Source organism: Ylistrum balloti, unplaced genomic scaffold, assembly GCF_031769215.1.
Source record: "Ylistrum balloti isolate Yb309-2 unplaced genomic scaffold, AGI_CSIRO_Ybal_v1 Utg370158, whole genome shotgun sequence".
Taxonomy (NCBI): Eukaryota; Metazoa; Mollusca; class Bivalvia; order Pectinida; family Pectinidae; genus Ylistrum; species Ylistrum balloti.
Genome location: NW_026782155.1, coordinates 644,680 through 716,768, shown reverse-complemented (window position 1 = coordinate 716,768; position 72,089 = coordinate 644,680). Strand labels below are relative to the sequence as shown.

The 72,089-nt window shown below is 35.0% G+C and overlaps 5 protein-coding genes across 5 annotated transcripts in view; all 5 read right to left on the bottom strand.

The window, feature by feature from the left end:
• The window catches only part of LOC132550952 (hydroxyproline dehydrogenase-like), a 6,602-nt gene extending 4,204 nt beyond the window's left edge, over window positions 1-2,398 (bottom strand). Inside the window, exons 1-2 of the mRNA XM_060215053.1 lie at window positions 2,111-2,398; window positions 116-306 (exon numbers count right to left, since the gene is read on the bottom strand). Of these exons, the coding sequence (XP_060071036.1) occupies window positions 116-306; window positions 2,111-2,398 (479 nt within the window). The remainder of the gene's footprint in view (window positions 1-115; window positions 307-2,110) is intronic.
• A 4,377-nt stretch (window positions 2,399-6,775) lies between these two features.
• Window positions 6,776-13,430, bottom strand: LOC132550940 (cytochrome P450 4A2-like). The gene is made up of 7 exons (XM_060215042.1): window positions 13,251-13,430; window positions 11,693-11,825; window positions 10,461-10,584; window positions 9,681-9,876; window positions 8,914-8,990; window positions 7,026-7,091; window positions 6,776-6,875 (listed from the first exon to the last, which is right to left on the bottom strand). The coding sequence occupies exons 1-7, from the start codon at window positions 13,428-13,430 to the stop codon at window positions 6,776-6,778; spliced, it is 876 nt and encodes a 291-aa protein (XP_060071025.1).
• A 5,546-nt stretch (window positions 13,431-18,976) lies between these two features.
• LOC132550925 (cytochrome P450 4F4-like) lies at window positions 18,977-30,267 on the bottom strand. The gene is made up of 12 exons (XM_060215026.1): window positions 30,106-30,267; window positions 29,556-29,757; window positions 27,355-27,482; window positions 26,472-26,596; window positions 26,077-26,139; window positions 25,293-25,416; window positions 24,586-24,718; window positions 23,429-23,552; window positions 22,007-22,202; window positions 21,180-21,256; window positions 19,307-19,372; window positions 18,977-19,158 (listed from the first exon to the last, which is right to left on the bottom strand). The coding sequence occupies exons 1-12, from the start codon at window positions 30,265-30,267 to the stop codon at window positions 19,059-19,061; spliced, it is 1,500 nt and encodes a 499-aa protein (XP_060071009.1). The 3' UTR covers window positions 18,977-19,058.
• Window positions 30,268-34,613: 4,346 nt separating this feature from the next.
• LOC132550913 (cytochrome P450 4F4-like) lies at window positions 34,614-60,904 on the bottom strand. Its single transcript, XM_060215014.1, has 12 exons — window positions 60,743-60,904; window positions 60,023-60,224; window positions 59,173-59,300; window positions 41,546-41,670; window positions 41,119-41,181; window positions 38,831-38,954; window positions 38,127-38,259; window positions 37,687-37,810; window positions 37,022-37,217; window positions 36,150-36,226; window positions 35,410-35,475; window positions 34,614-35,259 (listed from the first exon to the last, which is right to left on the bottom strand). The coding sequence occupies exons 1-12, from the start codon at window positions 60,902-60,904 to the stop codon at window positions 35,160-35,162; spliced, it is 1,500 nt and encodes a 499-aa protein (XP_060070997.1). The 3' UTR covers window positions 34,614-35,159.
• Window positions 60,905-67,759: 6,855 nt separating this feature from the next.
• LOC132550919 (cytochrome P450 4F6-like) overlaps window positions 67,760-72,089 on the bottom strand; it is an 8,287-nt gene continuing 3,957 nt past the window's right edge. The window contains exons 7-12 of the mRNA XM_060215021.1: window positions 71,838-71,970; window positions 70,553-70,676; window positions 69,792-69,987; window positions 69,406-69,482; window positions 68,293-68,358; window positions 67,760-67,971 (exon numbers count right to left, since the gene is read on the bottom strand). Of these exons, the coding sequence (XP_060071004.1) occupies window positions 67,863-67,971; window positions 68,293-68,358; window positions 69,406-69,482; window positions 69,792-69,987; window positions 70,553-70,676; window positions 71,838-71,970 (705 nt within the window). The 3' untranslated portion in view covers window positions 67,760-67,862. The remainder of the gene's footprint in view (window positions 67,972-68,292; window positions 68,359-69,405; window positions 69,483-69,791; window positions 69,988-70,552; window positions 70,677-71,837; window positions 71,971-72,089) is intronic.

Below are 72,089 nucleotides of genomic sequence, written 5' to 3'. Positions count from 1 at the left end.
CAATGGCTTTGTTTTATTGGAAAACTGCCAAAAAATAGCTTGTCTGAAACAGGAATGAATCATCAATATTCAGCCTCACTCATCCTCTCTACGACTGAAGTCACTAAATCCTAACCTATTGTCGTCTGTTGTATCTTCCTCCATTGCGACGGCTACCAAGGGTCCAACTCCCATCTTTCTCATCTTGACCACGGTCTGAAGCAGAGATTCTGGAGTATCTCCTCCCACAAACTGCCCATATACTGTCGGTTTAGCCAAGCTATCAAACAACCTGTTACCAAGTACCTTCCGGCCAGTGTTCATCAACTGTAATACAGATACATAAATATAGAATTTTAATTGATTTTCATTTCATATAAGATTTTATGGCATACGAGTCATCGTCCATACGAGCCTTGTCGAGCAAAAATGAAAAACTTTCAGGCGAGTTTTATAAAATCTCATATAAAATAAAAACAAATTTAATATTCTCTTTATCACCTGGTGAAGACAATTTACATTTTACTGGTTTTAATGTCATTGTTATGAGGACAAAATCAAACTGAGACAATTGCCATATTTTGACATCAGAATCGATTTTCGAATGGCGCTTGTAGATATATCACATAAGAGACATAAATGCAGCAATATTACATGGGTGAGTTCACTGGATAACAATCGTATCATTTGATAAATTTCTCTTGATAGTATCAGACGTTATAGCTCATTGAGAAAATGTCGTTATCTTAATTAATATGTTCGAAATTGTCCTTTCTGTAACCCTCGGATTTTCAGGCTCTCTCTTTAGTTGATCTTTATGACAATTTGAAATGATTTCCAATTGAAATGGAGCAACTTCGCCCCAAAAAATGTCATTATCCTACATAAATTATAGTACTCTTTACCTTATCTTAAGGGAAATGCGAGGTACAAATTAGTAAAGCACCTTACGATCCCTCCATTATGAATTAATTGATTCTACCATATCTGTTATGAGAAGATTTTAGGCATCACTCCTCACTCCCCTGGGAATCAGTCAGGGTCCATATATGCATAACGTCAAGATACTATAACATGTTTCTCAAGTTTGTAAAAGTTTATTATTATTTCAAATGTAAATTAAATAATTGATTCACAAATGGATCATTTTCTATATAAACTAATGAGCTATGATAAGCTTACCTTCATCCACCCTAGAGCAGGGTTCGAAGAGATTTTTGAAAACTGAAAAAGACGCTGTGTCTAATTTCAAGGTCAATGTTAATTCGAATAGTAGAAGAAAAAAGAGATAAATTCGTAGGTTGTGAGTTTTCTGACTCTACATGAAGAAATAAAGAGGATAGATAAGTAGGTGTGAGTTTAATTACTCATTTTGAAGAACAAATGTAGTTTTCTTCTAAAGCGTCACTTTGTTAGCGGTTCGAAACCACTTTCGAAATAAAGTGATTCTCGACCGGATCCTCTCTGAGGTTTTCCAGTTTGTGTATCGCTGCGAGAGAATCCATACTAAACTTCACAACATTATTCTATTAATTGACGTATGTATGCTTAATAAATTTTGACTAATATTTCTCTATTTAAAAACAACAACATATGTTTATGTGTTGATGGGGGACACTTACCTGTTTCAATGCATTATCACATATACAATGTATTTTCTATATGTCTACTCCACTTACAATTTTCGTCTAAAGCTACTCTTGAATGCCTATGGTGACATATAAAATCAATATTAATATGATTTAATTTGATATCTATAACATGACTATTTTCAGTCTTTGAAATAAGATAAGCTTCAAGGGTTTAGTTTTAATAAAAAAAAATAAGTCCATTCAATTCCTGAAGAGTATTTGTTTCTACCATATCTGGATTTTGGTAAAAGAATTTTGAAATTCGAGCCAATCTGATCTCTTTTGATCCTATCTCTCAGAGTCTTTGGAGCCAATATCCAAATAATTGACCAGTTTGGCCCAAAACAAGTTCCCTGCCAAAAAAACCGCAGTGTCTGAGATCACGTCGAAAATATAAACTGTTGACACGAAGCACGACAGCGGACGAAAGGCGATAAAAATAGGTCACTAGAGACCTTCATCTCCGATTATCTATGTTACAATATCTACTGATGCCTTACCATTAGGCTGTTGTCCACTAGTCTGTTATTTGTACACATCTTAATGATGGCGATGGACCGGGCAAGTTCCCAACGTGACTTTGATCGGAAAGCTGCCTGATAATCATCAAATCCAAGGTCTTCAGGCAAACCGTTTATATATCCTGTCCGGGGTTTTTTATCTTCTCTGGAAAAATCAACTTGGTGTTGAGCAGTCGTGTGGAATGCATAAGTCAGTCTTACATATCCCGAGTAATTAGAAAAGATCGCTAAAACTTTTGATGAACGGCTATGGACGGCAAGCGCCATACTGTACCATACAGTGGCGAAGAAGCTGTGGTCTAAATTTCAGTTTTGTTATTCAAATGTATATAATTGAGGTCGCGTGTCGGCCTTGGTCTCCGTTTACAAGATATACGCTCCCGGTAAATATCACTTATGTCTGTATCTAGGATGGCAATTTTTTTCTTTAAATGATCCATCGTTAAAGCTGATGCGAACAAACCACTGTTATGAGGATTACGTTGAAAAACTAATCATATGTTGTCTGGTATTTCATGGCAATGAAAATGTTAAAACAGTGTTATGTGAGAAATGACACAAACTTTTAGTAATTTATTTATTTATTTTTTGTTTTGTTATTATTATCATTATTATCGATTGCCGGTTGTTGAGAAACTTGATCTTTGTTTTTCCTCGAGACTGCTCATGTTTATAGTTGCTTAAAATTCATTTATATATAAACAGTTTCTCCTTCATCTACGCTTCGTGGTTTTAAAACGATATTAGCATTTATAACAATATAACAAGGATAAATACAGGCTGTTACATTGGTTTTCATTAATAACAGATGGCATTGGAAAAATTTTACTAAATTTAAATTTGAAAGTATTTGAAAGGAAATTATTATATTCAATCGACGAAAAAAAAAATTCCAATATTGTTATTTAAACATTTAATGATAAATAGTGCATTTATTTTCAATATAAATGCAATCTGGTAGAATGGCGTTCGTTTTAGGAGGGCGGCATTTTAGCATTTGAATAATTTAGTTGGTATTCATTGCGTTATGAATGCCAACTAATACAGATTATTTGTACGTTCTGTATTGGTTACTCATATGTAATGTGTACATCGAACACGTTATGCATACCCCCAAAATTGAGAAAGTAGATAGTAGATCAATGAAGTTCGAGGTTCTGAGAAATTTCACTTAGGTCGACAGAATTTGTAAACGTCGTTGATTCAATGAATTCAGTTGGTTGAATGTGCATTTATTTAGTTGGCATCCATAACGCTTAAGAATACCAACTTATTGAAGTTTAATTCATTTGAATTTTTTTATAATGCTTTTCAATCTGACCTTTTTTCTAAAAAAAATTCTTTTATTATTCCTACAGCGTTAGCACTTAACACAACTGATTTTGATAAAGTTACACTATAGCAATGTAATACGATAGCGAATATGACAATTTAGCAGTGATCTCAGTTTAATTCGAATAGTCCATTTATAGAAAATACGTGTTCAGTGTCTGAAGATGTAAAATCGCCTATTTCAATAAAAAAGGAAGTCATGCATTATTAATGTAAAGCTACCAAAAAAAAAATGGAGCAAAAACAAAGATGTAATATTAGGTTACAGGTTTTCATGTGTCAAAGTCATCATTATCCAAAATTGCATAAACAATAAGTTTATAAAAATAGAACCAATGAATATCTGGAATAAATTACTACTACTACTACTACTATCACTACTACTACTACTACTACTACTACTACTACTACTACTACTACTACTACTATCACTACTACCACTACTACTTCTCCTACTTCTGCTACTACTACTACTACTACTACTACTACTACTACTATACTACTACTTACACTACTACTACTACTACTACTACTACTACTACTACTACTACTACTACTACTACTATCACTACTACCACTACTACTTCTCCTACTTCTGCTACTACTACTACTACTACTACTACTACTACTACTACTACTACTACTACTACTACTGCTACTACTACTACTACTACTACTACTACTACTAGTACTAGTACTAGTACTACTATTACTACTACTTCTACTACTAACTACTACTACACCACTAATACTACTACTATTACTACTACTACACTACTACTACTACTACTACTACTACTACTACTACACTACTATTATAACTACTATAACTGTTTTGTGTCTTATTTCGGAATAATCAATTGATCACGATATATTATTCAACCTTAAAATTATCGTAAAAATAAAGCACCCGGATAAAAGAAAACTTAGCAGAAACTGTTTCTATATAAATTAATGTTAAGCAACTATAAACATGAGTAGTCTTGAGGAAAAACAAAGATCAAGTTTCTTGATAACCGCCACTGACACTTATCTGTCGCTCATATAGGTGTATATATATATTTATATCTACAACATCAACAGATGTGGTAACCGAATATCGGGGAGACGAAACTGACAGAAAGAAGCATCTTAAATATCTGCTGGCTGACAGCTGACCTGAGAAACAGAGATAGAATACTTCATATTCATCACATAACTAAATGTATTTACGTACCGACAATGTTTGTAATAATCGGTGTATGAAAAAAAACGTTCCTCTCCTCGTTCGTCACGTTAACCTAGGGTGGGCAACCCAATGCCTTTACTCAGGGATTACCTTACGACGAGGCCTTATTATTTGTGAAAATGCATACAAAATACACAATGACTTAAAGCCGGTGTTTTGGTAACGAAAGATGAATATGGCGAGGCATTTCTTGCTGTTCTATCCAGACCAAATATATGGCTTATATATTTCAGTAAACAATCCTATAAGGATTTCAATTTATTTCCTGTACCTGCATAGTATTTTATTTTATTCTATCTATATCTTGGTAAATATATAAAGTAAGATATGTAGTTACCATAATGCAAATATATTTCGACGTAGATAGAGAACATAAATAATTGCACTGTGATAAACTAATATTTACATGAATAAAGGGGTGATGCACACCGTTAGAACATATGTGAGGTGAATTGAACAGCTATATTGTACCAAAAGCAGTGGGTGGCGAAACTACGATGTCATTGACAACGCGGACGACAACAAAATAGTACAAGATGAGCAAATAATATGATTTATGTTTTTATTTACCTTTTGGGAAAAAAACATACATCATGTTACATGTATAGTATAAAAAAGATATCATACTTGTCTCTTCATTCTTTTCATTGACACTACATTTTAATAGAAATGTGGGGTCGGAATCTTCCGCTTAAGACTATGAAACGCATAAGTAACTGTTTAATGTTTTCTTCAAAATTTCTGATTTGTTTTTAGTTTGTTTATTTTTGCTTGTTTTCTCTCATCAGTGTCATATTACATGGAATATTTCGTCTGTATTATCCAAATGTTCGAATACCGACATCATTATTCACAGGTTCTAAACGAAGAAAAGAAAACAGATGTGCACAAAACGAATGTGTAAGCCATAGCCAAGCGATTTGTATTAGCTGCTGGAGATATGAATACGACACGAAACCAGTTGCGTTCTTCCAACCAATTGCAGTCGCTCTACTTCACACTTCACAAAAAAGGAAACAATTTCAATGTATGATAGGCTTATTTTAGACTCTCCTAACATTTTAGACCCTTAGACTCGCTGACTACATTACATCTGCAGAATAATACAACAGCTGTATGATTCAGTGTAATTCATTAAACGAGTTGTCATGGTGTATGATTGGAGGTATTATTAAACGATGTTATTCGCTTGTGTGTCTTTAATGTAATTATTTAATTCATGAACATGAATATTCATGAACTTATTACAGCTGATATACATATGTATATATTCTTGTGAAACAACCTACTCATTGTACAACGACAAAATTAACGTTGCTGTTCAAATAGTCTAACTTATCGTTGAAATGATGAAACTGATGACAGGTATCAAACAAGCAATCAATATCCCCACATCTATCCAATCTTTTATCCGATATATCTATTCAGTCAATCAAAGAAAATTATTATAGCTATTTAAATCAGACTTTGAAATCTGATTAATTTTACCCAACAATGGGTCTCCATGTATGAAATTACATGCCACGAATATTTGGAAATGTACCGGGAAAAATTCAATCGTTAATCGAAATAGACCGACCGTGTTGAAATTTCTTTGTCAGATGTGTATACTGTAAATAAAATCCATAGGTATATTTATATATATATATATATATATATTCGTTTGTTTCTGTATATACCTGATTATTTATAGATGACCGCATTGAAGCATTGTCTATGAATTATTAAGAATTCTATATCGTCATTGTTAACGTAGGTATTGAATTTACGGACACCATATTTGTGACTTTTAATAGAAACATGAACATTTATTGCCGGACTTTCGAATCTTCACACATCACTTGTCACCAAGCAAAACGACATGACGATCACCCACATCACTTGTCACCAAGCAATACGACATGACGATCACCCACATCACTTGTCACCAAGCAATACGACATGACGATCACCCACATCACTTGTCACCAAGCAATACGACATGACGATCACTCACATCACTTGTCACAAAGCAATACGACATGACGATCACCCACATCACTTGTCACAAAACAATACACATGACGATCACCCGGAAGTACACTTTATCGTCTCTGTAACTTTATTCGTATTCCGTTTGTAGACCGCAGAACGAGATCAAGATCTATTTCCGGTTGGTGGTCGGGGTCTGGCAATACTTTAAATCTGAAACAAAACCACATTCAATGTAAAACACAGGAAAGTTTATACAATACAGTTTGGTATGTTGATAAGATATGAAGTTACTATACGGATTAGATTTGCTGAGATAATGAAATACCGGGGATAATTTGAATTATACTCATTAATATTTACCTTTGAAGTAATTTTGCAAGGGCAACCTTTTGTTCATCAAGTGCGAAATGTTGACCAACACAGTTTCTGTAAATAAACATCAAAGAAATACACACCATTTTAAACATAAATTTCATATTCAATTAACGCCTTTATGAATTTTACTTATTCTCCTGACAACCGACAGTGTACTTATTCCTCTGACGCCCGTGGTTCGACTGATTTCTCAAATGGAAATCGGAATTAACATTCATGGGCATCAGTATATAGCTTGGTACGCTGGTAGCATCCAAAATTATCAGCTTCATTTTCATGTTGATGTGAATGATTGTTCAACAGAAATTGATATGGTATCAGCTGTGTTGAAGAGATTGTAATTTCAGAACAGTTCTATTCCTTTAGGCGGGTGTTATTGAACTTCCAAGACACCAGGTTTCCTATTGGCTGGCACGTTGAACTTTGACTGGAACTGCGCTTCATTCACTCACGGAAATTAAGACACACATTTCAAGCTCACAATCATTTTGTGGTAAGAATATTTTAACACGGGTTTATCAATTTATTGCCTGGATGATTACAAATCCCCAAATTACTTACATATTTCTGAAATTACTACGTTGTCATTTTGATTTCAAGGATTTCAATACCAGTCATATCATTTTAACATTATGCCCTAACTTATGTACAACAACAACTTTTTTGTATGTTTACTAACTTCTTTTTCTTCCACGTCAGGCGAGAAATCGAACTCCCGAGCCGTCAATCAATTGTTAAAATTATTGCAAAAACAAACTATTGACAACAAGTGGAAAAAACTGCTAACATGATCTGATTGGAAAACAGGTGGTACAGGACAGGTTCAGGTACAGGTGGTATATAACAGGTACATGTGGTACAGAACAGGTACAGGTGGTACAGGACAGGTTCAGGTACAGGTGGTACATGACAGGTTCAGGTACAGGTGGTACAGAACAGGTACAGGTGGTACAGGACAGGTTCAGGTACAGGTGGTACAGAACTGGCACAGGTGGTACAGAACAGGTTTAGGTACAGGTGGTACAGAACTGGCACAGGTGGTACAGAACAGGTTTAGGTACAGGTGGTACAGAACAGGTACAGGTGGTATAAAACAGGTATAGGTGGTACAGAACAGGTACAGTTGGTACAGAAAAGGTACAGGTGATACAGATCAGGTACAGAATAGGTACAGGTGCAGGTGGTACAGAAGAGGTACAGGTGGTACAGGACAGGTTCAGGTACAGGTTTTACAGATCAGGTACAGGTACAGGTGGTACAGGACAGGTTCAGGTAGCACAAAACAGGTACAGAACAGGTACAGTTGGTACAGAACAGGTATAGTTGGTACAGAACAGGTACAGATGGTACAGAACATGTACATGTACAGGTGGTAAAGAACATGTACAGGTGATACAGAACAGGTACAGGTGGTACAGAACAGGTACATGTACAGGTGGTACAGAACAGGTACAGGTGGTACAGAACAGGTACAGGTACAAGTGGTACAAAACAGTTACAGAACAGGTACAGATGGTACAGAACAGGTACAACGAAGGAATACATGTAGTTTCATTATTACGATAGAAACACGTCACACACTTTGTGGTTGTTGTATATGGTATTTGTTCTATCCAGTAATTTTTCAAAGGTTAAAAAAATAATTGCTAAAGTTTGTGTTTTCGGTGACTTAAAAAACAAATAAATGCCATATGTATCAATCACCTGTTGTATAACATTCAACAGAAAATTTTCCGTGATATATTTTATTTATAAACAGAAGTTAGGCGTTATTCCAGTATTAACATCAAATTAACATATTAAAGTTCCTTTTGAATACCGCAAATTTAAATTATCCAGTCAAAGATAGTAAATTACCAAAACACAATCATACCTTGGGCCAGCAGAGAAAGGCACGTAACTGTATGGATCTTTTTCAGCATCGTTTGAAAATCGATCAGGTCTGAACCTCTGAAAGATTGTACAAAAGACACACAAGTGAATAACATCTTTTGATACAACTTTAAAATTGGACTCGGTAGAGTCTAACAATAACGTAAACAGCATCATACAGCTGATTCGTCCTTAAAAGACTCGTCAGTAATGCTAAGAGCCTAAAATTTGAAGATTATGAGGCGACTCAGGTAACACATCCTCAAGTCAATGAAATGCCATGAACAAGAAAACTTATAATACATATTACAACAGAGATTCCTTGTTTTTTGTTGTGTATACGAATAAATCAGATATTTGAAGTCACTTGCTGCAGACATGGCATTGGTTTCTTAAAGACATTTTTCAGTAAGTTGTGGCTCTTATTATTCATAACTGACCAACAAACACCATACCCTTGTAATACAAAATAAATGATGTAAAAACATACTTTCCAATCATTAAAGACCACGGAGCAAGAATTTCCTTGAAGTGGAAATTGCAAGCACTTACGTTCATATTCAGAGAAACTACATGAATGTCAAATATTCCAAATTACAGAACATAGGGAGAAACATCTAATCTGATAAAGTTTAATTCCTGATCAATATGAATTTGCAATCTGACTTAAATCTTTCCGAGAAAAAATGCATTTCACCTAAGTAAGCTTCATTTAGTTTGAAGGCCAACACCGGCTAAAACGTTCTGTTTTTGGAAAACATCACATACCTCGGGATCTCCCCATATATCCTGACGATGGTTGAGTGCATATATCAACACATATATCTCCATATTGGCGGGAACTTTGAGACCGTCAAGGTCTATTTCTTTAGTTGTGATTCTACCAACTGATGGTACTGGGGAAAACATGCGCATGGACTCCTTCAGAAATAAGGTCAGTTGAGAAAACTCTTTGATATCAGACCTATCAAACGGAAAGAACGTTTTCATATTATGATATCATCGTTTTGTTTCTTTTTTCTACTTTTTTTTTTAATTTTCCTAACAAATCTAAGGAAAAGTGTTTTGAAATTTGATTCTATATATTTTTCAGCGGTGACTGTATATATGCGCTCTTACGGCGTAGGTATTGCGCTAAAATTTGATTTCGCTAAATTAAGCAAGTTTACAATATCCTTTTTTGCTCTGTTTTTGTGTGTGTTCTAATTCGTCTTTAAACCACTGATCTTCAGGCGTTTTTTTTTAATTAAAATTAATTAGAGTATTTGTTGCTTCAAAACATCTAGAGCGAAAATCAAATCTGTGACATTGTACCTGCATACACCTACATCACAAATTAATAACAAAACACTTACATATGACAAGAATGGTATAACTGTGGTGTTTTAATAACCAGTCTATCTGATTTTACGGCGGGATGATCTACAAAGTATAACTGATTTACATGAACTGTGTACATACGTCATTGGCTTCAATACCACCATAACATCTTCAACATTTTGGGTTGCGCATAGTCAGTTATGGTAATAGTGGGTACGGTACACTTACCAGTCAACATCTGTCCTGTCACCGAGAACTCGTTTTACTTCCTCGTAGACTTTCTCTTGCTCTTCTGGGTTCTTTGACAACGAGTAAATGGCCCAACTTAGAGACGAAGCTGTTGTATCATGTCCTAGATATGATATCAGAAAAAATACAAATATTTTTACCTCTTCTGTCTAGACTATGTAGATGTATAATATCTTTCTTGACACATTTTTTTCTTAATATGGATCTCATTTGATCACTTTTGTTGCATATGTGGAATGTATGTATGTACGTATTAAGTACATACAAAGTACATTTAACAAGCATAAGTTTATGTTAATCGGTCTTGTTATTTTTCCTAATGTTTGACTAGCTGTGGAGGAAAATAAGCTCTCAGATTAAGTGTTCTGTGACGTGTATATCAAATCTTGTGAGCGTCATTAACATAATTGTCCGGAATGGAAAAAATAACTAGAAATCAATGAGTAGTTGCAGACCCCTATATTTATTTAAATGAAATTATCCTCCTAGTTACGACAAAGATTATGGAAAAGACACAAGCGAATATCATCTTTTAACAGAATTAAGACCTAGATACAGTAGAGACAAGTCATTAATTAAACTACATCATATAGCTATTTCATCCTTCTAGGACTCGTCAGTGATGTTATGTGCTCAATGTTTGAAAATTAGAAAGCGACTGACGAAAATTTGAAATAAGAAAATGTTATTCAAACAGAGAGGTGCACGAGCACCACAATTCGATAAATTAATTTCAGTAATTTTCGTTTGTCTGATAATTTCAAAAGAACGTCGTATGTATATTCTGGGACGTGTCACGATTTGAATAACAAACAAACTAGGCGTGATGGTTACAACACATCCCGAGACTAAAAGTCCAGTAGCAATATCTATCACCTGCTATCCCAAAGATTACTCAAAAGTTTCTTACAATTCAGAATTAGAATGTCATGTACATGTGTATATTCTGAACTTGGTTCTATTTTCAATTTTAGAATATAACATTGCAAGTGTATCACCAACAAAAGAACAGATTTGACAACATCAGACAACAATGAAATATTCTGAAATGTAGAATAAAGAAAACTTACAAATAGCTATATGTTTCAAGCGCAGTCTATCCGTATTTCAATCTACACAATGTTTGTGATCTTCTTTTCATTAAATTTACTATAAATGCACGAGCGTATTGTCAGCAAATAATCAATATATTACAGTACACTTGTACTTACCTTCAAAGAGGAAGGTATCGACCTCGTCCCTGACCTCACGATCGGTCAGTCCAATGCCGTGCTCATCTCGAGCGGTCAACAGAATGTCTAGAAAGTCCCGTCGTCGCTTCGTCAACACTGACATGTCGGCCTCCTACCCACAGCAAAAATAGATAAAATGAATGAAATAAATACCAATTTAACTATTTTAGCAAGCTGTTCTAATGACGAGGTTAAAGCATCATGGCGAGGACATTTTTTACAAACTGAATCACACGTGATACTTTATTTATCTCCAATAATACGATAATATTGTATTGCTTACTTTTCAGTCAGATTGATGTCTAGTTTGACCTTCCAGTTTGCAGTATATCTGGGAAATCTCTCCATACATAGCAACAACAACGGCACATAAATACGGTCTTTTTCGACATGATGCTTTATCATAAAATCACATTATAAAGACGTAACGAAAAATGATTAATCGAACCCATCTATTTAATCATTACGTTGAGATAAATCGAGGATATATGTATTGAACGATAACTCGTGGTAGAGGGGAAATCTGAGCTTTCGTAGTTCTGTTTGACTTATCCCTGTCACTCAAATCAAAAGAAACTATACATAAAACCACATAAAAAGTAGATAAATAATCAATATTCAATCAATCGATGCATGTGTGTACTGTAAATATCAATAACAGAGATACAGTGTACCCACAGAGGAAAACACTGATAACTTTTGTACGGATTATTCTGAAAAGACACCTAATTTTAAAAAAAAACTCTAAATTGATACTTTGTCATTTCTGCAAGACAAACAGTGCGTCCAATGTAACGGATCGATTTAATATTTTATGGCATTTTGTATTTCAGTAAATAGAAGTCGTACGTCGTACGTCGAAGTCGTGTACATACTTCACACTTTTATGATACTTCTTTCCATGTGATGACATATTGAATACTATGTCGGGGTGTAACCAAGGTTCCCTGAGTAAGAAAAATGTGTGTACTGTAAATATCAATAACAGAGATACAGTGTACCCACAGAGGAAAGCACTGATAACTTTTGTACGGATTATTCTATTTTATATCAGTTGTGAATTTACTAAAGTAAATGTGATAGCTATTTGAGAGAAAATTCTACCATTATTATCAAAACATATAAAGTACTGTATAACGTTTTGTTATTTTTACTAATACCATCCCTGAAGTTTCACCTCCCTCCCCTAGACGTTAGCAATTCAGCTATATGGTAATTTTAGACACCATTGTCTTTACAGTGGCCCTGACTGGTATAATGTCTTAATTTCGTATCTCCTCCGTAAAATCCTTTATGCGCTAACTCTAATCCTTTATCACTTGAAAATTTGCAGTGAAGTATTGGGACAAAAATTTAGCGCCCGTCACCGTTCTTTATATTACCACACCAAGGAGCTGGGTTCATTTTTCAGCATGAAAATGAAACATCTCACACCATTCACGTGACTAGGATGTTCTTACAGCAGAAAAAGCTCCAAGTATTGGATTGGCATGCTAAATTCCCTGATCTGATCTGAGCACATTTTGACTACTCTTACAAGACGAGTACGGCGTCGGCCAACTTCGCCCTCAAACTTACAGGAACTGGCTATATGGCGTAAGCCTTGTATGAGAAGTAGAACGCCATCCCGGCTCACATCATTCGACGATGTACAAGCTCTTTGTACTGGTGTTGTATCGCTGTGGTCACACAAGTTACTAACACCATTCTTAGACATAACAACCTTATGTTTAGAATATCACAGGTCCACGGTTCATGAGCAGACATCCTACTGAGTCATTTGACCCCTCATTTACCAAATGTCACAAAAACCTGACATTCAATGTAGCTACCGCATTTTTTTTTATTTGTTAAGTACATTTATGAGACTAGTTCGAAAGACATTGTATTATCACTATATAGTTGACAAAACAATTCTCCAAGGCTTAAGCAAATTATCTCAGTTTTTAGGAAAGTAATTAGTGATAGGTCAACCATAAATGCCGATACATGTGTCAAAATGAAAAAATCCCGATTTTATTATGGGCGCTTATATTGATATGGGAAGTATCACCACAGGTCCAGAGTCAAGAGACCAGTTTGAGCCGTACTCTGAGCAACAGCCATTTTTATTACATTTTTTAGTAAAAACGTCAGTCGTTCCCATGCATTCGAAAACAATTTACACGGAGTCAACCAATCATAAGACAGATAGATTATATTACACGTTTGCGATAAGGAAATTAATGCAATGACTTTATCAAAGCGCAAAACACTGAATTAACGTGACCAGGACTGACATGTATACGTACCTAACCACGAAAGTAGAGTAAAGTAGCCACCCCCTGCCTGTTTATTCTTTGGTTCGCTTGACTTTAAAAGTATCTTGACTGTATCCGGATGACACACGCCCAGTACCGGACGAAGGAAAGACAACCAAAAGCAGGTTATTTTTCTCCCCGTTTCCCGCATCCCTTTCACAGTCAACTCTTTGTAATTAGTAAGAGGGATTAACTAATAAATAAACAAATAAATAAATAAATAAATAAATAAACTGTAATATCTGACTTCGTTGTGCTTCAAACAAATGTTTAGATCGGATCATTATTCATGTCTTTTTCTCAAATAAAATGATGACGCTGTTTGTTGCATTAATTTTCATTGACTTACAGAATTGCTTGTAGGTACGGATTTGATAAACTGAATGGTTTCCTAAATTAAACAAAAACTTGCTTCATATTTTACGTTACTGCTGTTGATTCGTGTATCAGAAAAAAGTAAAATAGCAATGACATCGGCGAAAAACGCCAGTGAAGCTGTAAATTTTCTGTATATGTTTGAAAGATTTATGAAATTTTAGATACTTACCAGATGAAGATGTCCCCACAAAGGATGGAACTTTCCAAACCTGATCACTTTGTCAGAGGTATACAGAGCAATATAGGTTTTATATTTATATATCAAACCATTCATCTTCCACAGACACAAACCCAACAGCAGGGTACATAGTGCCAGCACTGATAAATCCATCTTTATTTATCTGTAAATTATATAAAAATCTATAATTAGCCAAGGTATTGTATTAAAAGGCGCTCACACAGTTTTGTTTTGATTTAAAAAGTTTACAATATGAAATTCAAGAACAAATAATATTTTAACCAAAAAAGGAGAAATGATTTTTGAAACGTCAAAATATAAGAATATGAAGATGCATTTAAGATTGATAAAACGAATGAGGCGCACGCGTAGGCATACATGTTTATATTTTTCATCTTGCCATCACATAGGACAGTTAGGGGGGGGGGTAAAGAAAAAAGAAAGATTATCAAAGGGTTATTCTTATATCTTGTGTAATACTGTAATAAAAAGAGACAGATGTTTTTTTCAAATCTATCAAGAAATAAGAGCAGTTCTTCCTAATTGATATATTCTGAAAAAGTTTGGTTCAAACATCAAACTCTCTCCGCCCTTGCAATATTGACTGTATTTTACATTTAATTAATTTCCCTGTAGTGTTGTCATCTCTCAGATTCCGGCTTTCTCGACAATAAACACATTTTGATGTGAAATTGAGTATTATACAGGAAAGATTTATGATATGTGCTGTACAAATATACAGACTTTAGAAAGGGAGTAGGGGAATGGTTGGGTTGGGGATGCGGGGGTGAGCATTTCGATAATGAGTAAGGGGGGATGAGGTGGGAGTTTGGGGTGGGGGATGGGGTTACCACAAATGCAGAATCGACTCTTTTTGTTAAATGTGAGTAAATTTTTGACTAGAGCAACTTTTCGAACCAATGGTATAGATCATGAAACACTAAATCCTTCTCTTTCCTTTGCCACATGACAATAATCACAGACAGGGATCGTTTCTTGAGTAAATGTCGTATTCAGTAGCGTTTATTAATATTAGTACACAAATTGAGTACTAGTGGGGAGGGGGGGGGGTGGGGAGCCCATTCATATTTTTGTGCAAACTGTAGTTTATAAATTGATTTAAAAAATCCTTTTAGTTTTTCCCCTTTCACTTTGAATTTTTTAATTCACCGGAACACACTGATATAGATGTACAGAAAGACTTTAATATACGACACACAATTACACTTGGGCAAAGGGTGACTGTGGTACACATACGATTCACACACACATGTATTTACTCTGGCGGAAATGTACATATCACGAGTGAACATACAGTGACACTGAAGGAGAATTACGAACTTAATTCACTGTCAACACCAAACGTCCTAACCGTGTATGGTTAACACAATATTAGAAATAGTACAAAGGAAAGATATTCCGGTTAACACATACAAACATTTTAAACACATGCAAACGTTGTATTTAACGAGTTATCTGTGTTGTCTGCAGTCTTTAGTAGGCTTGATGTAGATATGAGCAGTGTTAAATCTACAGATCCAATCAGAACGAGGTCAAACTAAAGCTGTAGCGTTTCGCCGGGAACGGTGAACTTAGTGGACTTTGAATCGTTAGACGTACAGAGTTTATCAGTTTGTTTACAGGTTAAAAGTTATATTATTAGAATCTTTTGACAATTTTCAAAAACATATTTCATATTGTTGAGAAAATAGACGTGTCGACGTGAATGACCCCCAGACGGAAACGCCGACAGGAACTAAATCAAATTTACATCAAAATCACGCGAGTTTCAGATTTTTCAGGACAAAGTTAGAAACCACTTGTTCCATTAAGTAAATGACTGAAAACTCTTCATTTAAATGAAAAAAAAAAAAAAAAACCTAAATGAGCGTTACGTTATGATTACCGAAATAGATTTAGTGTAAAACAAGGCCTAGATATGTCTTCATGTATCAAGACATAATACAGCATAGTGTATCTATGACAATTGTGATTAAAGCAAATTAAATAATTAGAGTCATTCCACGATAATGGAAATATGAATGTTAATTTTAGTGTTGATATTTTAATCTTTGTGGCGTATTTTCGTCTGTGTTACTGTGTGGTATTGTTCGTGTAGTTTTGTTAAAAAATATTATCATTATAGTATAAAAATCTCAAATGGTCATATTGTCAGAAAAGATCAAAATGATAAGTCATATTCTATAATATACACCAACATCTTTCAGATGATCTAAACTTTTTAATGAATAATACATATATTCTTGTAATAATGAATATAGTCGTTCCTTGTGATTAAATAAATCAATGCGGGATACACCACACCAAGGTTTATGGTACGTTTAAATAAGGGAGATAACTGTAACCAAATAGAAACCATTAAATTGGTGTTTTATTTATTTATTTGCAAATACATATATGAGGTTACTTAAAATATATATATCGTACCTGTATATTTACATTTAAACCATTGCTATATAAAATAAATGATGCAAGCAAACATCACGTATTTACAACCTCTATAATTGCTTCTGCACAATCCTACATGTAATCGCCAAGCATAATACCAGTACATACAAGCAAAGGGATCTGTAAGCTTTAGCTAAAGACCCTGCCACTCAAGTGTAAAAAGTTCATTTTTTCTGCAATATTTTATTGAAACTTCAATTTTTCATCAGTGTTATTATGTAACATGTGAATTTTCGTAGGGTTGTGGCAGATGTAAATACCGAACCAGTATTCAAACATAGAATCAAAACAGAGAACGGAAAACAGAGCGGATCATGAACAAATTTGCAAACGTGTAAAATATAGCAAAATGCACGATAAACAATATTTCAGACACATTTCGTCTGTACCGTTTTGGCAATGCTAATCTGATTTTAGATATAAGTATTCGGAGATGCTTTTCATTTTGGTGTCTGAAGTTCAATAATTAAATCCAGTTAACTAGAGTGCTGAAATAAGCATGAAGTTATCATAGAAGATAAATGTGTTGTGTAATAGTCAAGTATAGCCAAGTCATTGTGTAACGACCAAATTTACATTGTTGCTCAAATAGCCGAAAGCCCCGTTGAAATGATGATACTTATGACCGGTAACAAGCACACGGCGAATCAATAACTCCGCATCTATCCAATCTTATATCAAATATATCTGATAAACCAATTAAAGAAAAAAATACATTTCAGTCTAGCAAATCTCGACCTGAAAAGAATATTTTTAAAGACAATCATTTAGACCCATTTTTGTCCTATAAATATATAGGTGTGCTGACATTCATTTGCATATTTCCAAAATGTTTGCCATGAATATCTGAAAACGCATTTGAAAATGTAATCAAGTGTAAACAAAAGCTTTACCATGCCTACAAAGGCAGTGTTTGTGAGATTTCCATTCAGGGATAATTGTCAGAAAGACTGTATTTTATTCATTTAACGATTTATTGATTTATTCAATGTTTTTATATATTTACATATCTATTTTTTTGTACGTGGTGACATTATACGTGGTGTTGTTGATATTCATTATCGTAAGATAATGAGAGTGTCTGCATATTGCTAACATTGAAACGTTTACAGTCACTTTGTTCATGTCTTCCAAGGCAGATATGAGGGTTTGATGTCAGACTTTAGATCCTTAACACACACACTTGTCACCAAGCAATACGACATGACGATCACCCACATCACTTGTAACCAAGTAATACGGCATGACGATCACCAACGTCACCAAGCAATATGACATGACGATCACCCACATCACTTGTCACCAAGCAATACGACATGACGATCACTCACATCACTTGTCACCAAGCAATATGACATGACGATCACCCACATCACTTGTCACCAAGCAATACGACATGACGATCACTCACATCACTTGTCACCAAACAATACGACATGACGATAACTCACATCACTTGTCACCAAGCTATACGACATGACGATCACCCACATCACTTGTCACCAAGCAATACGACATGACCATCACCCACATCACTTGTCATCAAGCAATACGACATGACGATCACCCACATAATTTATCACCAAGCAATACGACATGACGATCACCCACATCACTTGTCACCAAGCAATACGACATGACGATCACCCACATCACTTGTCACCAAGCAATACGACATGACAATCACCCACATCACTTGTCATCAAGCAATAAGACATGACGATCACCCATATAATTTATCACCAAGCAATACGACATGACGATCATCCACATCACTTGTCACCAAGCAATACGACATGACGATCACCCACATCACTTGTCACCAAGCAATACGACATGATGATCATCCACATCACTTGTCACCAAGCAATACGACATGACGATCACCCACATCACTTGTCACCAAGCAATACGACATGACGATCACCCACATCACTTATCACCAAGCAATACGACATGACGATCACCCACATCACTTATCACCAAGGAATACGACATGACGATCACCCGGAAGTACACTTTATCTTCTCTGTAACTTTATACGTATTCCGTTTGTAGACCGCAGAACAAGATCAAGATCTATTTCCGGTTGGTGGTCGGGGTCTGGCAATACTTTAAATCTGAAACAAAACCAATGTAACATATAACACAGGTAATTATCTGATGTAATTCTATATTTTTTCTATGGTGAGGTTACAAAACATTTAAATTTTGCCGAGATGTCGAAATTTTGGAGACTAAATGTGCACTATACTTAATGATATTTACCTTTGAAGTAATTTTGCAAGGGCAACCTTTTGTTCATTAAGTGCGAAATGTTGACCAATACAGTTTCTGTAAATAGACATCAAAGAAATACACACCATTTTAAACATGAATTTCATATTCAATTAACGCCTTTATGAATTTTACTTATTCTCCTGACAAACGACAGTGTACTTATTTCTTTGACGCCCGTGGTTCGACTGATTTCTGAAATGGAAATCGGAATTAACATTCATGGGCATCAGTATATAGCTTGGTACGCTGGTAGCATCCAAAATTATCAGCTTCATTTTCATGTTGATGTGAATGATTGTTCAACAGAAATTGATATGGCATCAGCTGTGTTGAAGAGATTGTAATTTCAGAACAGTTCTATTCCTTTAGGCGAGTGTTATTGAACTTCCAAGACACCAGGTTTCCTTTTGGCTGGCACGTTGAACTTTGAATGGAACTGCGCTTCATTCACTCACGGAAACTAAGACACACATTTCAAGCTCACAATCCTTTTGTGGTAAGAATATTTTAACACGGGTTTATCAATTTATTGCCTGGATGATTAGAAATCCCCAAATTACTTACATATTTCTGAAATTGCTACGTTGTCATTTTGATTTCAAGGATTTCAATACCAGTCATATCATTTTAACATTATGTCCTAACTTATGTACAACAACTTTTTCTGTATGTTTACTAACTTCTTTTTCTTCCACAACAGGCGAGAAATCGAACTCCCGAGCCGTCAATCAATTGTTAAAATTATTGCAAAAACAAACTATTGACCACAAGTGGAAAAAACTGCTAACGTGATCTGATTGGTTAACAGGTGGTACAGGACAGGTTCAGGTACAGGTGGTATAAAACAGGTACATGTGGTACAGAACAGGTACAGGTGGTACAGGACAGGTTCAGGTACAGGTGGTACAGGACAGGTTCAGGTACAGATGGTACATGACAGGTTCAGGTACAGGTGGTACAGAACAGGTACAGGTGGTACAGGACAGGTTCAGGTACAGGTGGTACAGAACTGGTACAGGTGGTACAGAACAGGTTCAGGTACAGGTGGTACAGAACAGGTACAGGTGGTATAAAACAGGTATAGGTGGTACAGAACAGGTACAGTTGGTACAGAAAAGGTACAGGTGGTACAGAACAGGTACAGGTGATACAGATCAGGTACAGAATAGGTACAGGTGCAGGTGGTACAGAAGAGGTACAGGTGGTACAGAACAGGTTCAGGTATAGGTGGTACAGGACAGGTTCAGGTAGCACAAAACAGGTACAGAACAGGTACAGTTGGTACAGAACAGGTAAAGTTGGTACAGAACAGGTACAGGTGGTACAGAACATGTACATGTACAGGTGGTAGAGAACATGTACAGGTGATACAGAACAGGTACAGGTGGTACAGAACAGGTACATGTACAGGTGGTACAGAACAGGTACAGGTGGTACAGAACAGGTACAGGTACAAGTGGTACAAAACAGTTACAGAACAGGTACAGATGGTACAGAACAGGTACAACGAAGGAATACATGTAGTTTCATTATTACGATAGAAACACGTCACACACTTTTTGGTTGGTGTATATGGTATTTGTTCTATCCAGTAATTTTCAAAGGTTACAAAAACAATTGCTAAAGTTTGTGTTTTCGGTGACTTCAAAAAAATCTCATCAATTTGGGTAAAAGAAATGCCATTTATATCAATCACCTGTTGTATAACATTCAACAGAAAATTTTCCGTGATCTATTTTATTTATAAACAGAAGTTAGGCGTTATTCCAGTATTAACATCAAATTAACATATTAAACTTTTGAATACCGCAAATTTAAATTATCCAGTCAAAGATAGTAAATTACCAAAACACAATCATACCTTGGGCCAGCAGAGAAAGGCACGTAACTGTATGGATCTTTTTCAGCATCGTTTGAAAATCGATCAGGTCTGAACCTCTGGAAGATTGTACAAAAGACACACAAGTGAATAGCGCCTTTTGATACAACTTTAAAATTGGACTGGGTAGAGTCCAACTATAACGTGAACAGTATTATACAGCTGATTCGTCCTTATAAGACTCGTCAGTAATGCTAAGAGCCTAAAATTTGAAGATTATGAGGTGACTGAGGTAACACCTATTTTTCTTTATTTAGAAGGCAGAGTTAAAAAGCTTCATCTATGAAGATGAACATTCCTCAAGTCAATGAAATGCCATGAACAAGAAAACTTATAATACATATTACAATAGAGATTCCTTGTTTTTTGTTGTGTATACGAATAAATCAAATATTTGAAGTCACTTGCTGCAGACATGGCATTGGTTTCTTAAAGGCATTTTTCAGTAAGTTATGGCTCTTATTATTCATAACTGACCAACAAACACCATACCCTTGTAATACAAAATAAATGATGTAAAAACATACTTTCCAATCATTAAAGACCACGGAGCAAGAATTTCCTTGAAGTGGAAATTGCAAGCACTTACGTTCATATTCAGAGAAACTACATGAATGTCAAATATTCCAAATTACAGAACATAGGGAGAAACATCTAATCTGATAAAGTTTAATTCCTGATCAATATGAATTTGCAATCTGACTTAAATCTTTCCGAGAAAAAATGCATTTCACCTAAGTAAGCTTCATTTAGTTTGAAGGCCAACACCGGCTAAAACGTTCTGCAAAACTATGGAAAACATCACATACCTCGGGATCTCCCCATATATCCTGTCGATGGTTGAGTGCATATATCAACACATATATCTCCATATTGGCGGGAACTTTGAGACCGTCAAGGTCTATTTCTTTAGTTGTGATTCTACCAACTGATGGTACTGGGGAAAACATGCGCATGGACTCCTTCAGGAATAAGGTCAGTTGAGAAAACTCTTTGATATCAGACCTATCAAACGGAAAGACCGTTTTCATATTATTTTTGTTTCTTTTTTCTACTTTTTTTAAAATTTTCCTGACAAATCTAAGGGAAAGTGTTTTGAAATTTGATTCCATATATTTTTCAGCGGTGACTGTATATATGTGCTCTTACGGCGTAGGCATTGCGCTAAAATTTGATTTCGCTATATTCAGCAAGTTTACAATATCCTTTTTTGCTCTGTTTTTGTGTGTGTTCTAGTTCGTCAGAATTATCATCAGTCAATGAAAGTGAAAAATGTTGTGTATGAAAAAGTTAACGTTTTACAAATCAAATCTAATTAATAATGTTTTGCTTATAATATGCCTATAATATATGAGATCGCCGTTTAAGTGCATAACGAATACATTTTCCGTGGTTATTTAACTCCTTCACAATGTTTATACACAGAAGCTGAATTAATTCGAACACACTAGATCTGCGAAAAAAAATGATTTCAAATATTCAGATCGGAGATCAACATAAAAGGGACATTTTAAAATAAAATGAAATTCGTCTTCAATATCTCTATTATTACATAATGTGCAGCCACTATTTTCTCTTGATACATTCCTATATCTACCACTTTCAATATTGAGCTTGTGTGATGACAATCTTATTTTTGATATACATTTCTTGAATCGATAGTCAATAGGTTTCCTAAGAATAATACTGCAGCCAAAAATTGTCTATCAAATGTTGATATAAATAACATTTTGGAGAATTTCAAATGTTGCACAACACTTCTTGAATATGAATTTCTTGAAACTTACTCTCAATTAACTTGTATACTAGTTTTCTGTCAAGACTGCTGTTCCATAAGTACCCTAATCCTAATTTATCTAGTTCTAACTTAATATTTACAGACCACTCATCGTTATCTAATAGTCTTCGTTCATAGCATGCTTTCAACACACAATTATCTGTATATTTGATTTTAGTCCAGTATTTCATTATTTTCAATTTTCTGACAATATACATTGGTAATCTACCTAATTCAAAATAAACTAAATCATATGTGCCTTTCGCAACACCTAAAATCCTTTTACAAAAATGTGAATGTACTTATTCAACATCGATGGCTTTATGGAATCCACAAACTTCACTTGCACATGTTAATACACTACTAACATAGTATCAAAAACTTATCTTCAACACTCGGTACACTTTGGGTTGCGCATAGTCAGTTATGGTAATAGTGGGTACGGTACACTTACCAGTCAACATCTGTCCTGTCACCGAGAACTCGTTTTACTTCCTCGTAGACTTTCTCTTGATCCTCTGGGTTCTTTGACAACGAGTAAATGGCCCAACTTAGAGACGAAGCTGTTGTATCATGTCCTAGATATGATATCAGAAAAAATACAAATATTTTTACCTCTTCTGTCTAGACTATGTAGATGTATAATATCTTTCTTGGCACATTTTTTTCTTAAAATGGATCTTAGCTGAATGTTTGACAAGCTTTGGGAAGAAATTACGCTCTCAGATTTAGTGTTCTACAGCATGTATATCAAATCTTGTGGAGCGTCATTAACCTAACTGTGCGAAATGGAAAACAATCTAGAAATCATTTAGTGGTTTCAGACCCCTATATTTATTTAAATGAAATTATCCTCCTAGTAATGAGAAAAAATTTTAAAAAGACACAAGCAAATAGCATATTTTGACAGAATTAAGACCTACATACAGTAGCGACAAGCCATTAATTAAACTGCATCATATAGCTGTTTCATCCTTCTAGGACTCGTCATTGATTTTATTTGCTTAATGTTTGAAAATTAGAAAGCGACTGACGAAAATTAGAAATAAGAAAATGTCATTCAGACAAAGAGGTGCACGAGCACCACAATTCAATAAATTCATTTCAGTAATTTTCGTTTGTCTGATAATTTCAAAAGAACGTCGTATGTGTATTCTGGACCGTGTCACGATTTGAATAACAAACAAACTAGACGTGATGGTTACAACACACCCCGAGACTAAAAGTCCAGTAGCAATGTCTACCACCTACTATCCCAAAGATTACTTAAAAAGACACGAGTTTCTTATGATTCAGAATTAGAACGTCATGTACATGTCTATATTCTGAACTGGGTTCTATTTTCACCAATTTCAATTTTAGAATATAACATCACAAGCTTATCTCCAACAAAAAAAAAAAAAAAAAAAAAGATTTGACAACTTCAAATAACAATGAAATATTCTGAAATGTAGAATAAAGAAAATTTTAAAATAGCGATATGTTTCATGCACAATCTATCCGTATTTCAATTTTCACAAGGTTTGTGACCATATCTTCATTCAATTTACTAAAAATGCACGAGCGTATTGTCAGCAAATAATCAATATGTTACACTACACCTGTACTTACCTTCAAAGAGGAAGGTATCGACCTCGTCCCTGACCTCACGATCGGTCAGTCCAACGCCGTGCTCATCTCGAGCGGTCAACAGAATGTCTAGAAAGTCCCGTCGTCGCTTCGTCAACACTGACATGTCGGCCTCCTACCCACAGCAAAAATAGATAAAATAAATGAAATAAATACCAATTTAACTATTTTAGCAAGCTGGACTAATGACGAGGTTAAAGGGGCATCATGGCGAGGACATGTTTTATCATAAAATCACAATATAAAGATGTCACGACAAACGATCAATCGAACCCATCAATCTAATTATTCAATTGTGATAAATCGACGATATATGTACTGAACAATAACTGGTGGTAGAGGGGAAATCTAAGCTTTCGTAGTTCTGTTTGACTTATCCCTGTCACTCAAATCAAAAGAAACGATACATAAAACCACATAAAAAGTAGATAATTAAATCAATATTCAATCAATCGATACATGTATGTATTGTAAATATCAATAACAAAGATACAGTGTACCCACAGAGGAAAGTACTGATAACTTTTGTACGGATTATTCTAAAAAGACACCTAATTTCAAAAAAGCTTATTCTACTTTGATATTTTGTCATTTCTGCACGACAAACAATGCGTCCTATGTAACGGATCGAGTTAATATTTTATGGCATTTTTTATTTCAGTAAATAGATAAATAAATACATAGCCTACCAATGCCTGTTTTCTTTCTCGAATGACTCTTTCGTCGAAGTCGTGTACATACTTCGCACTTTTATGATACTTCTTTCCATGTGATGACATATTGAATACTATGTCTGGGTGTAACCAAGGTTCCCTGAGTAAGAAAAAAACCAATATATTTTATGTGCACAAAATAAAATTATTCTTCAAACGAACCCGGTAGTTATTCGCCAGGAATTGCCGTGACTACATAATATCTTACTAAATAATTTTGCTTTCTGAAGCACATTTTATATCAATTGTGAATTTACTAAAGGAAACGTAATAGCTATTTGAGAGAAAATTCTACCATTATTATCAGAAATCTAATGTACAGTATAACGTTTTGTTATATTTACTAATACCATCCCTCAAGTTTCACCTCCCTCCCCTAGACGTTAGCAATTCAGCTATGTTGTAACTTTTAGACACTAATGTCTTTTCAATAGCCCTGACTGGATTAATGTCTTAATTTCTTATTACTCCTAAAACAAACTTGACTTCTATATCTCTATTTCTCGAATTTGAAAAGAAGCGAATTTCAGCAAAACATGTTTTAATTCAGCCACATGATCAATATCACATAATTTCTTGGTGCATTCTTCAAGTATCCAGTGGCAAACAAAAATTAATCTACTAGAAATAAATATTTTTTTTTATTAGACACTAGATACAAAATTCACGTAAATGCACTCTGAGCGTGAACGATACACTTATACCGCCAGTAGTCTCCCTTTGGCCACAATAAGTCCTTGTCGAACAGTATGTATCTTACATTATTCTCTTGAGTGAAATGTTGGTAAGTATCCGCACAGCATTTACATAAGGGTGATTTGATCTGTGGAGGAAAATGTAAATAAATAAAATTCTATGTCGATTTTATCTTAATTTCCTTTCAAGAAGAAATGTTGTAGAACTTTTAAAATAAAATCTTTGAAAACAGACATTTGAAGAAACTAAGAAACTTATTTATCTACGCTTGGTATACATCCTTGTTATACATTTATACACGATTGAATCTAGTTGCAAAAATTCTATGATCATTGTTCGAAAATGTATTGCTCCATGGTTTGTAGTATTAAGCGAAACAATATATTAACTGAATCGTTATATAGATTGAAACGTGATATAAAGCGGAAACAGACTTAACTTCATACAAACTCTACTCACCCCTGTTCCTGTACATTGTCCTCGTACGACACGGCACATCGAAGTAGAGTATCCAAGGTAGCCAACCCAACCCTGTGATAAATCTCTGTACTCTGTCCTCCACTGGTCGCCTTTTCAATCTTGTCCTTAGTAAAATGATCGATACAGTTAAGCAGAAATCTAGTATACTTTGTGTATAGTAATGTTTTTTCAATGGAAGTCATATTTCTTTGAATATGTTTCATAAGTCATGCACAAACATTGGTGGGCAAAAATTATGTGGATATTACTCAATAGCGTGAAAAAATAATTAAGATTAATCCTTAAATAAAATAATTAGATAAAAATCATAGAAGCGACATGCTATTTAAAACAAGAGGCCGATGGGCCTTAACGGTCATCTGACATATAATACAAGATTTCAAATTTTGAACTTATTTCACCTGGATTTAAGAATCAAGGGCACTAAGTCACTATCTTGAAAGTGGGTTAAGGTTATTCATTTCAACAAACTTCGTAAACCTTCATCCCAGCATGCTACAGGCCAAATATCATTACCCTGGGTGTTCTGTGTATTCAGACATGTAGAACTTGAGAAGAAGTTGAAAATGTTTACGACGGACGACGTACGATGGACGACGCCTAACAAAAGGCGATCGTAAAACAAGAGGCCCATCTCAAATATAAGATGTTGAAGAGTGCAATGTTGTGTCATTTACATCGACCATATTGTGATACATTACGAGATTACAATACGTTAATCAGTATGTCTATCAAACCTCACATGCAGATGTTTATCTTCTCAATTAAAGAGAAAATGTATAAATCATAACACTAAAATAATAAATAAATAAATAAATAAATAAGTAAAATCAATAGAAGTGACATGTAATGTTAGACTCACCAGAAAGATGTCGAACACTTGGTTATAAATAGGTACATAAGGTTTGAGAACGTCGAAATGAAATGCTGGTGTCAACAACCGTCTGTTCCTCTCCCACTTCTTACCATCACTGATTAGTAACCCGTCTCCTGTTATAAAAACATAGATCTGAGTATAAATTTGTCACCGACACTTTTTACTTCAGTAATTTATGACACTGATGTTAATTTGTATCGGTGTCCGTTATTTGATGGTCTTTTAAAGCAAAAAAGCGAATTATATAGACTGATATTGATATACGATTTAAAACAATAGATGAAATCAAAACAAGAAATTCTTGCGAATGTATAACCATGAGAAAAACACAAAACGAAGCCTTTTTTCTGGAGAAGCCGAAGAAGGCAGAAAGGTCTTACAGAAAGTATTTCGTCAATACTTATCTAATAAAAACAAAATAGCTTGTCGATATTAGTTCAGTTGCTAATGTGTCTTGAAGGAATCTTCTTATTTATCGTTTTTGTATTAATCTTATAGAACAAAACAAAGTCCTTGGCTTGACCCGAAATTTGTTCTGTTGAACTCCGTAAAATTCATTAGGCACAATCTCTAATCCTTTATCACTTGAAAATCATCATTTGGTTTTAAATTGCGTAGATTAACATAATACCGCGTCTGTCGAAAGAAGAAAAAGGAAAGGGCTACTGACATGGTTCGGGTGGGCACATTTCAACACGAGGTTGTAAAACCGTAAGGGTGTAGCCAAGGGACAGTATATAATTTATGGCAAAGTTTTAGTTCAACATACATCGTCCAAGATCGGCCGACCACAAGTAACCAATCTACGTGAAGACTGTCTATTTCTGCCGCAGCATATCCGGGGTCGTTTCTTCCTCTTACCGTAACAGCAAGGAGTTGCTTGGTCGATTTTTTAAAAGACAGACTGTCTCTTTAACAGGCTGAAGCGTCGCCGAATTTGTGCGAGGGGTCTTACATAGGCCCAGTCTAAAATTGACATTATCGCACCAATCGCCTTGATTGGGCTGGACGACATCGAAGGTGGCTCTTACAGCGGAGGAACAGCATTGTGTACACCGATGAATCGAGACTATGTTTGATGTACAATGATGGGAGGCAGTGAGTATGGCGAAGTGATTTGGTAGGAGAAGTGTGATGCTCTAGGGAGGTATATCCGTTGAAAATCGGATATATTTGCAATGAAATATTGGGACGAAATTTCAGTACCAGTCACCGTTCCTTTTATTACAACACCAGGTTCATTTTGCAGCATGAAAATGAAACATCTCACACCAGTCATGTAACCAGGATGTTCTTACAGCAGAACATGGTTTTGATTGGCATGCGAAATTCCCTTAACTGAGCCGAATGCAGCACATTTTGACTACTCTTACAATACGAGTACGGCGTCGGCCAACTTCGCCCCCAAACTTACAGGAACTGGCTATATGGCGTAAGCCTTGTATGAGAAGTAGAACGCCATCTCGGCTCACATCATCGATGTACAAGCTCTTTGTACCGGTGTCGTATTGCCGTGGTCACACAAAATACTAACACTATTCTTAGACATAACAACCTGATGTTTAGAACATCACAAAACATCAATAACCATAACAGATTTGTTTCGGCATTTAAAGGTCCAAGGTTCATAGGCAGACATCCTACTGAATTATTTGACCCCTCATTTACCAAATGTCACAAAAACCTGGCATACAATGTAGCTACCGATTTTTGATCACCATTTTTTTTTTTATTTGTTAAGTATTTTTATGAAATTAGTGTGAACAACATTGTTCACTAAGCAAGGTATAGTCATTATATAGTAGATAAAACTATTTTTCAAGGCTTAGGAAAATTATCTCAGTTTCAGTAATCAGTGATAGGTCAGCCATAAATGCCAATACATGTGTTAAAACGAAAAAAAAAACCGATTTTAGTATGGGCGTTGATATTGATATGTGAGCTATCACCACAGATCCAGAGTCGAGAGGCCAATTTGAGTCGTACTCTGAGCAACAGCCATTTTGACTACATTTTTAGTAAAAACATATGTCGTTTCCATGCATTCGAAAACAATTTACACGGAATCAACCAATCATAAGGTAGAAAGATTATATTACACGTGTGTAATAAAGAGATTAATGCAATGACTTTATCAAAGCGCAAAACACTGTAATAACGTGACCAGGACTGACACGTATACGTACCTAACCACGGAAGTAGAGTAAAGTAGCCACCCCCTGCCTGTTTATTCTTTGGTTCGCTTGACTTTAAAAGTATCTTGACTGTATCCGGATGACACACGCCCAGTATCGGATAAAGGAAAGACAACCAATAGCAGGTTATTTTTCTCCCCGTTTCCCGCATCCCTTTCACAGTCAACTCATGGAATTTAGTAAGAGGGATTAACTAATAAATAAATAGATACAATAAATAAATAAATGGTAATATCTGACTTCGTTGTGCTTCAAACAAATGTTTGGATCGATAATCATTATTCATGTCATTTTCTCATATCAAATTATAACGGTGGTTGTTGCATAAATTTTCATTGACTTACAGAATTGCTTGTAGGTACAGATTTGATAAACTGTATGGTTCCTAAATTAAACAAAAACTTGCTTCACATTTAACGTTACTGCTGTTGATTCGTGTATCAGAAAAAAAGTAAAATAGCAATGACATTGGCGAAAAACGCCAGTGAAGCTGTAAATATTCAGTATATTTTGAAAGATTTATACAATTTTAGATACTTACCAGATGAAGATGTCCCCACAAAGGATGGAACTTTCCAAACCTGATCACTTTGTCAGAGGTATACAGAGCAATGTAGGTTTTATATCTATATATCAAATCATTCATCTTCCACAGACACAAACCCAACAATAGGGTACATAGTGCCAGCACTGATAAATCCATCTTTATGTATCTGTAAATAATATCAAAATCTATAATTAGCCAAGGTATTGTATTAAAAGGCGCTCACACAGTTTTGTTTTGATTTAAAACGTTTACAATATGAAATTCAAGAACAAGTAATATTTTAACCAAAAAAGGAAATATGATTTTTGAAACGTAAATATAAGAACATGACGATAACTGTAAGATTGATAAAACGAATGAGGCGCACGCGTAGGCATATATGTTTATATTTAACAGCAATTTTAAAGTTTTAAATAATGTTAAAAGGAGGGGGTTTACCAAAATAGAGAGATTGTCAAAGGGTTATTCTTATATCTTATATTATACCGTTATAAAAAAGACAGATGTTTTTTTTCAAATCTAAAAAGAAATAAAGTTCTTCCTAATTGAAATACCCTGAAAAGTTTGGTTCAAACATCAACCCCCCTTGCAATATTGACTGTATTTTTACATTTAATTAATTTCCCTGTTGTTTTGTCATCTCACAGTTTCCGGCTTTCCCTACAATAAACACATTTTGATGTGAAATTGAGTATTTTACAGGAAAGATCTATAATATGAGCTGTACACATATACAGACATTAGGGAGAAAGGGAGTAGGGGGATATTTGGGTTGGGGGTATAGGGATGAGCATTTCGATAACGTATTGCGAGTAAGGGGTGTGTGTAAGGTGGGAGTTGGGGTTACTACAGATGCAGAATCGACTCTTTTTATTAAATGTGTGTATAATTTTGACTAGAACAACTTTTCGATCCAATGGTATAGATCATGGAACACTAAATTCTACTCTTTCCTTTGCCACCTGACAATAATCACAGACAATTTACTAGGATTTTTGTGCTTGTTTCAAGCATCGTTGCACTCTATACTGGTGTCTCGTTGACAAGTTATCACCACGTGTTAAAGCTGAAAGTGACGATTCTCCATGAGATAACCGATTTGTCTCATTTTAAAGGGATCGTTTCTTGAGTAAATGTCGTATTCAATAGCGTTTATTGATATTAGTACACAAATTGAGTTCTAGTGGGGGAGGTGGGGGATGGGGGGAGGGGGTGGGGAGGGGAGGCCATTTCATATTTTTGTGCAAACTGTAGTTTATAAATTGATCAAAAGAAATAACAAGAATCCTTTTAGTTTTTCTCCTTTCACTTTGATTTTTTTAATTCACCGGTACACACTGATATAAATGTACAGAAAGACACACAATTACACTTGGGCAAAGGATGACTGTGGTACACATACGATTCACACACACATGTATTTACTCTGGCGGAAATGTACATATCACGAGTGAACATACAGTGACACTGAAGGAGAATTACGAACTTAATTCACTGTCAACACCAAACGTCCTAACCGTGTATGGTTAACACAATATTAGAAATAGTACAAAGGAAAAATATTCCGGTTAACACATACAAACATTTTAAACACATGCAAACGTTGTATTTAACGAGTTACCTGTGTCGTCTGCAGTCTTTAGTAGGCTTGATGTAGATATGAGCAGTGTTAAATCTACAGATCCAATCAGAACGAGGTCAAACTAAAGCTGTAGCGTTTCGCCGGGAACGGTGAACTTAGTGGACTTTGAATCGTTAGACGTACAGAGTTTATCACTTTGTTTACAGGTTAAAAGTTATATTATTAGAATCTTTTGACAATTTTCAAAAACATATTTCATATTGTTGAGAAAATAGACGTGTCGACGTGAATGACCCCCAGACGGAAACGCCGACAGGAACTAAATAAAATTTACATCAAAATCACGCGAGTTTCAGATTTTTCAGGACAAAGTTAGAAACCATTCGTTCCATTAAATACATGGCTGAAAACTCTTCATTCATATGAAAAAAACAAAGCCTAAATGAGCGTCGCGTTATGATTACCGAAATAGATTTAGTGTAAAACAAGGCCTAGACATGTCTCCATGTATCAAGACATAATACAGCATAGTGTATCTATTTCACTATGATTAAAGCAAATTTTAAAAAAATCAGAGTCATTCCACGTTAATGTGTCGTCTGTGTTACTGTGTTATAGTGTTCGTGTAGTTTTGTTACAACAGATTATCATTACAGTCTTAACGGCCTGTCAACACATAATAGGTCATTGGGGCGAAACACAACGATCCAAAAAGGAATTAACATCAAACAAACAACAAAAAGGTAAAAGACAAATGCTAAAAATCTCAAATGGCCATATTGTCAGAGAATATCAAAATGGTAGGTCATATTCTATAATACACACCAACATCTTTCAGATAATCTAATATTTTTAATGAATAATACATATATTCTTGTAATAATGAATATAGTCGTTACTTGTCGTACTTAAATAAAGTCAATGCGGGAAACACCAGAGTAAGGTTTATGGTACGTTTAAATAAGGGAGATAACTGTAACCTCGTTAGCACAACCGTTTGATTTCTTTATAAAAGTCAAGGGATGGTTGAGCGAGGCAATTTCTCTACTGCAGTATTGTTCCATAAGACTATCATTGGTTATGGGAAAGGAGGAAACTATGTCTATACCATTTCACAGTCATTGAGGAGATACGCGCCATTGACAACAAGAAGCGTATCAAAATAGAAACCATTAAATTGGTGTTTTATTTATTTATTTATCTATTTGCAAATACATATATGACGTTACTTTCAATCTATATATCGTACCTGTATCTTTACATTTAAACCATTGTTAAATAAAATAAATGCTGCAAGCAAACATCACGTATTTACAACCTCTATAATTGCTCCTACATGTAATCGCCAAGCATAATACCAGTACATACAAACAAAGGGTCTGTAAGCTTTCTCTAAAGACCCTGCAACTCAAGTGTAAAAAGTCCATTTTTTCTGTAATATTTTATTGAAACTTCAATTTTATCATCAGTTTTATTATGTAACATGTGACTTTTCATAGGGTTGGGTCAGATGTAAATACCGAACCAGTATTCAAACATAGAATCAAAACAGAGAACGGAAAACAGAGCGGATCATGAACAAATTTGCAAACGTGTAAAATATAGCAAAATGCATGATAGGTAATATTTCAGACACATTTAGTCACGGATGGTTAGACTACTAGCATCACCATCTATTTCCAGGAGAGTGAAACCGCTGTGCGACGTATTTGTATTCGTTGATTGGCTGTACCGTTGTGGCAATGCTAATCTGATTTCAGATATATGTATTCGGAGATGCTTTTCATTTTGGTGTCTGAAGTTCAATAATTAAATCCAGTTAATTAAATTAACTAAAGTGCTGAAGTAAGCAGGAAGTTATCATAGAAGATACTTGTGTTGTGTAATAGTCAAGTATAGCCATGTCCTGCGTAATGACCACATTTACATTGTTGCCAAACAGCCGAAAGTCCCGTTGAAATGATGATACTGATGACCGCTAACAAGCACACGGCATGAAAAGAACATTTTAAAGACAATCAATTAGACTCATTTTTTTCCTACTCTTATTGTATATTTAGGTGTGCTGACATTCATTTGCATATTTCCAAAATGTTTGCCATGAATATCTGAAAATGCATTTGAAAAAGTAATCAAGTGTAAACGAAATATATCCCAAGTTTTGCCATGCCTACAAAGGCAGTGTTTGTGAGATTACCATTCAGGGATTATTGTCACCAAGCAATACGATATGACGATCACCCACATCACTTGTCACCAAACAATAACACATGACAATCACTCACATCACTTATCACTAAGTAATACGACATGACGATCATCTACATCACTTGTCACCACGCTATTCGACATGATGATCACCCACATCACTTGTCACCAAGCAATACGACATGACGATCACCAACATCAGTTGTCACCAAGCAATACATGACGATCACCCACATCACTTGTCACCAAACAATACATGACGATCACCCACATCACTTGTCACCAAGCTATTCGACATGACGATCACCCACATAACTTGTCACCAAGCAATACGACATGACGATCACCAACATCAGTTGTCACCAAGCAATACATGACGATCACCCACATCACTTGTCACCAAACAATACATGACGATCACCCACATCACTTGTCACCAAGCTATTCGACATGACGATCACCCACATAACTTGTCACCAAGCAATACGACATGACGATCACCAACATCACTTGTCACCAAGCAATACGACATGACGATCACCCACATCACTTGTCACCAAGCTATTCCACATGACGATCACCCACATAACTTGTCACCAAGCAATACGACATGACGATCACCAACATCAGTTGTCACCAAGCAATACATGACGATCACCCACATCACTTGTCACCAAGCTATTCGACATGACGATCACCCACATAACTTGTCACCAAGCAATACGACATGACGATCACCAACATCAGTTGTCACCAAGCAATACATGACGATCACCCACATCACTTGTCACCAAACAATACATGACGATCACCCACATCACTTGTCACCAAGCTATTCGACATGACGATCACCCACATAACTTGTCACCAAGCAATACGACATGACGATCACCAACATCACTTGTCACCAAGCAATACGACATGACGATCACCCACATCACTTGTCACCAAGCTATTCCACATGACGATCACCCACATAACTTGTCACCAAGCAATACGACATGACGATCACCAACATCAGTTGTCACCAAGCAATACATGACGATCACCCACATCACTTGTCACCAAACAATACATGACGATCACCCACATCACTTGTCACCAAGCTATTCGACATGACGATCACCCACATAACTTGTCACCAAGCAATACGACATGACGATCACCAACATCACTTGTCACCAAGCAATACGACATGACGATCACCCACATCATTTGTCACCAAGCAATACACATGACGATCACCCGGAAGTACACTTTATCGTCTCTGTAACTTTATACGTATTCCGTTTGTAGGTCGCAGCACGAGATCAAGATCTACTTCCGGTTTGTGGTCAGGTTCTGGTAATACTTTAAATCTGAAACAAAACCACATTCAATGTAAAACACAGGAAAGTTTATCCAATACAGTTTTGTATGTTGATAAGATATGAAGTTGCTATACGGATTAGATTTGCTGAGATAATGAAATACCGGGGATTATTTGAACTATACTCAATAATATTTACCTTTGAAGTAATTTTGCAAGAGCAACCTTTTGTTCATCAAGTGCGAAATGTTGACCAATACAGTTTCTGTAAATAAACATCAAATATATGCACACTGCTTTTGTATAGACTTCAGATTCCTAAATTTGTCATTGAAAATTATTTTTCAACAAACGCATTTCATTAACTGATATATTAACAAAATAAGATTATAACTTCGCCAGTCTTTCAAACAGCATCGGTAGTCAGTAAAACGCCAATAATGAACTTTCACCGAAATGCCTGAGGTTTGATTTCTCATTTGAAAATTAATAGTAGCAATTATAGGCTCCAGTATATAACAACCCTGTTGGTAAGGCGCTTCAAAATCAAATTAGAATCATTGGCATGATTTGAAGTTTATGTACATAGCTATTCTGATGAGCAGATTTCCGGACTGGACTGTCTTGTGTATTGAATAGATGTTATTATTGTTCAATCACTACCAGAATGTTATGGAAGATCATGTATTCAATATACATTACCAATCCCAAATATTACCAATTAACATAAAACAAATCTGTCAGGTTTTCTTTCAAATACAAGAAATTGAAAAAAAAAATCAATTCAATTTTTACAGTGTTTCGTGCCTAAGCAAATTCTAACGAGTATGAGATTTTTGTTTTAATTTTGAGATATTCTGCTGTTTAAGTATTAATCCAGAATGCATATCCTATACAGTATTTAGGAATTAACAATGCTGGTAGGAATTTCAACCATACCTTGGTCCTGCAGAGAAAGGCACGTAGCTGTATGGGTCTTTTTCAGGTTCGGTTAAAAATCGATCTGGTCGGAACGTCTATAACAAAACATATAGCATTACTTAGAAGACGTTTTAAGCCAATTCATCATAGATAATGGGTTTTTTTTTATACATTTATCAGGTCACTCGAATGCTATCAGGTATGACTCATACACTTCATGTTTTGTCCTCGTTTATGTTTATAGACGTCGCAGACATTACAAATATGACGTCACTAGCTGTACAAAAAGAATTAGTTCCTTTAACTTCAGGATATTTTAATTTAGCAAGAACTGTTGCTTTTAATTCATCAACAAACACCATGCTATAGTAACACAAATTTGATATAGATATACTCTTCAATAATATAAAAACAAAGAGCAAGATTTCCACGTAAGTTGAAGTTACATGTGTGCTATTCTTTAGAGCGTCAGTGTAAAAACCAAACCAAACAAACAAAAGGAAAAACAAAAGCAAAATAAAATAAAACAAGCATAGGGAGGACATTCAATGTATGACAGACTCGTTACTGATCAATTTGATTTTCAGCATAGGGAGGACATTCAATGTATGACAGACTCGTTACTGATCAATTTGATTTTCAGCATAGGGAGGACATTCAATGTATGACAGACTCGTTACTGATCAATTTGATTTTCAGATTTTGCTTAAAGCTATTTGGAAAAGTTTGTAATGTTATATTCAACTCAAGAAAGATTCACTAATAGCCATATAAAATTACAATTTTGTCTGAAAACTCGATGCCAAAATGAAAAATTACATTCAATCAAAAATGATTAATTCCAGGTAATCTTAAGTATCTTAATTATAAACTATAAAAACATCACATACCTCAGGGTCTCCCCATATATCCTGCCGATTGTTTAGAGAATGTATCAACACGTAAACCTCAATATTGGCGGGGATCTTTAGACCATCAAGGTCAATTTCCTTAGTTGTGATTCTACCCACGGAAGGTACTGGGGAAAACATGCGCATGGACTCCTTCAGGAATAAGGTCAATTGAGAAAATTCCTTGATATCGGACCTATCCAACGGTAAAATCAATTTAGTTTATCATTATTATCATCATTCATTTTTATTTTTTATTTTACGGTAATTCCTAAAGAAAGGGGCTTCTGATGGCAATATCAACACTCCTCTGGATATCGTTTATCAAGAAATTGTTGGTGAAACGCAAATTAATTATTGCACTAGTTAGCCGACACTGACTACTTGACATAAAAACGTCTGAAGCGGCAAGGAAAAAATACAATTGGGAAATCTGTGAATTTGTTACAGCTTTCTTCAAACATTACAACAAAAACATTACGGAAAGAATTGTATTATTTTAGTGTTTGAAATACCTGTCCAAAAGATGTTCAGAAGTGTCCTAACGGTGGGTTTTGGCAACACCTCGTTATTCAGTTTATGTATTTTGAGTGTATTGTGAAGAAGCTGCTCAAGGTTCTGTAAGATTGAAAGTAAGGGTAATTGCGCACGTATGGGATACTTACCAGTCAACATCTGTCCTGTCACCGAGAACTCGTTTTACTTCCTCGTAGACTTTCTCTTGCTCTTCTGGGTTCTTTGACAACGAGTAAATGGCCCAACTTAGAGACGAAGCTGTTGTATCATGTCCTAGATATGATATCAGATAACGTTTTGTAGCGACGCTTTTTTTCATTCATAATACATGTATATTTTTCAATAACATGACACACAAGTAAGAAACACTTTCATATTAACAACCATGAACTATTCTGAAATATGAAAATCTTTACAGACACATACAGGTTTCATGAACGAATTGTCCGTATTTCCGTTTCCACATGATTTGTGACATTTTTTCTTTTCCTTGATTTATCTTAATTCTTGTACGTTAAGGATATTGTCTGAAATAAAATCTACGTGTTGTAAGTATATAGATAATATATTACACTACACTAGGGTTTACCTTCAAAGAGGAAGGTATCGACCTCGTCCCTGACCTCACGATCGGTCAGCCCAACGCCATGCTCATCTCGAGCGGTCAACAGAATGTCTAGAAAGTCCCGTCGTCGTTTCGTCAATACTGACATGTCTGTATCCTATCCACGTTTGTAATTAAATAAATTGAATTTATAGATATCAAAATGCAAATCTTTTAAATGATAAAACAATTAAACAGGAATAAAAACCATACCCAGATACTGTAAACTTAATTAAGCGCTATCAAATTTTAGTACTTTATTATCTCGCGGCAAATGAGTGCATTGATGAATTTGCGTACTCACAATTAACGGTATACAAACAACGTAAGGAAACTATAATCAGCACAATCATACTATAGCACGATAATATCGCCAAGGAAAACTCTAAAATAAAATCAACTCTAAAATATGTACAGATACTTGTAGAATTACGAAGCGAGAAACTCATCAGGCACGCTCAAAATATATACCGAAAAAGGAAATATAGAGTTACTATCGTCTCAATTATCCCTACCGACACAGACTTTAAAATCATTTGATACAGATGATTTCTCGTTCTGGTATTTTTGTATGATACCCAACGCATTAAATGTGTATGATCACGTATAGAATCCATGGTGTTTGAGGATATCAGAAACCATTGTAAATAATGTTTTGATTTGAGTAAATACGTAAATAGATAGCCTACCAACACCTGTTTTCTTTCTTGGATGACTTTCTCGTCGAAGTCATGTACATACTTCGCATATTTGTGATATTTCCTTCCAGTTGGCGACATATTGAAGAATATATCTGGGTGTATCCAGGGTTCCCTGGAACAGAAAAAATTACAACAAAATTAAACTATTTGATCAATTGACCAGCAGTGGTTAGCATCACTTATTTCCATGACTACCAATTATTTTGCGTTTTCTTATGCATTAATCTTTTAATTATCTGCTAAACATGTTGTTATTCTAATACATGTAATAAATGTCATGAATTAAATGTACAAGATATATTGGTTATTATTTTATTTTCTATAACAATCTTTCATAATATCCACACTTGGTAGAACTGTACTTTCGACATTGGGCTTCCAAAGCATTACAAACTCTGCGGGTTTGTCTCCCTTTGGTGTACAGGAGAGGCAATGGAATATTGCTATACCAAGTGCACGTTTAACGAAGACCTTTTGCCAAGCCAGAATCCATTTTAAAGCAAAAGGCAGGTTCCTGATTTGCCCATTTTTATTCTGAAGACAATTGTAAACAAATTATAGTCAATTTTATACTTATTACATATTTACCGGTGTCTTTAAATGAGTTATATGTTACCTGAGATACTATACTAAATATGTGATTTATTTTTTAATCAAACTTTTAGATTATTCCTTTTAAATTAAGAACTTACTATGATAATCATACCATCATTTCATACTTCATGATACATATTTCTCATTTGTTGCCATGAAATGCATACAATAATATGATATTTCATGATAAACATTACACACAATTATCTTTTATCATTTTCTGTGATGTGTTGAAGTTAAGCAAGAAAACATGCACTGATAAATATTTGTTAAACTCTTAAAAAAATTCCTATCATTTCATATTATATCATCTTCCGATAAAGGCTAAAACACAGGTAACACGTTAATCCCTCTGAAACAGACCATAAACCTTCAAAAACATTCCTCTGCCATGTTATTTTACAAAATGGGCAAATCGGGATACAACCAAGCACAGGTAACAAGGAATACACCAAATGGTTTTTCGTCTCGTGATAAAACTGTTTCACACCTGTAAAGTTGTTACTTCTATGGGGTGATGCTTTGCCTTGAGTAAGCTGTATGCCTTTAAGAAATTTCCAAGGCATTTGGACATTTTTTCCATGTCTAATTTAAGCACTTTGCCCCTTCAAACCGTTTTGGCGGTTCTCCCTCCAACGCATGGTATCTATATCACTAGCCGACTACAAATGTATACCTTTCATGCATTCTTCATATCAATGGCAGTAACTGAGCTTGTCCAAAATAGTATATCCGTCTCGTACGTTGTAAATAACTCTGACATTATTCCTGAATCACATTAAGAGTCATTTTTATAATTTCTTTTTTCAAAACAATAGATTTGCTTTGCCAGTGTTGGGGTGTCAGTAAACGGGATTTTTCTTTCGAAGTTTTAACACTTGGTTACTATCAGGTGTGCGCTGCCCTTTGAAATGCTAACCTAATGCGTTTTCCCCTCTATCATATAAATTTTATCATTGTTTGATACACTAATCATCTTGAAAGTGCCATGTGTATTGCTCTCTTGATGAAGTGTTTGTGAAGAACAGCTAGTTTTGATACAGGCGCGAACATTAAATTTAGTCGCTATCTTGATCCTGTTCAACATTATGTCTGTTATCAGGTGTACATACCATTCATCAATGTCTAGCTTGTTAACGGATAATGTAAATATGTTGTATGTACATCGCTACATCTGTATCTTAACGTCTTTTGGCTGCGATATTACTTTGTATGTTTGATATCAACTATTGCTGTACTTTTAAATGAACAGCTCACAGAATTTACCTTGGAAGGATAATGTGCATGTATTTAAATAGCAAAGGCAAAATACTTTTCATTCTATCAGATCAAACGTTTTTGGCAGTCGAAAGTATTTCGATTATGAACTAGATTTTCTTAATAATGGTCTTACAATATTTGCAGTCTAAACGTCCTATCAATCTTTAAAAAACGATTACGTGAACAAAACTTAGCCTGTAAAAAATACCCATGAATGATGAAAGTTCAGTGAAAACACGTATCAATTAAGGCATATTATCAATGTTACATATCTTTGAGATACTTTTGTTTAAGTATCCTCAGGCAGAACGGCAGACCTAACTCTACTAAAATCTTCCTATCTTAACTTTGATAACTTTGGCGATTGCAGATGTCGGTATAAGAAGGAAGAAGTGAGGTTTTTATGTTTCGATAAATCTTACATCATTCTCTTGAGTGAGAGATTGGAAAGTATCCTCACAGCATTCACATAAGGGTGATTTGATCTGTGGAGGAAAATGAAAGATAAGATGATATATCGATAAAAAATAGTTTAAATTATACATTTAAGTAACAATTATTGGCCTTTGCTAAATACCGTCTGTAAATGATGGCTTATTGTAGCAAAACACTTAACTAGTAATGACACATTGAGTTTTCGTAAGAACTACGAAAAGTTTTATCAGTGCGAAAAAGGGGAAATAATTGAATGAAAGTCTTCGGGGTAACTAATATGTTGAACCATCGCATGTGGTAATGAGGGAAACATGACATTAAGCGGGACGATATATTAAGCGAAATTTGGTATTAAAACAATGATGCGAAAAACTAGTTTTATTCCACTCCTTTATGAATACAAACTCTACTCACCCTTGCTCCTGTACATTGTCCTCGTACGACAGAGTACACCGTAACAGAGTATCCAAGGTTGCCAAACCTACTCTGTGATAAATCTCTGTACTCTGTCCTCCGCTGGTCGCTTTTTCAATCTTGTCCTGAGTATTAAGATATATATCGTTAAACAATTTTCTGTTTTGTATATGTTGTATCTACTATTTTTTTTAAATTCAAGTTATATTTCTTTGAATATGTTCGATGAATCCTGTGCAAAACATTGGACGGAAATGATTTTAGAAAATTAAATATATTTGAAATGAAAAGATGTCAAACAATATAAAATATCTGAATTCTTAAATCTAAATACCGAAAACGGACGCCAAAATATTGCACCGATTTAAAGTAGCATATTTTAACAGCGTTTAACATTTTTCAGTTCTTTTTTGTAGCCATCATGAAGTGACGTCATATTTTTGTCTATATTGGGATACCTGCCATTGTTTACGTTATCTAAGCCAGGATTAACAGGCGGAGTCTAGTAAACACAAAGGTGGGTGATCCGGTCTATATTTCTCTTTACTGTTGATGTTTTAAGATCCTCTATGAACCACGAGATAATGCGTCAAAGTTAAAGATTGAAATACATCTCTTGAATACATACTGGGAAACCGATACATCTAGCTGCAATCTTACAAACCTATTTATTTCTTGGTGTTCGTTAATTTTTTTTTAAATAATGTATTCATAGAATGTATATACAGCGTATACACCGAGTTTTACAAAACGCTTCGATTCAATATTCTCATATTTTCTCATAACTTTATATGAGCTACATGTACCATTGACGACATGATGATTATATCCGTGTATCTGCATTAATGATGTAAGTGTATGAGTGTACATAGATAACACTATCTACATGGTTGATGTGTCAATTTTAACTAAAACGTACGATCCTGTTTGAATGGTGACTCGGTATATAATAAGAATTTTGATTTGTTTCTAACGATGAAATATGGTATAAACCAGAGTCACATAAATATAGTCTGTGTTACATATACAATGTGTGTATCCAATATGACGCATTCCTCATTTAGACTGCATGTCGACTTTAATCTTTGCTATCAATCTTTTTTTCAATATATATATTTTGCGCAATTTGTATTCCATTTTTTAAAAAGAAAAGAAAAAGAAATAAGTCCATGGTAGCGTTTCTGTCACTTAATTTTTGGGTTAAATTGTGATAGATATAATGTGTTCTTGGAGTGCCAGACAACGCTAAACTCTTTACTAGTTTTACATATCCTTACATAGAAAAGCATGTTTCACATTAAACCCCTACAGATGATCAGTCATGACATCATTTCTTTGAGCTAAACTACATACATGTGTATATGTACCCATACAAAATCTGTATTCAACATATCAATTGGACAATACGACAATCCGTTTTCAAAGTAAATAAAATAATGAAGTTATTTTAATGCAAACACGTACTTACAAAGTAGAAGGTAGTATATGTTTAATGTCACGTAAAAGCGAAACATGGTAATATTATCAATGAACAAATCAGTACCAAATTCTCTGTTTGCCTAAAATGATATGATACTGAGTTGCTACCCAGACAACCGTCACACGAAGACTTAACAATCCCAATGTATGTCGGATTCTTTTTTTTTTATTTGTTTTGTGGAGATTGACATATACCTGTAAACGCCATCACATGTATTGTTCACATTCATTGCATAATAGGGCCGAGAAGGACAAGGTTGTCTAGAATGTCATGATATTGAATTACTACCCAAGCACCCGTCACACAACGACTTAACAATACCATCGTTAAATCAGGTATGTCAGATTCTTTTTTTAGAATTTCGTGAAAGGTAGATTGACATAATGAGGCAGAGAAGGAGAACGTTGTGGAAAATCGTCGCAGCCATTGCCGTTGTGTATCTCGTATCAAATTCAATGTGTTGGGATTTAAGGTCTAAAATGTCTACCATTCACAAGGACATAACTATAATGAACACTAGAATTGTTTCTACTGGAGTAAATCGTATAGAAATGATATCACAGCGTGTGCCTTCAAGTTCCACCACAGCACCTCCATATGAAAAGGAGATGTCGTTTACAAACTTCTCCTATCCAATGGACATTGATATCGTGAAACTGATACAGGACTACAAACATACTGGGCAAATTAAACATCGGCCCATCAATGATTTTAAACATCGTTACCTCCACAATCCGACCAATAGATGTGCCAGCAATCAGAATTCACACACAGCAGACGTATTTTTACTATTTGTGGTGAAATCCAAAAGTGAACACTGGCAACAGAGGAAAGCTATCAGGGAAACCTGGGGCAATGAAAGTTACCTTCGGAATTTTAACATCAGAACGGTATTTATATTAGGTATTTCAGAGGATGAATCCATGAGTCGTGTATGGTTAGAGCTTAAAAGCTACAACGACATTATCTTAATGGATTTTCAGGACACATATTTCAACAATACATTAAAAACATCCACTGCGTTTAACTGGGTACCTGAATTTTGTTCCAAAGCACGCTTTGTTATGCTGGTTGACGATGATATTTATGTATCATTGAAAACACTGGTCTTGTTCCTCGACCAGTTACCGATGAGTCAACGCGTTCAGTTATATATGGGACGAACCTACCGTGGTTTTAAACCACACCGTAATGTTACCAGTAAGTGGCACGTCCCGGTGTCTGAGTATCAGTGGGACACATACCCACCTTTTGTAGCAGCCGGAACAGTAATAATGACTATGGACTTTGTGTCGGACGTACGAACAGCCATGCGGTATACTAAACCGTTCCGTTTGGATGATGTCTACATGGCTATACTAGCATTCAGACTTGGTGTGGACCCCGTGAGAAATAAAAATGTTTACGGGTATCGGGTGTCATTCAATCGCCTAGCGTCTGATGCTCTCACTTCCCATGGATTTACACCAATGCTAATTAAGACAACATGGAAACTTCACATGTCCCTTAATCTAAAGCGAAATCATATAATAATATGAAAAATGCTTGTGAATGTGCAGTATTTTACAGGGTTTGTTTTACTGAGTGAGTTAATAAGCGGGATATTTTTGTTATATTTACATATTTTGACTTTTTTGTTGATGGGGCTGAGAACAAAATTATATTTTTCTGTAAAAATAAATATTTAAATAAATAAATAAATAAATAAATAAATACTTGTAAAATGATGCGTCATTTAATATAATAATGTCAGCACGAGAACAAAATTTTACTTTTCATGTATAAATATTTCATTTCAAGACCTACGTGTAAAAACGCTGAAAACCCGATGAAAGTCGGTTGTCGTGTTTCCGAAATATCTGTTTGAAACCAACTATTATACTTATATATATGTTCCCCGTAACATGGGAAGTCAACATATATCTACATATGTTATAGCCTTATTTTGAATATATTTCTTCATAGAAAATGTATTTGACATCCCGGCAATGATCGCTGGGGCGATATATCGAACTTATATCTATAGATACACAGGTTTTTTAAATGACCAATGACTTAAAGCTGACAATGAAATTTTTAAAATTCATTTTGAGATAAATGAAAAGTTTCCGTTTCCCAAATGCTTCTGAGATGCCCTCTATGATAATGATATCTGCCAGCAATCGTTTCTAATAAAGTGGACGACATTTTAGTCCAAGCCTTGATTGAAAACGGGTACGAGCGTTTATTTTCTTTACTTTAGGAGTTGGTGTATGTATACAATATACGCACGTAAACTCTGTGTCTATTGTTCACTTTGTATGTAATTGAAATGATTCTTGTATGCAATGTGTTTACTTTATAAGTTTTCTTTATATTATATCGTTCCATATGGAAAACGCTTACTTCACGCGTTTATATTCTTTACTATAGGAGTTGTTGTACGTATACAATATACGCACGTAAACTCTGTGTCTATTGTTTACTTTGTATGTAATTGAAATGATTCTTGTATGAATATGTGTTTACTATATAACTTTCCTTTATATTATATCGTTCCATATGGAAAACGCTTACTTCGCGCGTTTATATTCTTAACTATAGGAGTTGTATGTATACCATATACGTACGTAAACTCTGTGTCTACTGTTTACTTTATATTAATTTAAATGCTTCTTATGTGTATATTTGTGTACAAATGCACTATTACTTTCTGTAATGTCAATGTATGTTCTTTTTGTACAACTCTTCACACTTGGAGGAAATAAAAGAAATAATAATGGACCGCCCGAAGTAAAACCCACCTGTATAGTATCGGATTACACGTAAGTGTGACCTAAAAAGAGGATTTTTAACTGGTGTGATAATGATCAGTACTTCTCAGATACAATTACCTGAAGATATCGTTAGCTTAGGGGGCAATTCTCGGAATCATTGTAATGGGTTCTCAGATACAATTACCTGAAGATATCGTTAGCTTAGTGGGCAATTCTCGGAATCATTGTAATGGGTTCTCAGATACAATTACCTGAAGATATCGTTAGCTTAGTGGGCAATTCTCGGAATCATTGTAATGGGTTCTCAGATACAATTACCTGAAGATATCGTTAGCTTAGTGGGCAATTCTCGGAATCATTGTAATGGGTTCTCAGATACAATTACCTGAAGATATCGTTAGCTTAGTGGGCAATTCTCGGAATCATTGTAATGGGTTCTCAGATACAATTACCTGAAGATATCGTTAGCTTAGTGGGCAATTCTCGGAATCATTGTAATGGGTTCTCAGATACAATTACCTGAAGATATCGTTAGCTTAGTGGGCAATTCTCGGAATCATTGTAATGGGTTCTCAGATACAATTACCTGAAGATATCGTTAGCTTAGTGGGCAATTCTCGGAATCATTGTAATGGGTTCTCAGATACAATTACCTGAAGATATTGTTAGCTTAGTGAGCAGTTCTCGGAAGCATTGTAATGGGTTTTCTCTTACTTTTTATCTCAACGCGTAATTTTTTTAACTTGCATTTTCAGCCTGTTCATAGATTCCGTTAAGATTTCACATTAATAAAATTATATCGGTGCTGAAACATATTTAAAACATATATCTACCTGTGTTGTATTATAATCCCCCAGCCACGGAGATAAATATTTGTGGGGAGGGGATATAAGAATGTCCCAGTATGTAATGTACGTACGCATGTAACGCATCTCCTTGTCAGCAATCTACTAACTCCATGGATTGAGGAGAACTGATGAAACCTCAAACACTAATAAAAGATTTTCTCATTAAGACATATATTTGGAATATTTCGGTTTAGGGTCAAGATCCCCATTTGTATCCCCATGAGGACCATATGGAAGATTAGCCGTTGGCTAAATATGTAATCCTCAGAAAATAAAGTTGTTTTTTTTTCTTTGTTGTATATATATATACATTTTTTTTTTAATTAATTTTTTTTTTTTTACTTTTATTTTTTTTATGAAAGCTTTGTTAGCACCAAATCGTCATAATTTCTTAAGGGATTTCAACCAAACTTCGTACACTTACAGAGTACCATATTATCTCATAAAAATCGATATGTAGGGTTGTAGGTTAACGGTTAAAAGCCATATTTGTTATTTTAGGGAATGCGTGTCAGCAATCGAGTGTCTTCATCTCTTAAGAAATTTTGATAAAACTTCCAACAAAAATACAAGTTTATCGGGTCACCCGATACAGAAAGTCTTGTCACTTATCTAGTAACTTTCTTTACCGAGATATCTCAATTAAACTTCACATCAACACAAAGATATCACAAATGAGGCCGCGTTTCAGGGTAATAGGGTCAAAACCAAGCTTACATTTACTGTCTTTATTATTGTCTTTACTCTAAATGCTTCATTCCAAGATATATTTTTTTCATTAAACTTCACTCAGTTGATCAGCGCTTACGTCAAGGCAGAATCGCGAGGGGTTTTGTATCGTTTGGATGCATTGCTAATTTTCTGTGTACTTCCAAGACGCCCCACTTCGCCAAGTGCCATCTTCTTGTGTTGAAGTCGCCTCAATGTCAAAGTCATTTATATAACATCCATGTCGTTGACATATGTCTACACTTATCAGTCTTCGTTTTCATCACTGTTCCAGCGATACTGCACAAATACACAACTTTTGCTGTAATCACATAATGCCAATTAACGTTTCCTCCAAACCATTGATTAAGTACGTGGTGGCCTGAGTGTACTGACCGGTGCTTGTGTGGTGGGGACATTTTGATGTAATTCTTATATTTCTCGACATTTTTCTAAGCTCCAGACTCCAAGTAAGTGTACACGGACATTCAATTACAAACTGTACCCTATATTTTTGCACCATATTTAGGATATCAGGTCAGTTTGGCGATTTTTGTGATTCATAGTGACCGAACAAAGGACAGCCATCTTAGCTATATATAGCCACATATAGAAACATTACTTAAATAAAATACGTATAGTGAACAGTATATATAGTATGGCGTGCTCGTCTAAAACTGATACAGGGTTCCATATTACCAAAGAACAGGCTCTAGTTTTCACTACCCCTATTTGTGGAGCTGCTACTGATAAACGGAAACAAATGTCTAGTCCAGTGTCTCCGGACATTATCGAGAACAAACGCCCTGATTTAGGAACACCGGGTTCTCACGTAACCGGTAATTCAAACATGGCTGGCAATAAACTTGAATCCCAAATTTCACCTGAATTTCTGCAAGAATTTGCCCAGATGCTTGCTCCTACCATAGCAACAATGGTGGCTAGTTTAATAGAAAACTCACTCACTCAGACAATCCAACCTATGATACAGAGTGCTGTGAGTACCGCCATTAATAATGATAGCCAACTCGACAGTATCGTCACTAAAAACGTCAGGGAAAAAGTGTCACCCCTCTTACAAACAATTGAAAAGCAAGCATCAGAATTAAAGGATCTGAAAACGGAAATGAATGATCTTCGCTCAGAGTTGGAAGAACAACAACAGTACTCCAGGCGCACTGCGCTTAAATTCCACAACGTCCCAGTACCCCACGGGGATCTTTCTGCTTTTGATACACATGAGGCAGTAATAAACATTGCTCGTGCTATCAAGGTAAACATAAATCGGGAGGACATTTCCAGGTCCCATGTTCTGGGTAAGGTCAAAAATGGTACGACGACTGTTATTGCGCGCTTTGTTCGCTACACAGACCGACACAAAATCTTCCAAAACAAAAAACAGTGTAAAAACCTAGACAACAACATCTTCATTACGGAGAGTCTCACAGGACACCGATCAGGACTTGTAAGCCGTCTCAACAAGCTACGCAAAGAAAAACACATTTATGCCCTGTGGACTATGGACGGCAGAATCTTTTATAAAACGAGTGAATTCTCCGACAAAATCATTATAAAATCTGCAGAATGTGTAAGAGCACTAGAGTTGAAACATCACCCAAGCTCCGTATAATAGATTCCGTGTTTTTTCCTAAAAATGGTCATGTATATATGTCTATGATAACATAGAGGTTGTATCTTATGAAAATTTTTAATATCACATATTACAAGTTTGTTATGCGTCTCATGATATATTAAAAAAATTGTATGTGTCTAATGATATATCACAATTTTGGTATATGTCTAATGATATGTTATAAATTTGATATATGTCTAAAGAAATATTACAAATGATTTGAGTCTAACGGAATAGAACACAATTGGTATGCATTATATATATTACAAATATGGTATGTGATATATGGCATCTGACAAATTTGAGATGTGTCTAATGATATATTCTAAGTTTCGTCTGTGTCCAATGATGCATGTATATAACAAATTTTAGGATTTGTCTCATGATATCATATTGAAAAAATTGGTGATATGTCTAATGACATATTACAAATTTAAATTACGGTAATATTTTATGTGTAATGAAATAATACACAAGATATATTAAAAATTTGATGTGTGACTAAAGGCATAAAACAATTTTTGATATGTGTCTAATGATATATTACAATTTTTGGTATGTGTCTAATGATATATTACAGATTTTGGTATGTGTCTAATGATATACAATGTATTACAATTTTTGGTATGTGTTTAATGATATACAATGTATTACAATTTTTGGTATGTGTTTAATGATATACAATGTATTACAAATTTTGGTATGTGTTTATTGATATACAATGTATTACAATTTTTGGTATGTGTCTAATGATATGTTATAAAATTTATATATGTCTAAAGAAATATTACAAATGATTGAAGTCTGATGGAATAGAACACAATTGACATGTATTATGGTATACTACAAACATGGTATGTGAAAAATGGCATATAACAGATTTGATATGTGTCTAATGATACAATATAAATTTTCGTCTGTGTCTAAAGACACAGAAATAGTACACATTTGGTATGTATTATGATATATAGCAAACTTCGTATGTGACAAGTGGCATATGGCAAAGTTGATATGTGTCAAAAAATGTATTACAAATTTCCGTCTGAATTTAAATGGCTCTTAATATTTAATTCTAATAATGTGGTTTGTGTCTAATGATATATATAAAAAAAAACCTTTGTATATGTCAAATGAAATACTACACACTTGCTATGGCCTTGGTGATATATTACAAAGTTGATGTGTGACTATCAGCATTATAACAAGTCTTGATATACGACTATAGGAATAAAACTAATTTGATATGTGTCAAGGGAAAACTTACAAGTTTTGATATTTGCCTAACGATTTATTGCACATTCTGGTATGTGTCAAGTGATATATTATAAATTAGATATATGTCCTAATAAGATATTACAAATTTAGTATGAGTATGCGACTAATTGCACATGGCAAATGTGATATTTGTCTGATGATATATTACAATTATTGGTCTGTGTCTGATGATATATTACAATTATTGGTCTGTGTCTGATGGTATATTACAAATATTGGCCTGTGTCTGATGATATATTACAAATATTGGTCTGTGTCTGATGATATATTACAGATTATTGGTCTGTGACTGATGATATATTACAAATATTGGTCTGTGTCTGATGATACATTACAATTAATGGTATATCTAACGATATATTTCAAATATTGGTATGTGTCTTAAGATAAGATACAAATTTGGGTAAATGTCTAATGATATATTACAAATATTGGTATGTGTCTAAAGATACAGTACAAATACTTGCATATGTCTAATGATATATTACAAATATGTCTAATGATATATTACAAATAATATATAACTAATGGCATAATGCAATTTTGCTACATGTCTAATGATATATTAAAATATTGTCTAATGATATATTAAAAAAAATGGTATGTGTCTAATGATATTATCAATTTGAATTTGATATTTATGTCTAATGATATTGTACAATATTAAGTCTGTGTCTAACGATATATTACAAATTTCCGTCTGTGCCTAATGGTATATTACAAATTTTTTTTTTTTTTTTTTTTAATGATATATTAAAAAGATTGGTGTGTTTCAATTTATGTTAGGTCCTTTACTTGTCCTGTACATATTGTTATGATGTTATATCTGAAAGTGTTTATCTAAATGTAATTATCTAAGTTCTCCATCACACAACGTGCCATACACAGATATACTCTTGTGAAAACCATGTTTTCTCTTTACGATTTTTTACGTCATTTTCCTTTATTTTCTATCTTGTATCTTTTCTGTTCTTTTCTTTTCCTTGTAAGAATTACTACTGGGTGTATTGGCTATATAACCTTGGTAGATGGACCTGATGGCTACTCTATTGTCTACTCTATTGTTTATGTAATTTTTGATGATGATGGGTAATGATTTAATGCAGTATAGAGTAGCTATTGGTTGCTTCTACCAACGGATACACGGTATAAATACTACATTACATTTTTTCATTTTTATTTCTATCAGTAAACTGTTTACAAGATGTAGGTCTAGCTTAATGAGTATCATTACTTCTTTATTATTAGCCATTCACGCTACTCTGTCTGCCATTACTAACAACTCTTGCTTTCTATTAATTTTACAACTTCTCATCCTGTCATGTAACGATGTCCATCCTAACCCCGGCCCTATCGAGAAAACCGACATTTCTATCTTTCATCTAAATATTCGAAGTCTGAAAAACAAATTATCATTTCTAGAAAATATAGCATTAGATTATGATATTGTCTGTGTCACCGAGACTCACCTTGATAACTCCACCGTAGACGCTGATATACTCCTTAGTGATTATGATGTATACCGTAAAGATCGTGGGTCTCCGGGTGGGGGGATAGCTGTTTACGCTTCCAGGCTCTTGTGCACCCGTCATAGAGCTGATTTGGAATTCCGGGTGGGTGAAATTATTTGGACAGAACTCCAGTTTTCAGAGCAAAAATATCTTCTTTGTACTGTGTATAGACCTCCTAATTGTGATCGTTCCTTCTGGTATTACTTCCGACACTCAATTGAAACGGCTTTTAATGAAACTTCACACGTAGTAATCGTTGGTGATATCAACGTTGACCTCTTAACTATTAATAATAATCATGTATTTGTTGATATCCTTGACTCCTTTAATCTATCGAATATCGTTCAAAGACCGACACGTGTAGGACGTACAAGCTCGACCTTACTTGACCCGATTATTCTGTCTGACACGTGCAGTTTTAGCTACACCGACGTAATAGATATAGACAGTGACATCTCTGACCATAGCGCGACAACGGTTGAATTGACAGTTAGGACTAGTATTAGGAAGACTTATGAAAGAACTATAAGATGCTACAATGACGCAAATTATAACTTATTTAATAATAAATTAAACGATACGGACTGGGTAGACTTATTTGCGACTGCTAACTCTCCTGACGATATGTGTGAAATTTTTACAACGCGATACCTAGACATAGCTAGGGAATGTATACCGACTCGGACGGTGACCGTAAGACCTAATGACAAACCCTGGTTTGACTCAAATTTAAGACGTGAAATTAGGAAAAGGAATAGACTGTTGAAATTGTATAAATCAAACCGCTCCAACAACAACTTATCTAACTTTCGGAAACAACGTAATCATGTGAATAACTTGAAGAAACGAACAAAAGAATTTTTTTATGCTGATATAAATGGAATTTTAGATCGATACTCGAATTCAAATCCTAGAAATGTTTGGAAAATTGTACGTAAATTAGTTAAATCTTCAGACGAATCAAACATTATACCCCCTATTAGAAATACTCATGGCAACATTGAAATGACCGATGATGGCAAAGCTAATATTTTAAATGATTACTTTGTTTCCATTTCTACTATAGACGACATTAATATAGAATCTCCGACGGTAGAATTACGGACAGACTCGACAATATCAGATATACATTTTGAATTGAGGGACGTAATTGACATACTTAAATCTTTAAATGTGAATAAAGCTGTTGGTATAGACACAATCAGTCATAATATGTTAAAAAATACAGCAGTATCAGTAGCTTTCCCACTATCTCTCATCTTTAGATCCTCTCTGGAAACTGGGGTTTTTCCTAAAATGTGGAAACATGCATTAGTGATACCATTATTCAAAAAAGGGGACAAACACAATTTTGCTAATTACAGGCCAATTTCATTATTAAGCACTGTTGGTAAAGTTTTTGAAAGATTAGTTGTAAAATACCTTAATAACTATTTACTAGAAAATTCACTGATATACAAGTTCCAATCTGGTTTTCAACCTGGTCACTCGACAGTACATCAACTTATCGAAATTTATCATACTTTATGCGAAAATCTAGAAAAAATGCAACCTACATGTTTAGTTTTTTGTGATATATCGAAAGCGTTTGATCGTGTGTGGCACAGGGGTCTGGAAGTGAAACTAGCAAATTATGGTATTCGGGGTAAACTTTTAAATTGGCTTGTTAATTATATAAGTGAAAGAAAACAGCAAGTTTGCGTGGGTAACTCTAAATCCTCTATTAAATCTTCTAATGCGGGTGTTCCACAAGGCTCAGTACTTGGTCCCCTATTATTTATTTTATATATTAATGATTTAACCGATAATCTTCAGAGTTTCTCAAAATTATTTGCCGATGACACTTCTTTATTACACTCGAACCGATCCCCTTACAACGTTGAAACTGTAATAAATGATGATTTAGAACAAATTCAAAATTGGGCGAGAAAGTGGCTAGTAAAGTTTAATCCAACTAAAACAGAAGCATTACTTATCCATAATTCCGAATTAGACTACGCGATAGATATAAAATTTGATAATGTTAGTGTGAATTTTGTAGATAATCATAAGCATTTGGGGGTAACATTTGACCAGAATTGTAAATGGACAAGTCATATTGAGGACATTTGTAAAAAAGTATCTAAGCAGATTAGTATCTTGCGAAAACTTAAATTTATTCTAGGTAGACAAACATTGTATAGAATATATAATTCTTATATTATTCCACTATTAGAATATTGCTGTGAGGTATGGGATGGATGTACTCTCGGTGACGCAGACAAATTAGAAAAACTTCAATTAGAGGCTGCTCGTGTGATTACGGGGTTACCATCTTATACGAGCAGAGATTCCTTATATTCTGAATGTGGGTTAGAACCACTTTGCTTTAGACGCTCTAGAAGGAAATTGCAGCTTTTTTTATAAAATCAAAAATAACTTAACACCTGATTATTTATCCACTCTTCTTCCCCCCTTAGTCTCAGAAAATTCACCCTATAACCTTCGAAATGCCAATAATTACTCCATACCAAACTACCGTCTACAACTCACAAAATCTTCTTTCTTTCCCTCTACTATTCATCTTTGGAATCAGTTAGACCACGATATCCGACAAAGTGAAACATATTCGGTCTTTAAACACTCTCTCCGTAAAAACACAGACATTCGAATTCCGCCCTATTTTCTTATTGGTGATAGAAAAACTAACATCCTGCATGCCAGATTACGTAACAGATCCAGTACTTTAAATAATGACTTGTTTCATGCTAACTTAATTAATTATAAACACTGTCAATGTGGACACTATATCGAAGATGCTCATCACTTCTTTTTTGTATGTAATAATTATGCCTACCAACGCCTACAACTTTATCGTGAGCTTAATGATTTCATTCCACTAGACCTCCACCTTCTATTATTTGGAAACTCCGAGCTGACTAACCAGGAAAACGAAACTATATGCCAATCCACCCAAAGATTTATTATAAATACAAACCGGTTTTAAATTATACTCTATAGTAAATTATAATCGTTCCTTCCCAACTCGGGTGACAATCGGTTGAGATATATTATTTCCAGAAGGATCAGCATGGACCAAGGAGAAGGACATCGGTGGCACGGTTTTTGATAGACATTGACAAGTTGAACGCTAGGAAGAGTGGAATAGTATAAAGAATGTGATTGTCACCTGGGTTGGGTTAGACCATATCGCTATTGTTCCTTTTTCACTACATTTGTAGATGTACTCTCTCTCTCTCTCTCTTTTTCTCCCCCCTCTCTCTCTTTCTCCCCCCCCCCTCTCTCTCTCTCTCTCTGTCTCTCTCTCTCTCTCTGTATATATAATTGTATCTTGTAAATTTCGAATAGGTCATCTTTTGCATTTATATGTGTCTGTTATTTATCTTGGAACGGGCTTTATATAAGTTTGTAAACTTGTGCCCAATCCATTTGTATATACAATTTATGCAATAAAATATGTTTAAATCAAAATAACCTGGTAAGATTATATACCGTGTTAGTAATAGACCAAGACGGGAATGTGCGAGAATAGATGAGTTATCTACCTTTATATCACCAGTTGGAACATCAGTAATATTATCATAAAAACCTTCAACAAACATTTCATCTAACATTCACCAGTATTCAACAGTAGATTCTGATCAATCAATGTACAACCCAGGCTATGATTAGCAATTACCTTTAGCCAGAAACTGTCCAATCCGCTCTGTTCCAAATTAATTGTACGGTAAACAACAACTGCAATTTTATGCCCTCAGATCGGAAGTTGTCAACTTGAACCTTGCCCATAACTGTTGCTTCGTAAGAGGCAAGGCTTTCATATTTGGCATGTGTATTCCTAGTGACAAAAGACTTTCCGATGGTACAAAATTGTTTGACAATGTGACCTTGACAGTAACGTTTGATCTACATTTGAAAAAAAAATGGTTTTGTTGCTACCAGGTGCATAGTGTTTTGTAAACAGATCTTGTACAAGTAATAATCACACCATCGAATCCTCATTGTCTATTCTGTCGACAAATATCATATTCAAAATATTTTTTAAAAAAACCAGATGCCTATATTATCAATTAAATTTATTATTTTACGTGTTTATCCCATAATGATTAAATATAGTTTTGAAATAATGTATTTAAACAAAGTAGACCCGGGAAATAGATTGCATACGTAGACCTACAGTCCCTGTCGTGGACTACATGCACTGTAATAATATACAATAAACTGATCTGAAAAGTTTTGCTTGTGAACTCCAGTGTACAGGCTAGTTAACTCCAGTGCAATATAATGTTTACTTCAGCTCTAAAGATTGTGAACTCAAGTGGACTTTAATGTGAACTCTGGTCCCCAACAATGTTAACTCCAGTGTACAAGCAAGTGAACTCTGGTGCCCAACAATGTTAACTCCAGTGTACAAGCAAGTGAACTCTGGTGCCCAACAATGTTAACTCCAGTGTACAAGCTAGTGAACTCTGGGCCCCAACAAATTTAAACTCCAGTGTACAAGCTAGTGAACTCTGGTCCCCAACAATGTTAACTCCAGTGTACAAGCTAGTGAACTCTTGGGCCCAACAATGTTAACTCCAATGTACAAGCTAGTGAACTCTGGGCCCCAACAATGTTAACTCCAGTGTACAAGCTAGTGAACTCTGGTCCCCAACAATGTTAACTCCAGTGTACAAGCAAGTGAACTCTGGTCCCCAACAATGTTAACTCCAGTGTACAAGCTAGTGAACTCTGGTGCCCAACAATGTTAACTCCAGTGTACAAGCTAGTGAACTCTGGTCCCCAACAATGTTAACTCCAGTGTACAAGCTAGTGAACTCTGGTCCCCAACAATGTTAACTCCAGTGTACAAGCTAGTGACCTCTGGTCCCCAACAATGTTAACTCCAGTGTACAAGCTAGTGAACTCTGGGCCCCACCAATGTTAACGCCAGTGTACAAGCTAGTGAACTCTGGTGCCCAACAATGTTAACTCCAGTGTACAAGCTAGTGAACTCTGGTCCCCAACAATGTTAACTCCAGTGTACAAGCTAGTGAACTCTGGTCCCCAACAATGTTAACTCCAGTGTACAAGCTAGTGAACTCTGGTCCCCAACAATGTTAACTCCAGTGTACAAGCTAGTGAACTCTGGTCCCCAACAATGTTAACTCCAGTGTACAAGCTAGTGACCTCTGGTCCCCAACAATGTTAACTCCAGTGTACAAGCTAGTGAACTCTGGAGCACTACAATGTTAACTCCAATGTACAAGCTAGTGAACTCTGGTGCCCAACAATGTTAACTCCAGTGTACAAGCTAGTGAACTCTGGGGCCCAACAATGTTAACTCCAATGTACAAGCTAGTGAACTCTGGGCCCCAACAATGTTAACTCCAGTGTACAAGCTAGTGAAATCTGGTCCCCAACAATGTTAACTCCAGTGTACAAGCTAGTGAAATCTGGTCCCCAACAATGTTAACTCCAGTGTACAAGCTAGTGAACTCTGGTGCCCAACAATGTTAACTCCAGTGTACAAGCTAGTGAACTCTGGTGCCCAACAATGTTAACTCCAGTGTACAAGCTGGTGAAATCTGGTGCCCAAAAATGTTTGTTCCAGTGTACAAGCTGGTGAAATCTGGGCCCCAACAATGTTGACTCCAGTGTACAAGCTAGTGAACTCTGGAGCACTACAATGTTAACTCCAATGTACAAGCTAGTGAACTCTGGTGCCCAACAATGTTAACTCCAGTGTACAAGCTAGTGAACTCTGGTCCCCAACAATGTTAACTCCAATGTACAAGCTAGTGAACTCTGGGCCCCAACAATGTTAACTCCAGTGTACAAGCTAGTGAAATCTGGTCCCCAACAATGTTAACTCCAGTGTACAAGCTAGTGAAATCTGGTCCCCAACAATGTTAACTCCAGTGTACAAGCTAGTGAACTCTGGTGCCCAACAATGTTAACTCCAGTGTACAAGCTAGTGAACTCTGGTGCCCAACAATGTTAACTCCAGTGTACAAGCTGGTGAAATCTGGTGCCCAAAAATGTTTGTTCCAGTGTACAAGCTGGTGAAATCTGGGCCCCAACAATGTTGACTCCAGTGTACAAGCTAGTGAATTCTTGCTCACAACAATGTTGACTCCAGTACACAAGCTAGTGAACTCTGGTCGTCAACAATGTTTACTCCAGTGTGCAAGCTAGTGAACTCTGGTCCCCAACAATGTTAACTCCAGTGTACAAGCTAGTGAACCCTGGTCCCAAACAATGTTAACTCCAGTGTACAAGCTAGTGAACTCTGGTCCCCAACAATATCAACTCCAGTGTACAAGCTGGTGAACTCTGGTGCCCAAAAATGTTTGTTCCAGTGTACAAGCCAGTGAACTCTTGCTCACAACAATGTTGACTCCAGTGCACAAGATAGTGAACTCTGGTCGTCAACAATGTTTACTCCAGTGTGCAAGTTAGTGAACTCTGGTCTCCAAAAATGTTAACTCCAGTGCACAAGATAGTGAACTCTGGTCGTCAACAATGTTAGCTTCAGTGTACAAGGTAGTGAACTCTAGTGCACAATAATGTCAACTTCAGTGCACAAGCTAGTGAACTCTGGTGCACTAAATCTCTTTGTTTTTCTTCGTTATTACATGTTTTATTTTGTAGTTTGTTAGATCTACATAAATACGCATGGCACGTCAATTCCATTGTTATATATTTACGTTTACACGGCTATACTATAAACCAGGAAGACAAAAGTGAAGAAAACTTTTCAATATAAATTAAGATTTGGACAGAGTAGAGTCAAACGATGAATTTAAATGCACCATACAGCTCGTTTCGTCCATCCTGGATTCGTCACTGATGCTAAGGGCTAAAATTTCGAAGCTTATGACAAATCGAAATTGATCAATTAAACGCGAAAATGTAGTTGGGAAGGTGTACTAGCTCCATCATTTAACAAATATCGCGATTTTCATAAATGTAAGTTTGAAAATTTTAAAAGAACGTCATGTAGGTTGTATTTCTGAAGAAGTGCTATATGAGGAAGGAAATATGTCACGTGACCTTTAACGTCATTAGAATGGGCATTGATCGTCGAAGAATCCTCGTCAAAATGGCTGTTCCACTATCGTTGACTTTTTTCAGTTCAAACTAAGTTTCGAGACATACGACAGCAACTCGAGTTGGTGCTGTAACAAGTAACATTAAACTGTTGTGTTATAGCATTTATGGTCGATATAAATGACACAGATTTGCAGTTAACATAATACAAACGTTTGGGTGCAATGCTATGTCATTTATATCAACTGTATTGTGACATATTACGATATTACAACGTGTTACTAAGCAAGTCTAACGAATCTGATACACAGATCTATAGATAAATAAATAGATAAATGAATAGATAAAATCAATAGAAGCGACATGTTATGTTAGACTCACCAGAAAGATGTCGAACACTTGGTTATAAATAGGTACGTAAGGTTTGAGAACGTCGAAATGAAATGCTGGTGTCAACAACCGTCTGTTCCTCTCCCACTTCTTACCATCACTGATCAGTAAACCGTCTCCTATAGTGAGATCGATACCATTACTACATTTCAAATTAGATCAATGACTTATTATAAACCTTTTTAAAATAAATTCTGAGCGATATGCGAGGGTTCACGATATACCGGCGTACTATTGTAGTTCGAGGTCCCGGATTTAATGCACAAATGAATAAAACAAGATATATACAATGTAAAGCCGATTTTCATGTGATCCGCCTCAAAGATGTTCACTTTGTAAGTGTATCAACAAAATGCTATTCTCTACAAAGTAATTGTTTAAGGACTCTTGTAAATTATCTCCGTTTTAAGTGCAGTTTTATGGGCCAAGTCCAGGACAATTTGTTGTACATGTGATGAAATTGGATTTGATTTAAGTTCCAACGAGCTTCGGTCTTAAATGAAATCAAACTCCGTTCAGTAGTGAAACGCAACAATGTTATGCTGCGCTAAAAGTTTTCGAAACGAGTAAGAACACATATGTATAACTTCGTTGGCATTCCTTAATTTTGAAAAAGATTTAAAAAAAAAACACTATTTTTTTCTAGATTGTAAACAATATTACATCTGTGTTATACATTTTTAAATCTATTTGTTGTATATATTGTTCATCTATTTTGCTACCTATTGTCGTTATTTATACATTTATTGATTATTGACTTATTTATTCTTATTGATACGTTAACTTATTTACATTTACTCTATAAAAATATGCTTACCTAAATAAATACTCAAGTACATACCTAACCACGGAAGTAGAGTAAAGTAGCCACCTCCTGCCTGTTTATTCTTTGGTTCGCTTGACTTTAAAAGTATTTTGGCTGTATCCGGATGACACACGCCCAGTATCGGATAAAGGAAAGCCATCCAGTGACACGTTATTTTTCTCCCAGTTTCGCGTATTCCTTTATCCACCAGCTCTTGGAATCTTATTACTGGAATTAACTGAAAACAAACAAATAAATAAATAAGCGTGATGTTCTAATTCACTCTTCTGAAAAATAATTCGATCAAATAGATAAACAAAGGGTAATGTACTAATTCGTCCTGATTGAAACAAACATTTGGAGCAGGTTGTTGTTACCGCTCACGCCAATAATAATGTTGTTGTTAGTGGCATTGTTGTTTATAATCAAAAAGTGTTGCTTGGCGTCATCGCGTTTGTTTCGTTCATAACTTTAATATAATGAGTTGCTTGGCGTCATCGCGTTTGTTTCACTCATAACTTTAACAAACACGTACTGGACAAGTAAGTTATAAATATATGACATATTTCAAAGACAAATGAACGAAATCAGCAACCCGCATCACTGATGTTGAATTATAAAAAAATGTGTCTTTAAAATACACCAGTAAATCATTTAATATATTACTGTGTGTTACATGTATATAATGCATAATAATTTTATTGTAAAATATGATAAAATACGGAAATTAATTCAAACTACGGTGAAGTGACTTACCAGATGAAGATGTCCCCACAAAGGATGGAACTTTCCAAACCTGATCACTTTGTCAGAGGTATACAGAGCAATGTAGGTTTTATATCTATATAACAAACCATTCATCTTCCACAGACACAAACCCAACAATAGGGTACATAGTGCCAGCACTGATAGATCCATCTTTATTGATCTGTAAACAATAATAATCACTGAAGGTTATACTAACAGATAATACATATTGCATTGCTTGAAAATAAGAATATGAAAAACAGCAAATTGTAACTGAAACCTGTAGGGAATATGATTAATTTTGAAACATAGATGAGGGCGTGATAACAAATGTTCTGTCAACAGGAATGACGAATATGAACATTTGTATTAATACATATCATCATCATTGGCGTAACATCAACCTGGCTACAAGTTACGTGTCTGATATATCAAAGACCAGACAATATCATCTTTGACAAAAGAAAATGGTTTATACAATACACAGTCGAACCTCGTTATCTCGAACTGGTATAATTCGAAGACCCCGTGTAATTCGGAGCATTTCATCGGTCCCTGCCTACCTTCACAAAAAACATTCGATCTCACTTAAATCGAATACTCGAATTCGAGATAAAGAGGTTCAACTGCACTTTGTCAGCGAAAAAAAGAATCCTGAAATAGCCTTGAGAAAGTCTAGCCTATTTCCCCATTTGTGCCAAATTCTGCGTCCTAAAACAAATTTGAAATGTAATATATACCTTTAGGTAATACTGGATAAACGAAATTGATAATATTACAAGAACAATCCATGTACAATACAGGTCAGTCAAAATTGTTATTAAGAAAATAAGAAATATTGCAGTGATATGTTGGGTGGGAGGAGGGCTGTTGAAAAATTGAGGGTTTTAACTGGTAGCTGCAAAATGAACGTTTTGACGTTTAAAGTTCTTAGGAAGTCAATGTTTGACCGCTTCTTGTTTCAGTGTGTGTGTGTGTGTGTGTGTGTGTGTGTGTGTGTGACCACCCTGGAAGGTAGGATGGATTATACCCGGATACGTTAGTAAATCTACAATTACAACATCTTTGCCAAGCAATTGTATATATTTAGTTTATGGTACATAGCTTTTCTCTTTCAACTGATCACATGCACGATCTCTGATTGTTTTGACTGGTTGACAAATAATCAAAATCTATGTTTTAAAAATGACGTTTCTCTTTTGCATCACAATAGAGACTTAGTTGCAATTAGTCACCTGTAACAATTGCTTTTATTAGCATTATTTGTATCATATAAAACAATTGGGGAGGAGGGGGGGGGCAGGGGGCTTCATATTCTATCCAAAATTGTAATTTATTATTGAATCGTAAACAACCAGGTGTTATTTTATACAGCCATCTTTCACATTCTTGTTGTATGACTACTATAACACACTTACCTCTAGTGTACCGTATAATTCTGTTCACGCAAAGGTTATAAGTGTAGCACACACACGACTTACACACACGTTTACACTGACGGAAAAGTACATGAACACGATACAAAAAGACGAGCATGCAATACAGGAGTACTATACTGGCAATTTACTGTCAACATCAAATGTCTAAATCCAAGTATGTTCAGCACAGTATCAGAAATAGTCCAAAGACTTTGGCTAAAACATGTACAATTTTGTGAATACATTTTATACCTGTATCGTCTGCTGTCTTGGGTAAGGTTGTTGTTACCTATCACCAGTGTCACATCTACTTAGAAGATCATATGGAGGTCAAACTAAAGCTATGGTCAGTCACCTGGAACGGCGAACTAGACTTTTGTGGAAATCAAAACATCAGGCGCATGACGTGTTAGCGCTATCTGCATGTGAGAGGAACATTACCAAACGATGCGTGATCTCCTTTTCAAATTTTATTCTTTATCTTTTTTTTTCTCTCCCTTCTATATGAAGAGTTCAATTCGAGTTACCTCCCTTCCCCCAACCATAAGTACATATACACAAAAGGCATTCATCGGAATGTGCTCATAACAACAAAATTACATTTCATTTATTTTCGTATTTTCAGTGTTCGAAAGGTATCTTCCGGAGATGAGACTTGAAGACGTGAGTGGAGCCCATGCAGACGGGAATGCAGGCCGTAGCCGCATTTTGTTTTCAAACTCATTTTTTAAACTATATAAAGTCTATTTAAAGACTACAAACAAACAAATAAACATACGACGAATTGGATATGTAATTAACATCAGCAATCAATGACGATATCACACACACGTAATATACTACCTTTCCGATGGGAATCAAGATTGACCTTTATTCTGTATTATTATGGGTCACAAAAGGTGAACCTGAAGTTGGTTCCTAGTTCCGTTTAAGGAAAATGGAACTGGGAACCGGTTCCTAGTTCCGTTTTTCTAAATCGGAACTAAGAACTGGGAACCATTCTCAGGCTGGTAAGTGGGTGAGGCGAGGCCACCATACTCATCAATACTCAAGTACGGACAGTAGCGAATACTTTATAGACAAAGAACAGGTGCACGTGTATTGAAACAATATATCACAAGACTTTAGTAAAAAAATAATTCTTCATTACATACGTATATTAATTACCCATATTTTGTATCCCTGTGACGTACATGTATATGAATTGATATCATAATGCAGAAATGACCTTTTGACGCCTGTCTCCTTACCATTTTTAAATAAGTGTTGTATGCAATTTGGTTTAGAAATAGAGGGCGTAAATTTTATTTAATGTACGTGTTTATTCATCAAACAGTGATAATATTCAATGTCGTGAAATACCTGTTTCTAAAAGAAACTAAGACGTCGATCGCTTCTTCAACGTAATCTGAGTCGCACTTTCTTCCAGGATACGCGGAATACGTCCATCTTGGTTGTTGTTTTTTTTTTTTTTATCACCACACAGATTTTCTAAGTTAAAACAACGCATTTATTCATCGTGAACGCTAATTGATATTTTTTTGTAAATGTTGCATGATTGACGTGTTGCATTGACCATTAAATTCAAGTTTGTTGATACAAGTTTCCGTGTATGTCCTCATTACTAATAAGTAGATAAGATATCCAACCGCCGATGTTCCTCATTAGGTTTGATATTGTTTGATATAGCTGAAAGATCCGGATAAAATCATCCTCGCCCGTGCCATTGACATTAGTGACCACAAATCTGTCATCATGGACAGCTGTTGCTGTCTGATATTGAATATCCTGTGATAAAGTCAACAGTTCCCTGTGTTTTCCGTCCTCAGATATCTGTACTACGGTTTCTGAAACATAACCACAAACATAAATGTTTCCCTCCCCGTCCACGTCTATTTCTGTAGCGGAAATGACGTCACCGAACGACGTTTGGCAGCAATCGACAGTCTCCGCGACATCTCCGGCATTGTTGACAACTGTCTCCTTTTACATGATCATGTGCTAAGCAAATACAATTCCTCTCGTAACTGTGTAATAAATCTGACACGCCTTCTTCTGTCAAACCGTAAACCCTTCCTCCACCAATACTCACGAAAAATCTCCCCCCGGCGTATGAAATACCAAAAAAATCGTTTTCTGACACACTGATTTTAGACATATGTGAGAATTTTGCTGCCTCGATTTTCACGACTTCGACACCAACTGGACTGGAGATGGCGATCGCCACGGCGTTTTTGTTTCTCCAAACGGAGATCGCGTGAAACTCCTTGTAATTTCTCCAGATATTTTCCTCTGTCTGTAAACAACTTCAACTTTTTGTTTTGAATATCACTTATTATAGTCAGGTTATTTTGAATATATGCAACATCACAGGCACCACAAAGCAACTTTTGATCTGATGAAAGCCGTATGTCAAACTTTCCAAATTTCCCATTTGCGTTCCGACAAAGATGTTGCTGTATTTGAAGACATGCATCGCGATCGTTTCTCAAAGTTAACATCATTAACATCATTAACACCACTGCGGGAGTAGGGGCGAATACATTGATCTTGAAAAACAGAAGGAAAAATTAAAAAAAAAAAACCGGGAGTAATTCGATTGTTTTATATCGAGAAGAATCAAGGGTAGTTTCTGTGATGGAGATGCCTCTTATTTATCATCACAAATGTAACAACATATCCTAGTTCCTACGAAAATTTTCATCTCCATTTAACAAGTACGATATAATTCTTTACTTTTAAAAGAGGGACAAACATCAAAAATTGTATTAACATTTTCTCGTTGTAAATTTCGGACATAATGCAAGGACGTGGAATTTTACTGTCACCCACATGTAACTGTATGCAGTTACGTCATGTATGCACAGAGCAGTAAGTTGTACGTAAAAGATATTGGTATCTTTAAATATTTTAAATAGCCCTACTCAGTGTTAAAGAATCTTTATCTTATAATTTAGTATATGTAGTAACCATTAGCCGCCAGAACCTTACGTGTCGACTATCATGATAAGTAAGTACATGTTAATGATATTGAGAATAGGCTTGACGATCGACATGTCACTATTCACATTTGAGTACAGTTAGGTATTTTTCTTATCTCAGCAGTGAAAGTTAAAGTTAAACTACTTGAACGATACAAGTAAGACAATTAGTAGCTATGAACATATAATGAATAATTGATTCTATTGTTATATATGTACAACACAGTAGATCGTACGACTAGGTTGGAAATGTCTGTCAATTTACACTAGGTAAATGAGTCAAAATCGATAAGGAATTCCCCCTTCACTCCCCACCTCCTCCCCTCTAACATTAAATCAAGTAAAATAAACATGAAAAAACCCAGAAAGCACACTGCATACATATAACCACAGAACTTAAGTAGACACCAAATGTATATATTAACTATTTTCCCGACCGTCTCTGTGATTGATACAAGCCAAATGTCCTTTTTTTCAAATAAACTTTTTTATCCATCACTGTGAAAAGAATTATTCCGTTCCCAAAACAGAATTTCCGAACTGATGAGTACAAATAACGTTACGGAAATCCGTTCCCCAACATTTCCATGCGGATTGCGAGTTTTCCTAACTATCAGCGTTCGAATTACCGAGGGTCCACTGTATATAGACCCTCGCCTGTAATTGATATACCAGCGAAATTCGTTATCTCGAACTCTTTAACTCGGAGTTTCTGGACGGTTTCACTGACGTCGAGATAACGAGATTCGACTGTACATTACCCTTGCCTTGTAACACAACCTGCGACCTGTAATTAATGTTGAACATTTTTATAATAAGAAGGGGATCTATTTTAACGAACTGGATCGGGTTGCCAAGTCAAGGTTTGTTGTAGGTTTATTGGGGATTGGGATTCAGACAAATAAAACGTACGAGTGTTTATTCCCCGGAGATATTTTTTTAAAAAAAAGTGGGAAGGGGGGGATTTTTTTTTTTTTTTTAAATTGATAAACATTTTTAGTGGTTTTCAGACAACATCACAAATATCTACAAAGCCACAGATCTCTTCCGGAAAGAGGCACCCGAACGTCGTTTTCTTTTCTGTGATTCACAAGCGTCTCGTGAACACGAAGTGCCAATATCTTTAACGCTGTCAGACTGCCCGCAGTAGTATTTATACTTATAACAGAAAATAAACCTAGCGCTGAAATTACAATTAAACATTGTACTCAGTCGGAATAGCAGTTGGTTTCTAAGCTAGGTTAACTACAGCTTGAAGCACTTCAGCTCCATGGCAGCACATGTCAGCATACCAGATTTAGTGACCTTCACTTTCTAAACGCACCATTTAACTAATATACTCACCGAGTCAACTGCAATTGTATGTTTACATTCACGTAAAGTATAAGAAACAAAATGTAGACGGAAAGCGGCAGTATGATTACGGAATCAGCTATTTCGTGTAAATTTCATCCGTGATCTATTTTCTGTGGTGTTTCATACACCAGATATTTGTTAACAGGAGTTTAATGTCTGGCGTATTAGTAAGAAGAATCTGATTTTGCAAAAATAGATTGCCGGACACGAAACTAGAATGAAACACAAACGAAAAAAGCTTAGTTTATTCAAAGTTTAGTTCAAATAATTATAATGAATGGATTTCAGTTTACTCTAAAATGCGATTTGAACTTTTCAACAAGTACACTGATATACCATTGTTCTCTCAGGACTGAAACACGAATTATCCTTGTTAAACATCCAAGTTAAACATATAATCGACTTCAGGGTACTGTATCATGATCCTTGTCTCAAACCTATATATTTACCACAGGGGACTGTATCATGATCTATGTCTCATGTCTCAAACCTATATATTTACCACAGGGGACTGTATCATGATCTATGTCTCATGTCTCAAACCTATATATCTACCACAGGGGACTGTATCATGATCTATGTCTCTTGTCTCAAACATATATATCTACCACAGGGTTCTGTATCATGATCTATGTCTCAAACATATATATCTACCACAGGGGACTGTATCATGATCTATGTCTCATGTCTCAAACATATATATCTACCACAGGGTTCTGTATCATGATCTATGTCTCAAACATATATATCTACCACAGGTGACTGTATCATGATCTATGTCTCAAACATATATATCTACCACAGGTGACTGTCTCATGATCTATGTCTCAAACATATATATCTACCACAGGTGACTGTCTCATGATCTATGTCTCAAACATATATATCTACCACAGGTGACTGGCGTAGGCAAGGGGGGGGGTGACTTTTGTGAAACGTGTAATTCCGTTGAGTTTTTTTTAGGGAGGGGGGGGGGTGGGGGCGGGGGTGCAGGAAATTGAGCCAAAATTTGCTCTGTGTTTTCATTACGACTTATTTGGCTTGAGTAAAGTCTCCGACGAAGTTTTAGCTATGTATGAATGTCATTTCAAGGTTTATAAATAACACTGATTTTTAGATAAATATTCCAGTGTAAATGGAGAGGGAAATTTAAAATATTTCTTTGACAAATAACAAGAAAACAAAATCATTATAAAACAGAGATTTATTTACTCTCTGCAAGATATGTAACACATGGATATTGAAACGTTGCTTATATCACTTAAGCCGAACTAACGTTTATCGATTCCGTGACACTGAAGCAATTGTCCTTAGCATTAAAAAATGGTATTTTTCTGATATATTTTTTGATCTAGTTAGGTCGCTTTATATAAATTAACTTTGTTGTCGTTTCTCAAGTTTTACCCAAATGCCATTTCTGGAGCGAAGAATAGCTTCCGGTCGTGGAATGGTCTCGTGTTCTAGATCTGGCAAAATCTTGAACCTAGTGATAAATATAGATTGGTTATATCATAATATATACGATTACTACTGGTTCTCTAAACATGTGTATCGTTACAATTCACTGACATCAAACAAACACTCTTCAAATCCGGTTCTAGTCATTATCGACATGACTTTCTTGCAAAAAGCAAAATTTCTCCAAAATGTCCTGCAGATTTTGTTAAGAAATATTAAGTTTTCATTTTGAAACAAACCTCATTTGACACTCATACTGATGTAATTGTAAAGATGAAATAAGATACAGATCTTAATTTGTGTTTCACTCGGCTGCTGTGTGACGCACATGTCTCATTTCACCTACCGTTTGATAATCTTTGCAATCGCCACTTTGATTTCATTCATTGCAAAATTTTGGCCAATACAGTTTCTGTAAAAAAGGAATAAGCTAGAGTTCCATTGCAACTGTCGTCTATAAAATAGGAGAAGGTTACCATTCCTGCACATAAGACTTAAAATCCTGTTCTCATTTCAGATATCTCTTTCTAAACCGTACCTTTATGCATAATGTGCCCACGTATAATCAATTTTGAGTTTAAAACATCAGTTTATTTACATTTGAGAAATTTTACATTTCATTTTAATGGACACATTCATATACTAAAAAGCAGTTGTCTTTCGCACAGCTGCACATTATATCCCAAACCATGTCCTTACTCATTTTGTTGTGATTGAAAATTTCTTTATGTTCTTTATCGTTAAGACTTTCAGTGTTAAACCATTCCTACTAAATATGGCATGAGGCAATGAATATCGTGTTTGACAAATACAGGTAAATTATCATTTTCGTCTGTAGAATTCTGCACTAATTCGACAGAATGCATGTACATGTATTTCATATCTGAGAGAAATGATGCCTGCACCAAAGCTGCAATCTGCTTGTCTATGTCAAAATCAAATCAAGTTTTTGCAGTTTTAAGTTATATTAGTTAAGCGAGTTCTTTTACTCTTGGAAACTGTGAAAGGAAATGATTGGTTGGATAAATGCAAAGACATGTGATTGGAAAAGTCGCTGACAACACAGGAAACGTACATCATAATGATACATAGAAAACAACAAAGAAAACACTCAACAGACCCAAAATTGGATAAACACCCTGGAAAAATACGATAAGAAAAAGACTAGAAGTTCCGAAAGGACACGCGTTTTCTGCTTCATTCATTACACCCGTTATGTAAGTCCTGGCAAAGGCAAGCAATTAATGCCACGTTCCCTAAAGCGAACAATGTACACAGCAACGGACCATCAGGTATATTAATTGTTATCAAACACGTCCAACGTTATACATGTATCGTAGGATATTGAATATTTTTTTCCAATGAGATCATTATGACGAACCTTCCCATACTTTCCACCATTTTTTTTCTATTATATACGCATATATAGTGATGATAAGAAACTAAACCAAACCCATACCTTGGACCTGCTGAAAACGGAACGAAACTGAAAGGATCCCTCGTGGTCTCTTCGGAAAATCTGTCTGGCCTAAAATTCTGAGACATTTAGACACAAATGATTAAACAATGTGTGGTAATTATGTAAATGTTACATTGAAATATATGCAATACTTGATTTCATCCTTTCAGTCATATTTTTACTAATGCTACAAAAACTCGTATAATGCTTATTGCATCGAACACAGTTTGTATTTTTTGTTTGATAGAATAAGGTAATATTCAGAGTAACGAAAACGAAGCACGTTTAGATAGATGAATGTTTTGGATAGAAAATAAAGTATCATTTATCAGACTATTTTTCCTTTGGTTTCAGAAATCAAAAAGGCAATATATCATGTATCTCACTTCAGGATCCGTCCATACATCTTCGCGATGGTTCATTGAGTCAATGAGGATGTTCACTTCACTGTTGGCTGGTATTGTCAGTCCATCTACAATGTGTTCTCTAGTTGTAATTCTAGCTATCACACACACTGGAGAGTACACACGCATTGATTCCTTCAAAAACAGTGACAGTCTTGACATCTCCTGAATGTCTGACCTACAATAGAGAAACATAATTTTCAATTCGCAAAGTTACTGTTTAAACCGGACTACAATGAGCTCTTCAATACCAGGTCTATTTCCCGAAAATTGATATATATATATATTAGGAGTAATTTGTTTCGACAGTTTTACCGATGAATGTGTATATTTACGTTTTTTTATTAAATCTGACGGTACAAGTTATAAATCTTTCAAATTTGGATTCGAAAATAACAAAATGAAAGTTTTCAGAATACTTCTTAGATGTCGCGTGGAAACTGTCATTGTGTCTAAGAAAGAGGTGACCTTTCAGTGTCAGCATTGATTAAAAAACGAGTATAATTATCACTACGTATAATAGGAGCAAACCTTGTCAGATAATCCCATCATTGTCTGTTTGAATTCAACACACTTGCACCAACGTTAATCTTTTTAATCGCATTTAATATTTTAGGAGTACTTGTAATGTTTATTGATATTCAAAACTTATAAATAGAAAGTAAAATTACCATATGCAAAAATAAATAAAATTAATAAACAAAAATATGCCTTTTCAAAGTGTTTTATATGATTAATCGTACCATTCCACTTGTGTCTTGTCTCCTATCACCCTCCGAACTTCCTCATACACCTTCTGCTGTTCGTCTGGATATTTGGAGCAAAGATACAGTGTCCAGCTGATTGCAGCCGCTGTGGTATCATGACCTGTAATTTAATATCACAAAATAAATCATAGTTAGTTACGTAATTTCAGGTGTTTCTGATTAGTAGAATATGTTGTATAAAATAAAAAGTATTTGCAATATGACTACGTTGTATGTGATAGATGAACTGACATTCAATAGACTTCATTGAACAAGCTGAAGAGGTATGTTTTAATGACTACAAATGTCACTACGGAGTACAAAGAGCAGTCTCTAGGTAAACTTTTGTTTGTAACATTGCTGCTTGTGTTTTATCAATTGTAACTGGAATGTAATGAGATAATAGATAATGACAAACTCACTAACACGTGGATACCAAATCATTTAACTCATACCAATTATCTAACAATATTGTTTCACGAATTCAAATTTATACTTTTAGTTTTACGTGTCCAAATTTATACTTTCAGTTTCACGAATTCAAATTTATATTTTCAGTTTTACGTGTCCAAATTTATACTTTCAGTTTCACGAATTCAAATTTATATTTTCAGTTTTACGTGTCCAAATTTATACTTTCAGTTTCACGAATTCAAATTTATATTTTCAGTTTTACGTGTCCAAATTTATACTTTCAGTTTCACGAATCCAAATTTATACTTTCAGTTTTACGTGTCCAAATTTATACTTTCAGTTTCACGAATTCAAATTTATACTTTTAGTTTTACGTGTCCAAATTTATACTTTCAGTTTCACGAATTCAAATTTATATTTTCAGTTTTACGTGTCCAAATTTATACTTTCAGTTTCACGAATTCAAATTTATATTTTCAGTTTTACGTGTCCAAATTTATACTTTCAGTTTCACGAATCCAAATTTATACTTTCAGTTTTACGTGTCCAAATTTATACTTTCAGTTTTACGTGTCCAAATTTATACTTTTAGTTTTACGTGTCCAAATTTATACTTTTAGTTTTACGTGTCCAAATTTATACTTTCAGTTTTACGTGTCCAAATTTATACTTTTAGTTTTACGTGTCCAAATTTATACTTTTAGTTTTACGTGTCCAAATTTATACTTTCACTTTTCCTTTTTTTGAATGCATTAAAGAGGCTTTATACTTTCATATCAGGATCATGATATCTTATAGGAATTTAAACAAAGATAAATAGATACAATGCTGTTTAGTTATCACTAAGAATTTGTCTTTGATTACTGACCTCCAAAGAGGAAGGTGTCGACCTCGTTCCTTAGCTCAAAGTCCGTCAGTCCTTTCCCCTCTTCGTCTCTGGCGGTGAGTAGGATATCCAGGAAGTCCAGTCGACGCTTGGTCATAAGGGAAGGGTCGTCCGCCTACAGATAAATATTTACATATTCATGAGGTTAGATACATTGAATGTTCAACAAGATTTCATTTGTTTTGTATTATGACCTTCATATCTTGATGGCGTCATACACATTGTGACGTAAGT

Excerpts from the sequence above, each read along its gene's own strand:
- LOC132550940 (XM_060215042.1), bottom strand. The coding sequence starts at position 13,430 with ATGTCTAAGAATGGTGTTAGTAACTTGTGTGACCACAGCGATACAACA. Across the intron at positions 9,877-10,460 it reads GACAGGACAGATGTTGACTG|GTCTGATATCAAAGAGTTTT; the intron begins GTAAGTGTACCG and ends TCCGTTTGATAG. Across the intron at positions 8,991-9,680 it reads ATATATGGGGAGATCCCGAG|AGGTTCAGACCTGATCGATT; the intron begins GTATGTGATGTT and ends ACAATCTTTCAG.
- LOC132550925 (XM_060215026.1), bottom strand. The coding sequence starts at position 30,267 with ATGGATTTATCAGTGCTGGCACTATGTACCCTATTGTTGGGTTTGTGT. Across the intron at positions 22,203-23,428 it reads GACAGGACAGATGTTGACTG|GTCTGATATCAAAGAGTTTT; the intron begins GTAAGTGTACCG and ends TCCGTTTGATAG. Across the intron at positions 19,159-19,306 it reads CTTGCAAAATTACTTCAAAG|ATTTAAAGTATTGCCAGACC; the intron begins GTAAATATCATT and ends GTTTTGTTTCAG.
- LOC132550913 (XM_060215014.1), bottom strand. The coding sequence starts at position 60,904 with ATGGATCTATCAGTGCTGGCACTATGTACCCTATTGTTGGGTTTGTGT. Across the intron at positions 60,225-60,742 it reads TGTGGGGACATCTTCATCTG|TTAATTCCAGTAATAAGATT; the intron begins GTAAGTCACTTC and ends GTTTGTTTTCAG. Across the intron at positions 35,476-36,149 it reads CCTTTCTCTGCAGGACCAAG|AAACTGTATTGGTCAACATT; the intron begins GTATGGTTGAAA and ends GTTTATTTACAG.